This window comes from Neoarius graeffei, chromosome 19 (genome assembly GCF_027579695.1).
Source record: "Neoarius graeffei isolate fNeoGra1 chromosome 19, fNeoGra1.pri, whole genome shotgun sequence".
Classification (NCBI taxonomy): domain Eukaryota; kingdom Metazoa; phylum Chordata; class Actinopteri; order Siluriformes; family Ariidae; genus Neoarius; species Neoarius graeffei.
In genome coordinates, this window is record NC_083587.1 from 63,147,191 (window position 1) to 63,219,279 (window position 72,089).

The window sequence follows — 72,089 nt, forward strand, 5'->3', positions numbered from 1 at the left end:
AAAAGGCGTCAAGAACCCCCTACCACCCCTAATGCAAAAATGGTTTGGTCTGACTCTTTGATTAAGGGGAAAAAAACGACATCGTTCGATCATAGTGCTTCGACAATCAGCGTGCGTACCATTTGCCAACATGCACAAGTCAGGAGCACAGAAAAGAAAAGAGAAAAAGAGAGGAAGAAACCAAGAGACTCAGGGGCTCACTGCATAAATATTTTAAAAAAGATTCGGATGATGCAGCAGGTACTAGCAAAGGCAGTGGGGCAGCTGAGCCAGGTAAGACACAGCCAACTTTTTCCAGCCCCGTAAAGTAACCCCAACCAAGGCACGCACGGCACGCAATTCATGTTACAAACGAGGGGAGAGTGAACACACTGAACACCATATCAAACACACAGGGCATTGAATCATTTCATAACCACAACGGCTTAATAACATTGTGTTTCATATATCTGATTGAAGCTAAGAATATTCACATTAGCCCGCAATCATATCCTGCCATTTCTTGAGCGGTGTGTTCTTCTCTGCTTTTCACACTGGACAGTACGCACGCACAGTATACTATGTTCGCCCCCAGCCCTGCCCGAAATCCCCCGTCCATCGCTGCTCCTTCAAGAGCACCCCAATCGCGTGATTATAGTAGACTATCCACGAGTTTAGGAAGGCATTGCGGGGGCTGTCGCATGCAGGCTTGGGGCGTAACGGAATACATTTAATGGCGTTCGGTTAAAGGATACAAAATAACAGTCACCGCTTATTCCGTTACAGTACAGGGGGGAAAGATTCAGTGAACCGGTTGAATGGTTTTTGAATACCTGTCATTTAAGGGTTGGAGTGAGTAGAGACTGGGATAAGAGAGGTGTGTGTGTGGGGGGGTTGGCCCGGGGTTGTTAGGGGGGGCCCATTCAGAGCATTTTGTCTCGGGCCCAGCCAAAGCTGTCAGCGGCCCTGATCCCAACCACAAAGACCTTCTTCAGGCAAGCACAGAATTCCTCCACTGCCCTCCTGCTCCGCTGCTCAGTGACCAGAATCGTGTCCAGCATTGCATGCCCAGAGGCGTTCTCTTTAGTGATGGCATCATACAAGCATTCAAGGTTCTTGTCTCCTTCATATTCCTCAAAGTGGAACATTAATATTGACAACCCTAATATATGCTTTAACACGTTAATAACAGATTATCTTTGATATTTAACAATTATTCACAGAAAGTGACATGAATATCGGTGAATAATAATGGAAACAAAGTCGAGGTTATTATTCACCGATATTCACTGAGCCTGAGGTGGATAATTGTTTTCATATAAATACACAGGTGATTGTTTTAAAAAAAATCTAAAAAAAAAATTTATTTCAATCTTCAAAAGCGGCATGCAAATGTAATAATGGTGCAGCACAGACTTGTCACTTATCTACGCCGAGTCACATAAAATACTTTGTTTTGAAACCGATCAAATAAATCACAATTCCACCTTACCATTGAATAGTTTTAGACCAAATTTTGTAGCATCTTTAGTACTTTTAGGAACAGCATTTTCTTTCAGAATATTTGTTAGCCTAGTAAACTAGACCCACCCGCCTAGCGGCCAAAAATATTTTTGCCTAGCGAGTGGGTCTAGCCTCGCACCATATAAACAAAAACACCCCGGGCATCAAATCGTGCCCACCAATCACAACGCAAGGTTGTTGTTTGGATTCTTTGGGCGGGCTTTTGCAGGAGTGACGACAAAGCTGCGCGACGCTGGAGAAAGCACAACAGGAAAGATGGCTACGGCTAGTGAACAGCGCGCGTTTGACTCCACTTTGGAATCAGTTTTAGAAGAATTAGACTTGGAGTTTTCGTTGAAACATGAGCAGGAAGAGGCTCTCCGCTCATTCCTTTTCAAGAAGGGCGTTTTCGCTGTTTTGCCGACCGGCTATGGCAAAAGTCTGATCTACCAGCTGGCTCCGCTCGTAGCCAAAAGGATGGGCTAGTTTGTGCAGTATGAAGAATTAATAAACAGCTTTGAAACATTACTTTTTGATTGTTTCTTATTTTCCCGTTATTTTAAATTTAAGGGAAATTATTTCACCAAACACCACTAAATAAAAACTCTCAAAAACAGTTTAAGCAAACCCTTGAAAAACACTTGAAAAAAATAAGAGTGTATGTTAAGTATGTGGTACAGACTCCAAACTTGTGGTCATTATCTCCAAACTTCTTAATATCTAGAACCTGTTTATTAATTAATACGCATTTTGAAAAATTATTTATTTCAAGGCCTCCCCCACTGCTTTCTGTCGCTCTGACTACGTCACAGTCACTGTTGCGCTGATTGGTCAGAGCGTTGGCCTATACGCACAGAGACAGTTTGAAAGACAGCGGTTTGTTCCTCCCACACCCTTCAGAAATGTCTACGGATCGAGGCCAGACTAAATATTTGTAATTCTTCCTCACTTACAGTGACGAAGCGATTGGCCGCCATTTTGCCAAGTCACTCGAGGTGATTATCAAGAAATAGTCCGAGCCTCTCGACCAATCAGCACGCTCGATTTCCTATTATCACCTGCATATTTATACTAAATTAAAATGTGTTATTAAAACAACAATTTTGTCAGCCCCAGCATTAACAACAGAATAAGCTACACTACTCACCAGGTACTATGGAACATTTCATGTGTAATCACATCCAAAATCATATTTTGTCCTGGTCGTACGCTATTTCATTTCAATGAGTTGAGGTTGATGTTACTGAGAGGTTGTTTTCTGCTCAGTCATTGTGACCTGTTTCCTTCTGAACTGTGTATTGTTCTAATTCCTGCACCTGCGTTCTTTGTATGTCGTAATGACCAGGCGAAGGCCGCTTTGAATCAAGTAATGCAATTTTTGGGAGGATCCCATGTTTGTAGACCCAAGCCTTGAAACTTCTGGGGAGCCCAGACTTGTCCATAGCTCTGGTCCATAGCTTCATAACTCTGGTCTTCTCCCAACCTGAATTTACACCTGAATTTAAAAAAGCTAACCATAGCTAAGAGTAGTTTACTTTGCATAATTATGAGCTAGCTAATTTAGCTGTGCTTATTGTCTTGTGAGAGCAGAAAGGAGTTGATTAAGTGTCCAAATCAACAAGATTTCACACGCATAATCCTAGCTGAAACTTTACAGCAGTGGGCTGTAATCTAACAGTTTCATTAAACTTAAACTTAAATCCAACTTACAGTCTGAAACCATGGCTGTTATCGAGACTTGCCCTCTTTGTAATCAAAAACACATCACAGAAAATATCATTTCAAAGCATGATAAATTACCAGGCGAAATGTATTACATACACACCCTATGTCTTTTGTATAAAGCCTGTGAAATCGAACAGCAAACACATTTCGCCTTGGTTTCTCAGCCAGACTGGTTCATCACATCGAGTGAGTACTTTGACTTTTTCTGGAGTTTATGAATTCCACTACATTTATACATCAAAGAAAAAAAAGAAAGAAATATCGACAAACTATCGATAATATTTCAAAATGTTTCACTTTTAGGAATTAATTCAGAGATAGTATAGATTCAATGCTTTTAAAGTCATTGTAAAATTATCACAAATTATCACATCACAATTCTTAAAACTATTTTATTAATTCATGCCTTTTTGGTTAGCTCATTAGCAGTGAATTACTTTTTATACCAGTTACAAAGTGAATGTGTTGTATTACTTTTTAGTGCCAAAGTGAATGAGCTGTTGTAAAACATAATTTTTTTTAATGATTTGTATTTTTCCACCATTAATTATAGGCAAAGATGAAGAAAATGATTGTTAACCAAATCCTCTGTGTGCCATTACTTATTCTGTAAGTATGAAATAAGACGCAAAAACACGCCAAAAGTGCCACCTGGACGTTTTTTTCCCCAGATAATATTATTTCAACATGTAACATTTCTTTTCTACAGTTTGAATCCACCTCAGTTCTGTTCATTTCAGTGAATTCATTTCATAGTTTGCTTTAAGAGAACAGCTTAATGTGCATTATAATCTTTTATGGGTGTGTATTGACATAGCAGTTATCTTTTAAGATAAGATCTGCCAAGGAAAGTACAAGCTTGCACAATCATCACACAGCTTTGGGACAAATGCATTAGATCCATCATCCATGCTCCAACATCTGAAATTTTCAAATTCACATTTTTGTCCCAGGTTGCTTGCTGGAATGATCAAAAGTCAAAGTTTGGCTTTCAACGATAATGCGCAGCTCGTCCTTCCAGAGTCCTACAATATCGGCTGGATGAAGGAACTGGATGGTAACACTCTCCTGTCTGATATTACCATTCCTGCAACGCATGACACTATGGCACTTTATGGAGGACCTGCGGCTGAATGCCAGGCCTGGACTCTGGAAGACCAGCTGAAGGCAGGTATCCGGTACCTGGACCTCCGAGTGTATGCTTTTGAAAACACGCTGTACCTTATGCACGGGATTGTTTACCAGCACTCGACCTTCTCCAAGGCTCTTGAAACACTCAAGGTGTTCCTGTCGGCGTTCCCAAGTGAAACGGTTCTCGCCCGACTCAAGCCTGATTTGTTTGATAAGAGTAAAGTACAGGAATTGGTTTCAAAGCTCATTGAGGGCGATAGCAATGTTTGGGTGAACTCTGCCATACCACAACTAGATGAAGTAAGAGGCAAGATTGTCTTCATACAGGCAGACAGTTTTCTGCTTGGAGTCCCTATGTTGGAAACTGACTCCAAAGATGACTACAAGGTCACTAATGTTAAAGATAAAGAGCAAGAAACCTTACAGCACCTCAATCAAGCCATGAAAGAGTGTGGAGGAAATTCTCTCATCCTGACCTACTCCAGTGGCACAGGCATCGGCACGTTTGAAGGCATGTTTTTAACACCGAAAAAGGTGGCAGAAAAGATGGACCCTTGGCTATATGATTATCTGCAAATGCTGCATGCTGAGGGATCAGCACTGTGTTTCGGAATCATTGCCATGGACTTTCCAAGCTTTGACCTGATTCAAACGGTCATCAAGTTTAATCAGTAGCTTTCCAGGTTTGCTGCAAATGATAATCAATCTTTAATGGCTTGCAAAATTCCACATAGAGATTCAATTATCTCTATTATGGTGAATTAGGAAATCATTACATGTATATTAAATGTTAACATAAATCTCTTTCAAAATAAGTCTGTTACTCTTGTCTTACCTCTGTTGCACCTACTGGAGGATGGTTTGGGTTTTTTTTTTTCAATCTCTTTAACTGTGATTGTATTGCATTCTGAAAATAATAGCAGTAAAATGATCCCTGCTGTTGCTTTTGTGTGTGTTATTATTTCTCCAGGCACTATTAATCAAGTGCAAGTAATAGTGACTTGAAATGTCAAGTGGGACAATTCAATGACATATAAGGCTCAGAAAAATATCATGACTTACAAATAAAAACAGACAACATATTATTAAATCAACAACAAAATTAACATTTGTATGCAAGCGGCACTTTCTGCTTACTTCCTGTCATTTTCTCCCTACTCTCAAGTATTGGGTCTCATATGTGCAGGGGCGCTGCCAGAAATTTTGGGCCCCATGAAAGATTAGAATTTTGGGCCCCCCAACTTTAGCAAACTGTATATGGCGCTCGCTCATTAAAAACTTCAATCCTAAAGCATTTATGGGTTGTATTGCTGCTTACCTCCTTCTCCAAAGGGGGGTTCAGTGGTTTGGTAGGGCGGGGGTCCCCCGAGGCTGAATCTCTGCATATTTAGGGCACCCCATTAGTTATGAAACTGGTTATTAGCACTAGTTATTAGCACCAGCATAACGTAATATTTCATCTTGTTTATCACACAAGTCAGTTCAGTTATTAAAATGGAAAAAATGTCACTTTACAAACTGTAAAAGTGTTCTCTTGATAGGCTAATCCAACCATGTTCATACTGTTCATTTACCATTCGCTAATACATTGAACACACATGTGAGCGATAGTTTCTTTGGGAAAAACTGAGTGACCAGTTGCCTGCCTCTCCGGTCCCTCTCAGCTTTCAGCTGCCTTTCTTTACATTTTTGACAGCCACTCTTCATATTTAGCGATCATAGACTGTACGCACTCCACTGCTGGCTGGCTGGCTGCTGCACCGCGACACAGCAGCAAGTAGTGTTGCACTGATCAGCACACAGATTTAACGCATCACACTTCTACCAGAACTGGACCGTACCATTTCGCAAAAGGGGGAAGGTTAAATGACAATATGTTGAAGAACTCAAGAAATAGACAACCTTGTTCAATTAGCTCATTTTACCAGATGGAATATTGCATTGTTGTTATTTCAAAAGTCTTATTAAAATCATTAAAAGCATATTATCAGCCCCTTAAAGGGCCCCATGGCAGTGCTGGGCCCCTAGAATTGTTCTAACCTTTCCCCCCCTGGCGGCGCCCATGCATATGTGACTGTCAAATTTGTCAGACACTTTGTGTACAGTGTGACATTAGTATGATTATGCTACCATCTACAGGCGTCACAACATAACTACTGGACCGTTTAGGAAACTAAATTCCATAATAATAATAATAATAATACAGGGTTGCAGGCAAGCTGGAGCCTATCCCAGCTGACTACAGGCGAAAGGTGGGGTACACCCTGGACAAGTGGCCAGGTCATCACAGGGCTGACACATAGACACAGACAACCATTCACACTCACATTCACACCTACGGTCAATTTAGAGTCACCAGTTAACCTAACCTGCATGTCTTTGGACTGTGTGGGAAACCGGAGCACCCGGAGGAAACCCACGCGGACACGGGGAGAACATGGAAACTCCACACAGAAAGGCCCTCGCCAGCCACGGGGCTCGAACCCAGACCTTCTTGCTGTGAGGCGACAGCGCTAACCACTACACCACTGTGCCGCCCAATAATAATAATAATAATAATAATAATAATATGGTGGAGAAGAAGTCAAGTCCAGACTTGTTCAATGAGATGCATGGAAGTGTACCTCAAGCTGACAAAGACTGGACTCCATGTCATTAAAACCTGTTTCTGTGGCCAGTAAACACTGAAAATAAAGTCAGATGAGTCTGACAGGTTCTTTTTATTTCAGTTAGCCTGAAAAACTACTCAATTACAATTATTAACTACTCTCTAAGGGCTGCACGGTGGCATAGTGGTTAGCGCTGTCGCCTCACAGCAAGAAGGTCCGGGTTCGAGCCCCGTGGCTGGTGAAGGCCTTTCTGTGCGGAGTTTGCATGTTCTCCCCATGTCCGCGTGGGTTTCCTCCGGGTGCTCCGGTTTCCCCCACAGTCCAAAGACATGCAGGTTAGGTTAACTGGTGACTCTAAATTGACCGTAGGTGTGAATGTGAGTGTGAATGGTTGTCTGTGTCTATGTGTCAGCCCTGTGATGACCTGGCGACTTGTCCAGGGTGTACCCCGCCTTTCGCCTGTAGTCAGCTGGGATAGGCTCCAGCTAGCCTGCGACCCTGTAGAAGGATAAAGCGGCTAGAGATAATGAGATGAGGTGAGATGAACTACTCTCTAAACTAATTAAAGTTTGCTCAATGCTGAAATAAATTTATTCACAGAAGAACAAAGCCCTCATCAAGAAATAATTATTTTCAACAACAACAACAACAACAAAAAATCCACATGTGCCACTATTATTGGCACCCCTGCCTTTGTCAGCAAAACAGCACTCAGTCTCTCCTACAGTGGTGCTTGAAAGTTTGTGAACCCTTTAGAATTTTCTATATTTCTGCATAAATATGACCTAAAACATCATCAGATTTTCACACAAGTCCTAAAAGTAGATAAAGAGAACCCAGTTAAACAAATGAGACAAAAATATTATACTTGGTCATTTATTTATTGAGGAAAATAATCCAATATTACATATTTGTGAGTGGCAAAAGTATGTGAACCTCTAGGATTAGCAGTTACGTAATTTGAAGGTGAAATTGGAGTCAGGTGTTTTCAATCAATGGGATGACAATCAGGTGTGAGTGGGCACCCTGTTTTATTTAAAGAACAGGGATCTATCAAAGTCTGATCTTCACAACACATGTTTGTGGAAGTGTATCATGGCACAAACAAAGGAGATTTCTGAGGACCTCAGAAAAAGTGTTGTTGATGCTCATCAGGCTGGAAAAGGTTACAAAACCATCTCTAAAGAGTTTGGACTCTACCAATCCACAGTCAGACAGATTGTGAACAAATGGAGGAAATTCAAGACCATTGTTACCCTCCCCAGGAGTGGTCAACCAACAAAGGTCACTCCAAGAGCAAGGCGTGTAATAGTCGGCGAAGTCACAAAGGACCCCAGGGTAACTTCTAAGCAACTGAAGCCCTCTCTCACATTGGCTAATTTTAATGTTCATGAGTCCACCATCAGGAGAACACTGAACAACAATGGTGTGCATGGCAGGGTTGAAAGCCACTGCTCTCCAAAAAGAACACTGCTGCTCGTCTGCAGTTTGCTAAAGATCACGTGGACAAGCCAGAAGGCTATTGGAAAAATGTTTTGTGGATGGATGAGACCAAAATAGAACTTTTTGGTTTAAATGAGAAGCGTTATGTTTGGAGAAAGGAAAACACTGCATTCCAGCATAAGAATCTTATCCCATCTGTGAAACATGGTGGTGGTAGTATGATGGTTTGGGCCTGTTTTGCTGCATCTGAGCCAGGATGGCTTGCCATCATTGATGGAACAATGAATTCTGAATTATACCAGCGAATTCTAAAGGAAAATGTCAGGACATCTGTCCATGAACTGAATCTCAAGAGAAGGTGGGTCATGCAGCAAGACAATGACCCTAAGCACACAAGTCGTTCTACCAAAGAATGGTTAAAGAAGAATAAAGTTAATGTTTTGGAATGGCCAAGTCAAAGTCCTGACCTTAATCCAATGGAAATGTTGTGGAAGGACCTGAAGCGAGCAGTTCATGTGAGGAAACCCACCACCATCCCAGAGATGATGCTGTTCTGTACGGAGGAATGGGCTAAAATTCCTCCAAGCTGGTGTGCAGGACTGATCAACAGTTTCTGGAAATGTTTAGTTGCAGTTATTTGCTGCACAAGGGGGTCACACCAGATACTGAAAGCAAAGGTTCACATACTTTTGCCACTCATAGATATGTAATAGTGGCTCATTTTCCTCAATAAATAAATGACCAATTGTAATATTTCTGTCTCATTTGTTTAACTGGGTTCTCTTTATCTACTTTTAGGACTTGTGTGAAAATCTGATGATGTTTTAGGTCATATTTATCCAGAAATATAGAAAATTCTAAAGGGTTCACAAACTTTCAAGCATCACTGTATAACATTTTATAAGGTTGGAGATACAGAGCAGGGCATCTGAGATCATTCCTCTTTACACAATCTCTCCAAATCATCCAGGGTCCTCGGCCCTCTCTTGTACTCTCTCCTCTTCACAGTGTGCGAAATAGATTTTGGTTTGGGGGGGGGTCAGTGACCCTGGTCACCCAAAACTTAGATAATAAACTGTATGGGAATCAGTTGTTGTTATACCGTAATAATATGTTATACCATAATAATAAGGTAAATAAACAATGTATAAATAAGAGGAAACCTTTTATTCAAACTGATACTGCCATATCACGTGAAGATATTTCTAGAAGTATTTGCACATAAATTTAAAAAATGACTTTAATAAAACAAACATGTTGTGATAAATCATATAATTATATAGTTTGTCAATAAATGTTTCTCTTGTTTACGTAAAATTTGACAGTGAAACTACTGTATAAATGTGTACAAGATGAAGAGTCTACTTCCATACTCGCCAGAGAGGGCGAGAAGCAGATGCTGCTGACTTTCTTCCTGGTTTAGAGTAGCCAGACATACGGTGCCCACTTGCAACCCATGATCTTATGTACCTGTCTGGGTCAAAGTTGTGTGCTGGTGGTCCATTGACATCTAGGAATACATCTTTACTTGTTTCAACAAATGGATTAAAAGCATTTGTTTTCTTTATCATTGATGTGTTTACTGTCTCGATAAATACATGTACATGTTTACTGTCTCGATAATAAACCCCCCCCCCCCCCCCCCCATTTCACACACTGCCTCTTCAGGTTTTCACTGGGGTTCAGGTCAGGGGACTGAGATGGCCATGGCAGAAGCTTGATTCTGTGCTCAGCAAACCACTTTATTTTGTGTTGATTTGGACATATGCTTCAGATCATTGTCCTGCTGGAAGATCCAATAATAAGCCAGTTTTAATTTCCTGGCAGAGGAGCCAGATTCTGATTTAAAATGTCCTGGTGTTTCATGGAGTCCATGATGCCATGAACCATAACAAGGCTTCCAGGCCTTTGGAGGAAAAACAGCCCCAAAACATCACAGAACTTCCACCATATTTTACAGTTGGAATCGGGTTCTTTTCATTATAGCCATCCTTCTTTTTACACCAAACCCACCGTGAGTATTTTTTTTTGCCAAAAAGCTCCATTTTTGTTCCATCAGACCAGAGAACACAATTCCAGTCAAAGTTGTAGAAGCATTTCACAAACTTCAGGTGCTTACATTTGAGGTTAACTGACAGAAAAGGCTTTTTTTCTGGAACTTTCTAAATAATCTGTCGGCATGGAGACTCGGAAACCCCAAGATATTTCTTTTTCTTGTAATTCACCAACAGTGATTCTTGGGGATTTTTTTTTTTTGCCTCTCTTACCCTCCTCTTCACTGTACATGGAGGCAAAATAAACTTGGGTCCTCTTCCAGGAGAGTTTGTAACAGTTCCAGCTGGTATCCACTTTTTTATTATTGCCCTAACAGGACATTGGAAATGGACATTTTCAGGCGAGTCACTATTTTTTTTTATAACCATTCCCTGACTTATAAAGGTCAACACACTTCTTTTCCCTCATTAGGGTTATGTGTTCTCTTATCTTTCCCATGTTGATGCTGAGAGAATTTGGCTTCTGTGTCACCTCATATTTGTTCCCCAGTTAATCAGGAAGTCATGGGTTACAGCTTGAAAGCTCCTACACACTCCAATCAACTCAAAAATACCGTACAATTTAACTGGGAAACATGCTGGGAATAAGGCCAGACTGGGAAATACTGAGGCCTACTCCTGAGTATATTGTTCATAGTTGAAAGATGAATAAATAAATGATAAAATATTACTGTACTTACTTTTCACTGTTGTTTAAAGTCATTTTACTTAAAATAGGTTATGGATTATTAATTTGGAAAATATTAAAGATTTTCTAAAAACAATATTGTGACAGAAATGGATTTCGGGCATGTTACACAGATCACTAATATTAATACCATATGTAGTCGATTTTACTTAGTTTTGTATGAGCTGTGTTCAAACCATACTAGAACATGTTAACGATGAATTTGGAGAAAATTTCTTTCAAATCATATTATTGAAATTTTATTTATTGATTATTTAAGGGATAATGTACAGTGATCTGGTCATTACTGCAAAATAAACCCTCTACTGGATAATATAGGTCTTGAATTTACTGCACATTTTTTGCACAAAAACCCATTATATATTTAACAATTATTCCACAACATCAAGTTGTACATGAGCTGATACACTGCAAAAAAAAAAAACCAAAAACTGAATTTGAGGTGAAAATTCCTGAATACTAGTGAAATTATCTTGCTGCATGGACAGATAATTTTACTTGGCAAGACAACTTGGAATAAGTCTAGAACCAGTTTTAATAATCTCAGAGTTGGTGTTTTGTATTCTTCTAATAGGAAATGCTAGATCGTTTCAACTATCCATCCATCCATCCATCCATCCATCCATCCATCATCTGTAGCCGCTTATCCTGTTCTACAGGGTTGCAAGCAAGCTGGAGCCTATCCCAGCTGACTATGGGCGAGAGGCAGGGTACACCCTGGACAAGTCACCAGGTTATCGCAAGGCTAACACATAGAGACAACCATTCACACCTACGGTCAATTTAGAGCCATCAATTAGCCTAACCTGCATGTCTTTGGACTGTGGGGGAAACCGGAGGACCCAGAGGAAACCCACGCAGACACGGGGAGAACATGCAAACTCCACACAGAAAGGCCCTCGCTGGCCGCTGGGCTCAAACCCAGGACCTTCTTGCTGTGAGGCGAAAGTACTAACCACTACACCACCGTGTCGCCCTCATTTCAACTACATTCAAGATATTCTAGCTTGTTAAGATATCACTTTCGGAGCATAGACGAATACAAGACACCAACTCTGAGATTATTAAAACTAGTTCTAGATTGGAACCAACTTATTCCAAGATGTCTTGTCAAGTAAAATTATCTGTCCATGCAGCAAGACAATTTCACTAGTGTTAGGGAATTTTCTCCTCAAATTCAGTTTTCAGTTTTTTTGCAGTGTAGCCGACGAGGCGCATAGCACCGAGTTGGCTATAATCCATGTATGACGAGATTGAATGGAATAGTTGTTTTATTCTATCCACATTCACTGGATTTTGAGAAACACAGCATTTTTATTTCTTGCAAATTCAATAAATAAAAACTTTATACAAAATGTCCGACAAAATCATTTCCACTTAGAACGTAAACAAACCAGCATAATGACAGTAGCAATTTGTGAAAAATGCTTTAATAATAATTCTTGAAAAATACAAAAGATATGTTCTTACCATCAAATACTTCTATTCCATATTTTGTATTTTTTTTGGTTTTGTTTTCGAGTCGAGTTTTTATTTCTTCCTCGGTTGGTTCAGTAACAAGCTCTGCCATTTTGCTTTTCTCTGATAGCCTAGTAGTACAGTAGCCAATCAGAAAGCACGATTGCTCATATCCAGTGAATGTGGGCAGAATAATTAAAAATATTCTCTAATAGATTTTGAATTACTAATTTTGGGGGGTGGGGGGTGACAAAGCCTGGAATACTGCATGTCCAGCCAAGTTTCTTGTCTTACGTGTGTCAGAAATAATAGGTCATGAGATAGGAGTAGGTTTTCTAAACCTTGGGTTTATTTCTATATGTAAGGGTTAATATGATGTACAAACATTAAAAACAAGATCAAACTTCTTTTCAGTCCATGTTTCCTTTTTGCCGGTGTTCCTGTCAAGGCTTACTGCTTTGCCCTTCAGTCTACAAGTACTATAACATCATCAACAAAAACAATCAACGACAAAAAAAACAACAGAATTTTTTGTAAAAATGTACAACTCATTAATTAATAGGTGTCTGGAGAATCCAAATTTTGCACATTGTGTTGACTATGATTACCATCACTGTATTTAGTTTGATCTAAATTCTCTTATTCTGTGTGGATACAGATGTATGCCGTTTTGTGATAAATATAATAAAAGTGCTCAGGGTTGAAATTATTGGCTTCCTTTACTTTGGAGGAACTGACAGCGTGTACAAGGCAGTTGGGAAAATTCTCGCTCAGAGACTCAGCCATAGATTGCATGTTACCTTTCTGCTTCCCTTTCTCTATTTGATCCTTTATCTGGACCTTGTCGAGTGGTTTAGGGTCATCAGTAAAAGACACAACAATCTTTATTTTATTATTACCCAAATGTTCAAAATAATTGACACCTCCACTTTTTACATGGTGCCGCTTGCCAAACAGAAATATCCCATCATCTTTAAAGACCCTAACTGACCAGGAGACCCAGTCATATTTCTCGACAAGGGCATCCAGTATAGATTTAGCATACTCAGGGTCAACACTGCTCTCACTCTCTTTAAGCTTCTGTTCTAAATCAGTCTTGGCTTGCTCAACAAAGTTGCTCACACATTCATCCACAGCCGCCTTCATGCGCTTCTCCACGTCCTCCATGCGGTCTTGCCATTTCTTCACCATATCCTGTCCAACACTGCCTTCATTAAGTGCAGTGTAGCCCATCAATGATATGATCCCAACCACAAAGACCTTCTTCAGGCAAGCACAGAATTCCTCCACTGCCCTCCTGCTCCGCTGCTCAGTGACCAGAATCGTGTCCAGCATTGCATGCCCAGAGGCGTTCTCTTTAGTGATGGCATCATACAAGCATTCAAGGTTCTTGTCTCCTTCATATTCCTCAAAGTGGATGAGGAATTCGTCTACCTTCAGCTTCTTGAACTTGGGTTTGGCTTTGAAAATATATTTAAACATTTCATACTGGTTGATGATCTGTGTGTAGGGCTTAAAGTACTGGATGTTCAATGATGATCGCTGCAGCACCAGCTCGGTTTTTTTAATCTCACTCTGGACCTTTTCCAGCTTCTGGTTGACACTTTCAAACTGCTCAGCAAGATACTTAGCCTCGCCGCCATCTGGGTTGCCAAGGAGCTCAGCTGAGACCATAAAAACTGCCTCCAAGACGGGATGGAACTGGCCTACAGTGGCTGCCAGGATCTCGCAGCCTTTGCCGAGGATCTCCACTCCCTTTTCAATTTTGTCCTTATTCTCCATAATCCATTCTGCCATACCACTCATATTGGATGTCAGGAAAGAGGTCCTGTCTTAATCCGTTAAGGGAGGCAAATATTCTTTCTGTAACATAGCAAGAGAAGTCATTTAAAGCCTTTTCTCAAGCAGGTGATATCAAATGAAATGAAATCAAAATGTATTGGTCTCACACACAACCATACACAGTACAACATACAGTGTGATACTTTTTATGACTGCCTGGTCACATAAAACAGAATTTACATTAAAAAAAAGATTTACTGAAGTAAAAAGGTAAAAAATATAAAATGTATAATAAGGGGCGGCACGGTGGTGTAGTGGTTAGCGCTGTTGCCTCACAGCAAGAAGGTCCGGGTTCGAGCCCCGTGGCCGGCGAGGGCCTTTCTGTGTGGAGTTTGCATGTTCTCCCCGTGTCTGCGTGGGTTTCCTCCGGGTGCTCCGGTTTCCCCCACAGTCCAAAGACATGCAGGTTAGGTTAACTCATCTCATCTCATTATCTCTAGCCGCTTTATCCTTCTACAGGGTCGCAGGCAAGCTGGAGCCTATCCCAGCTGACTATGGGCGAAAGGCGGGGTACACCCTGGACAAGTCGCCAGGTCATCACAGGGCTGACACATAGACACAGACAACCATTCACACTCACATTCACACCTACGCTCAATTTAGAGTCACCAGTTAACCTAACCTGCATGTCTTTGGACTGTGGGGGAAACCGGAGCACCCGGAGGAAACCCACGCGGACACGGGGAGAACATGCAAACTCCGCACAGAAAGGCCCTCGCCGGCCATGGGGCTCGAACCCGGACCTTCTTGCTGTGAGGCGACAGCGCTAACCACTACACCACCGTGCCGCCCGGTTAGGTTAACTGGTGACTCTAAATTGACCGTAGGTGTGAATGTGAGTGTGAATGGTTGTCTGTGTCTATGTGTCAGCCCTGTGATGACCTGGCGACTTGTCCAGGGTGTACCCCGCCTTTCGCCCGTAGTCAGCTGGGATAGGCTCCAGCTTGCCTGCAACCCTGTAGAACAGGATAAAGCGGCTAGAGATAATGAGAATGAATGAGATTAAATGAAATGTATAATATAAAAGATATCAATGATAGAGCTGAAAAAGTATGTGCTGTATGTGGAATTAAGTGCAGATACATCCAGTTGTATGTACAATGCAATGCTGTGCAACATCGAGCTGGGGTAGTTGCAGTGAAAAACTTACCAATATAATAAATATATATAAATACATGATATGCCATGGATGATCACAGGAACGTTAGGTGTGTTGTTATTGTGCAAAGAAATCCAAGGTCTGTATTTACATGTCAATATGAAATAATCCTCATTTTTTGTGGTAACCTGAAGCAAAATTCCAGTATTACTGAGAACGTAATTAGTCATTCATTGGTTGCTAGGGTGTTGCTAGGTGGTTGCGATGATATTCCAGGTGATTGTTAGGCTGTTGGTAGGGAGTTGCTATGGTATCCTTGTACATTGTTTGTTCAGGTTTTTTCTTAGCAAGAATCAAAATATAGTCCTGAATATGATTTTCAGGTTTTGTATGAAGCAATTTTATATTTCATGTGTTGTAGCTGTTAGAGTAAGCTCTGCCTAGTAATGATTCATTGACAAAATTCTTTATTTTATAAAAAAAAAAAAAAACGTTTTTATGGTTCTTGACAAACAGGCACTTATGAATAATTTGACACCAAAAAAGCCCTAGGAATACTGTAGTCGTTTTGCACATTATGTACATTTTTATGCAAAAAAAAAAAAAATGCTAATGTGGGTATGGTGCTGCAGTGGTTAGCACTGTCACCTCACAGCAAGAAGGTCCTGGGTTCAAGACCAGTGGTCAGCGAGGGCCTCTCTGTGTGGAGTTTGCATGTTCTCCCTGTGTCTGCGTGGGTTTCCTCTGGATGCTCCGGTTTCCTCCACAGTCCAAAGACATGCAGGTTAGGTTAATTGATGGCTCTAAATTGACCGTAGGTGTGAATGCGAATGTAAATGGTTGTTTGTCTCTGTGTCAGCCCTGCAATAACCTGGTGACTTGTCCGGAGTGTACCCCACCTCTCGCCCATAGTCAGCTGGGATAGGCTCCAGCTTGCCTGCGACCCTGTAGAAAAGGATAAAGCGGCTAGAGATAATGAGATGAGAGATGAGATGTTGAAAGTCTTTATTTTGCTGTAAAGCTGTTTTTGACGATGTCTGTTGTTAAAAACGCTTTACAAATACACTGACTTGACGTGACTTTTCCTCGGGGTGCTCTGGTTTCCTCCCACAGTTCAAAGACATGCAAATCAGTTCAACTGGCTTCTCTAAAGTGTGTATGTGAGTGTCTGTCTGCCTCTGTGTTGGCCCTGTGATGGACTGGGGACCCGTCCAGGGTGTACCCCGCTTCTCGCCTGATGTCAGCTGGGATTGGCTCCACCTTCCACATGACCCACAATGGATAAGCAGTATATCAAATAATAATCTCATCTCATCTCATTATCTCTAGCCGCTTTATCCTTCTACAGGGTCGCAGGCAAGCTGGAGCCTATCCCAGCTGACTACGGGCGAAAGGCGGGGTACACCCTGGACAAGTCTCAAATAATAATAATAATAATAATAGAAGCAAGAAGCCTTTTATTTTTCACACATACACTCAAGCACAGATTTAAACACAGTGAGATTCCTGCTCTGCATTTAACCCATCTGAAGCAGTGAACACACATGCACACACAAATGAGCAATGAGCACATGCATATACCCAGAGCAGTGGGCATTTATGCTACAACACCTGAGGAGCAGTTGGGGGTTAGGTGCCTTGCTCAAGCACTTCAGCCCAACCTCAGGCCATGGCTACCCCATGTTAACCGAACCGCATGTCTTTGGACTGTAGGGGAAACCAGAACACCTGGAGGAAACCCACGCAGACATGAGGAGAACACGCAAACTCCACACAGAAAGGCCCCCATTGGCCACTGGGCTTGAACCCAGAACCTTCTTGCTGTGAGGCGACAGTGCTAGCCACTGCACCACCGTGCAGCCATAACAATAATAATAATAATAATAATAATAATAATAATAACAACCTCATCTCATTATCCTGTTCTACAGGGTCGCAGGCAAGCTGGAGCCTATCCCAGCTGACTACGGGCGAAAGGCAGGGTACACCCTGGACAAGTTGCCAGGTCATCACAGGGCTGACACATAGACACAGACAACCATTCACACTCACATTCACACCTACGGTCAATTTAGAGTCACCAGTTAACCTAACCTGCATGTCTTTGGACTGTGGGGGAAACCGGAGCACCCGGAGGAAACCCACGCGGACACAGGGAGAACATGCAAACTCCACACAGAAAGGCCCTCGCCGGCCACGGGGCTCGAACCCGGACCTTCTTGCTGTGAGGCGACAGCGCTAACCACTATACCACCGTGCCGCCTATTATAAACCAGAAAAGAAACAATTATTATTATTATTAAGAAGAAAAAGAAGAAGAACAGAATGTTGGCTCTGTCAAACCTTATATGATTATTATTATTATTTAGGAGTTTGCAATCAACTTTGACTCAATAATAAATATATACTGGTTATACTGGGGTAAAAAAAAGTATAAATCTCGAAAGCAAATGTTTAAAAAATACTTTTAATTATGGCTGTGGTTGTGTTTAGTTTCAGTGGGTGACACGGGACTGGATTCTCACTCACTCCCACAAAACTGCTCCAATCCCATAACAGAATAAATAAATAAATAAATAAATAAATAAGCATCCTGTTCTGTTCCAATCCCGGAAGAATGACTCGTCGGATCCGGTTCCCGTGCTGTAATAACTACCATCATGTTCAAAATAAACAAAATAGTGTCAATTCATTTACTATAACTGTATACTTGGATATAAAAACGGACCTATTGTTATGATTCCCTCCTGCTGATGTTCTTTCTTTCCTGTCCCGCCCCAGTCACGTGACGAACCTTGATCTTGACGCCTATTCTGTAGAATTCCCGGAAACAACATCTCAGTCTCTATTTGTCCACCCCTCCCTTTAATTTCATTTTTTTAACGCTCCAACCCAAAACTAACCAACATCCAATATCTAGTTTATCACTTCTATGATTAGCAAGGTCGGTCAGTCTCTCTCTCTCTCTCTCTCAACCATTTCCTTGGTTCCTGCGACACAGCAGACACCATGTTATGCACGTCAATATTTCCTTAAGCACAAGATCCGGCCATCTCACATCCTTTCCTTATTGGCTCTATTACAAACCAGAACTGAGCAAATACAATCCACAGTGCAAATAGGTACAAAGATAGATATACATATATATTTTTCCAATGCCAGTGTTCACTGAACTTACATTTTGATCTTTTAAAACTATCTGAGCAAATAAAAAGAACAAGAAAAGCAAAGAAGCACAAAATAAAACACATCAAAGCCTGAGAGGAGAAAAAGGCTTACAGTTTAGTCGGGGAAATGTGCAGAGGTGTCCTCTGTGGTGTTCCAGTGAAGCCCAGCTGCGCTGAAGAGCTGGAGGCTTCGGGTCTGGACGTGTATTTATAGCCTCGCTCCTCATGGCACTCCCACTTTGGATGAGCTCCATCTCCTTCCTGCAAGCATTCCTATGAACTCTGAGAGAAATGCGCAACATTCTGTAAACACTGCTCTGCTCTGCAAAATGGTTTGGGACTGCATCAAGTATCCTGAGAAACAGAGAGGTTTTCCACACAAACCACAAAAAGAACAAAAAGTCTCTACAATAGCAGTAATGATCATTTTCAGATTATAAATACAGTAGGGGCAGGACGGTGGTGTAGTGGTTAACACTATTGCCTCACAGCAAGAAGGTTCTGGGTTTGAACCCCACGGCCGATGGGGCCTTTCTGTGTGGGGTTTGCGTGTTTTCCCTGTGTCTGCATGGGTTTCTTCTGGGTGCTCCGGTTTCCCCCACATGTCAAAGACATGCAAATTAGGTAAAATACCCAACCACTGGGTTTACACAAGCCAGTGCATACTTAGTGCCGGTCCCAAGACTGGAGACGGTTGTGTTAGGAAGGGCATCTGGTGTAAAACCTATGCCAAAGAGGTTGAAAATCAATTTGGGCTTTGCCCTGTATTCTTCCCCTGTCACTATGTGATCTATGTGACAAATCAAATCAATTAAATTAATTACAAAAACTTTCAGGGCGGCACGGTGGTGTAGTGGTTAGCGCTATCGCCTCACAGCAAGAAGGTCCGGGTTCGAGCCCTGTGGCCGGCGAGGGCCTTTCTGTGCGGAGTTTGCATGTTCTCCCCGTGTCCGTGTGGGTTTCCTCTGGGTGCTCCGGTTTCCCCCACAGTCCAAAGACATACAGGTTAGGTTAACTGGTGACTCTAAATTGACCGTAGGTGTGAATGGTTGTCTGTGCCTATGTGTCAGCCCTGTGATGACCTGGCGACTTGTCCAGGGTGTACCCCGCCTTTCGCCCGTAGTCAGCTGGGATAGCTTGCCTGCGACCCTGTAGAACAGGATAAAGCGGCCAGAGATAATGAAATGAGATGAGACTAAAACTTTCAGAACATTGGAATCCAAACATTGGAAAATATGCTACACTAAACATCATGTCTGTACCTGTATGAGAGGTTAAGCTCGACAAGCAGGTTTGTTATATGTTGGAGCCCAGCTTTATTTAGTATTCTGTGGGTTGAGTACAGCATTGTACTGAGTACAAGAAAAAGCTAATTAGCATAAGATCTAAAAGGCTAAACATTTCCTGACATATTGTAATTAAGTATTTAAAAAAAAAGTAATGCACCTGGACCAAAGCATTGCATCACAGAAGGTAAGAAGTTAGAAGCAATATGATAATAAATAAGAATGTGAAACATTTAAATAATATTGGCTAGTGTCAAGTGGTATATCAGATATATTCCATTCAGTGAGCATGATACTGAATGAGTCAAAGACGAATAGCTGAATGGAATACATCTGATATACCACGAAATAAAGCCATTATTATTATTATTATACATACACATTCTTTTCGGGTATTCAATACATTTTTCTCTTTCAAAATTCTTTCAAAATATTCCGTATTTAATGACAGAAACCAGGCGGCCATGTTTGTTTAGAAATTGTCACAGTTGCTTACTAGTGCAGAAGTTTTATGTTTCCAACATGTGACGTCATGTTGTCTTAACAACCACGCAATATTGTAAACCATATTCAATGCTCATTCTCCATTGGGTAGAGCGATGTAATACACGTAGGATAAGTGATATGCTAACAATATTGCATGCTATCGAACCAAATTAATGAAACCCGCTAGAAGGGAATGTTTTTACCTTGCCCGTGACGGAGTTCACCAGGGGGCGAGGTATTGTTTTCGGTGTTTTTTTTTGTTTGTTTGTAGGTTTTTTTTGTTAATGATTTTATGGGAAAATGGCTGGACCAATCTTCATGAAACTTTCAGGACAGATGGGCATTGGTCTCAAATAGAACCTCCAACATTTTGGAGGTCATCCCTTCAAGGTCAAGGTTAAGGTTTTTGTGGTTACTGCTTCATATAGAGGTGGTAGCCACTATGTCACCATGCTGTAAGAATGTAAGAGAGTAATAATCATGCAGTACGGTGTGAGAGCAGTATGGTGTGTTCTGATTGGCTGAGAGCAGCAGAGAATCAGAACCATGTTGGCTAAGTATGTTCACACAAGGTCAAGGTCACCAAAAAGGTCAAAAATAATTTTTTCACGATATTTTCCTTCATATTCATCATAAGTGCTACTGGACAAGGTTTGTTTTACCTGGCAACACTTGTTATTCCATGTTTTTATTACATTGAAAACGTGTCCTGTATGTATGAGGGTAAGTCAAAAAGTTCTAAGACAAATTGAAAAAAATATTTATTTATGAAAATAAAGTTATTTCTCTACATATCCTCCATATAAGTCTAAACACTTCTGTAAGCGGTGTTTCCATCGGAGAATTCCTTCTTTGTAGAATTCTGGGGGATGTCTTTCACACCTTTTGAAATTATAACATCTGTTTTAGAACTTTTTGACTTACCATCATATATTAATTTATGCCATTTACTTCAATACTGATTTGTTTGGACCTTCACTGTATTTGTATTTGGACTATATCTGACTGTTGATGTCACATGACTGAAGTGCCATTAGCGTGGGACATAGCCTCAGTCCTCAGTTCAAAGGAACTCAGATTGTTTTTAAAATAAGAATGTCAAAAGAAATGACAAAATGATTTAATGCATGGCTGCCATCATCCAGAGAATAAGGATGTACAGTATGTGCATCCTTAATGTGTCCAACTATGTCTAATACATTTTCATTCCTGTTTGTTAAATCTAAATTTGAAGGAACCACACCCAACCCATATAAGCTGCCATCTAGAAGTTTATTCTCTCTCTCTTTTTTTCTATATAATCACTCGTGTTTATTGCATCCTGATAGGGACATTAATTGAGAGTTTAAAAAAAAGTTGAAGAGTAAAATACTGGGATTTATGTTGAATTCTTGCTTCAGATTGGTCAAAATGTGTTTAATTTTTCAACCATTAATTTTCCAGAACAGCACCTTTGACGGCGGCACGGTGGCGTAGTGGTTAGCGCTGTCGCCTCACAGCAAGAAGTTCCGGGTTCTAGCCCCGTGGCCGGCGAGGGCCTTTCTGTGTGGAGTTTGCATGTTCTCCCTGTGTCCGCATGGGTTTCCTCTGGGTGCTCCAGTTTCCCCCACAGTCCAAAGACATGCAGGTTACAGTAGGTTAACTGGTGACTCTAAATTGACCGTAGGTGTGAACGTGAGTGTGAATGGTTGTGTCTACGTGTCAGCCCTGTGATGACCTGGCGACTTGTCCAGGGTGTACCCCCCGTTTCGCCCGTAGTCAGCTGGGATAGGCTCCAGCTTGCCTGTGACCCTGTAGAAAAGGATAAAGCAGCTAGAGATAATTAGATAAGATGAACACCTTTGACAGTAGTGAAGCTGCAAATCACAGTTTTATACTGTATCAATGCACTCTTTAGAATATCTTATCAGTTTTATATTGTAGATCTACTGGACACTGTGGCTAGAAGGATTCTGATGCTCACACTGAAGACCATTCAGTGCATTCATTAATGATTGACTTTATAGCATACAGTATTGTGGCAGAGTAATGACTCATAAGAGCACTATCCAGTGTTATTATCCAGAAGAGACTTGTTCCTCTCAAAGTTTCTTCCTCATGTTGTCTTAGGGAGATTTTTTTTCTTGCCTTTCTCATATCAGGGATCAAAATCAATATCTGGATCTCTGTTAAGATTCTTGGTGACAGTGTCTACTGTTAAAAGTGCTTTTTATATACATAAAATTAAATGTGACCAAATTGAATATTTAATATGTAATAGAGAGACGTGTGTGGACAATGAAGAAGACAATAAATACCCAATAGAAGGATAAGGCAGATGCAGAAGAGGGAGGTGAGGTATGTGATAGTGAATCATTTAGAATTTGATAATGGGTCACTGACTCGTGTGGCTTAAAGTACAGAGATAAGTACGATATGTTCGAATGCAAAGTGCTATCAATGAAGGTAGCTTACTTTATAATATTGTAAAAGTTTGTGCTTGCCCATTTGATGAACTTGGACACACTTCTAGCTGTAAAGTCTCAGAACTTTTTTTTAGTTCACCAAATATAAAGTGGCTATGTATTAACACTTCTAGGAAAATGTTATTTTTGTAAAATACAGTAGTTTGCTGCATTGGCTATGATTACTTATGTTCACTTCAGAAATAAATAAAATACGGAATTTGGAAAGGGTAGCTGAACGTTTTGAAAAAAAAAATCTAGAAAAGTATCCGTCAGGATACCCCCAGAAATATCCCAAATGTTGTGTAGGTTCTTGACATACAACATAAACAATGTGTAAAATGGGAAGAAGCTTAAGTGGATGAATAACTGTTCAAGGCACTGTTTTAAGTCCCTTATGACGACAGCCTGGGACTACCATGTGGGTACATCCTGGAGAAAAATCTTTCCAGATTTAACTGCTTCTGTAATTCTTTGTAAAGCCTGCAGATGACACTAGGGTACTGCAGCAGATGCATATTGCTCTGTGGGGAGTATACCTGAACAGCTTGGAGTGAGCTACATGTCCTGAGACTTTTACAATGACCACATGATAATATGATTTAATCTCATTTAATCTATTGACTTTGCAAGCTAAAAGTCAATAAAATAAAACTCTGAAATTGTTGTTGTTGAAATATTTATTTTTATGAAAACATTGAAACAGTATGATCCATTATTCAAAATATGCAGCTTTGATATAGAATAAGCAACACATTTAGATTTATGCAGTGATATAAGACATTGCATAAGCTTGTTAACGTGAATACATTATTGGAATTTTTAGTGCTATTCCGATAAGCAGGCAGAGAAACAATGCAAAAAGAGAAAAAGAATAGTGTTCTCATTGCTCATAACATAATTTGCACTGATGTTATTGATCACTGACTCTATTATAAAGCAGCAGAAAGTAAGACAGCTATGGTTTACCAACATTTTAGTGCATATGGCGTCACTTATTCTTGCTACACTCATCCAGAGCTTCTTGCATCTTGGTCTCAATGTTGATGACCCTTGGGCTCCATTCGTCCCTGAACTCATCCTCATCATCCTCAGTGACTACATAGTAGGCCATTAGTGCTATGAGGCCGATGTGGAAGAGGTAGGCCAGATGTGCGCACCTAGCTTCCATAATCTCCCTGTCTCTCTTGCAGTGCTCGAGGTAATCTTTCAGTATTGGCCTCCCAAAAGGACCTTGCTCTTCCATGACGGCTCGATAGTACTCATTCAAATTCAGACGGCCTTGCTGCTTTCTATAGGTTTTCTTGAAATTCTCCCTGTAATACTCGCCTTTTTCTGGGTACTTCCTGACTCCGTCCACCATGATCTTGAAGGCTCGGTACTGGTGCTCAATGTTCTTTTCCAAGTCGCCATAGTTTTTTTCGATCTCAGAAATGCGGATATGGTCCAGCAGCTTCTTGTTCTGCTTCGAGATGCTCTCCAACTTGTCATGGATCTGCTCAAAGTCCTTGTCCAGCTTGTTGGCTTCATCTTCCACCAGCCCTTCCCTCACTACACCAACCAGTGTGGTGACGATACCAAACAGAGGGTTGATGGTGGAGGCGAAGGAGGACACTTTCTCCAAGCAGCCCAGCACTATGGCTGCAGTCTGTTTGATTTGCTCCTTGTCTGCCATTGATGCAGAGGGGGTCACTGTTTTTTTAATTTTTTTAATCTTGCGAGCCTTTGGTCAAGTAGGATTCTGAAAAAAAGAAGGAAAAATGTATTAAATAACCAAACACAAACTGCAACAACAGGTTTCTGCTTTATCAGCTGCACAAAAGACCTCCAGTCATATCCATCTTATTCCTGGGAAGGCTACTGGAGAAATCCTTATTGTTGCAACTCCTTGTAACTGGAGGGTGTAGTTTATAGCTGACATTGCACAAAGTGTTTCAAGGTGGTTTCTTCAATCCCCATGATTTACTTTTGCACTTTTTTGAGTAGTTTTTAACATATATGTTGCAGAATTACTGGCATAAATATCGACAGTGCAGTGCAGTGGGACCCAGTGGCCGTCAGGGGCTCATGTCGGAAATCAGTTGCCATGTGTACTGTTGTTGTGTTCATTATCCAGGGTATCAGCAATTATTTAATATCCATGTTAGATATATTATTTAAACAATTGCACTTTCTGTCCAGTGAAGATAAATCCTTATCTTTACCATAGACATTTCCTTCCTGACCCTATTATCATTGTTGTATATGAAGTAAGTTGCTGTCCAACTTTTTTAAACAACCAAGGAGCAGAGGTGGGTAGAGAAGGAAAAAGTGTACTCAAGTAAAAGTACTTTTAATTTATAATAATGACTCAAGTAGAAGTAAAAGCCTTCATCAAAATAACTTGTGTACGAATAAAAAAGAATCTCATAAAATGACTCCTCAAGTAGTGAGTAACTTCATATGATGATTTATTACATTATGTATTACATTCAAACATAACTGATATTCTGATATGCCCAAAATAAAAATTTAAAGGTCATAGGCAAGGGTCAGAGGTGGAACATAGAATATCGACCCAAAAAGCGAATTCAATCTTCCTGGTGTCTAATTTGCACCCTAAAATTGAATAAAACGGTTAAAATATACTGGTTTGTGCAAGTTCCAAAGGTTTGTTTACATCTCACTTATGCGCACTTTTACCGCCAGGGGACAGTCATCGTGACGTCATTCAAGGCAAACAGACTGGGAGCATTTCTGTGTTTACTTGCAAACCAAGCACACGTGTACAGACTTTGGTCGTGAGAGGTTGTGTAAAATGTCTGAAAGCAATAGTGATTGTGAAGTAGGAACTCTCCAAATTGAATATCGAGAGGTGAAACCATATATGTATGAACCTATGGCCATTGCGAAGCAATCCGTGAATGTGGCTCACTGGTTTGACCATGCAGCCTCAGAATCGGACAGCGACTTGGCCGACTCTGATCGCGGTGACCCCTGACCTCAACAAGACTTGCGCCCAAATGATTTATTCTGGTAGTTATGATAAATTCTTACTTTCGTCGTAATACTAAATAAGAGCCCTTTTGAAGAATAATTAAACCACATGGGCACACACAATTCCTATAATATAATGTGGATTAGTTTATATTGCTAATATAATATATTGCTAATAGTAATACAAACATTATACTATTTATAGCCTACTCTAAGTGAGGAAATATCCCTTTTGTCTCATTTCCACAAAGATTGTACAGGATCCCTCAGGATTCTTGACTTGTCAATTGCAAGCAAAGATACAAATGTTTACCTCCAATCTTCTCCTTTTTGCTTGAGTGTTGCTAGTCCGTTTCTTCTTTGACTGCTTGATTTTGTGTTCAAATTTTGTCGGAACAGCATCAGGTTTGAGCCTTCTCTGTCCAACACTGACACATAAACTCTCCAACAGATAGGGATTCTTATCTCATCTCATTCTCTCTAGCCGCTCTGTCCTGTTCTACAGAGTCGCAGGCAAGCTGGAGCCTATCCCAGCTGACTACGGGCGAAAGGCGGGGTACACCCTGGACAAGTCGCCAGGTCATCACAGGGCTGACACATAGACACAGACAACCATTCACACTCACATTCACACCTACGGTCAATTTAGAGTCACCAGTTAACCTAACCTGCATGTCTTTGGACTGTGGGGGAAACCGGAGCACCCGGAGGAAACCCACGCGGACACGGGGAGAACATGCAAACTCCACACAGAAAGGCCCTCGCCGGCCACAGGGCTCGAACCCGGACCTTCTTGCTGTGAGGCAACAGCGCTAACCACTACACCACCGTGCTGCCCCAGATAGGGATTCTTCAAAAATGAATTGTCGTCGAAGTGATCGGAGCACAGAGTGGCGTATTTACCTGGCTGCCAACCCTCTCGCTTCACACGCACAATCCACTCTCTCCGCCTCTTCTCCTCTCTCGGAAAAAGGTAAAAACTTCTTCCTGAACTGGTCCCGCTGTTACAGTTCACTACACAACAATAAGGCATAGTTTTTCTTTGGAAATTCCCAAACGCACATCTGCACTCAAGCTGAACAGCAATGCAAATAAACTGAAGTGGCCTTAACTCAAGCAATTTGTTTGCCTTGGATGACGTCACGCGCCGAGTGGTCACGAAAATCGCAGAGCAGAAATTCGTCGCGATCCGCACTAACTTATTTTAATTATTACTTATTAACAATACTTCTTGGGACCAGAAGAAAATTACAGAGGGTTTAACATATAAAGTTTCAAATATGCATAAATTGAAAACCTTTGCCTATGACCTTTAAAGTGCTTGTCTTATAAAATATAACAGAGAACCCAAATTCCAAAAAAATTTGGGATGCTGTGTAAACTGTAAATAAAAGTAGATTGCGATAATTTGCAAATCATGGAACCCCTATATTTCATTGAAAATAGTACAAAGACAACACATCAAAGGTTGAAACTGAAAATTTTTATTGCTTTTTGAAAAATATATGCTCATTTTGAATTTTATGTCAGCAACACGTTTCAGAAATGTTGAGATGGGGCATGTTTATCACTGTCTTGCATCACCTCTATTTTCAAGAACACTCTATAAATATTTGGGAACTGAGGAGACCAATTGCTGTAATTTTGAAAGAGAAATGTCCCATTCTTGCCTGATATACAATTTCAGTTGCTCAGCAGTTCGGGGTCTCCTTTGTTGTATTTTGTGCTTCATAATGCACCAAATGTTTTAAATGGGAGAAAGATTTGGACTGCAGGCAGGCCAGTTTAGCACCCAGACTCTTACTATGGAGCCATGCAGTTTTAATATGTGCAGAAAGTGGTTTAGCACTGTCTTGCTGAAAGAAGGAAGGCCTTCCCTGAAAAAGATTTTGTCTGGATGGCATGCTCTGAAACATATATATATATGATTCAGCATTAACGATGCCTTACCATGTCATGTGCACTAATGCCCCCTCATACCATCACACACGCTGGCTTTTGAACTGTACACTGATGACAAGCCGGATGGTCCCTCTCCTACGCGGTGTCCATGATTTCTAAAAAGTAATAATAATAAAATGTAAAAAAAAAAAAAATCTACTTTTGATTCGTCAGACCTCGGGACAGTTTTCCTGAGGACTTCGTCTCAGTCCATCGTAAAAGAGCTCAGGCCCAGAGAACATGGCAATGTTTCTGGATATTGTTTATATCTGGTTTTAACTTACATTTGTGGATGCAGTAATGAAGTGTTTTCACAGATGATGGTTTTCTGAAGTGTTCCTGAGCCCATTCAGTGATTTCCACTACAGACACATGTCTGCTTTTAATGCAGTGTCTCCTGAGGGCCTGAAGATCACAGGCATCCCATGTCAGTTTTCAGCCTTGTCTCTTGCATACAGAGATTTCTCCAGATTCTCTGAATCTTTTAATGATATTATGTACCATAGATGATGTGATCCATAAATGCTTTGCAATTTTACATTAAGAATGTTATGTTATTCTTAAATTGTTGTACTGTTTGCCCACGCAGTCTTTCACAGAGCAGTGAACCCTTCCCCATCCCTCTGCCTCTCTAGGATGCTCTTTTTATACCCAATCATATTTTGACCTGTTGCCAATTAACCAAATTCGGTTTTTTATCATTATCCAACTTCTTCAGTCTTTTGTTGCCGTTGTCCCAACTTTTCTGACACGTGTTGCTGATGTCAACTTCAAAATGAGCATATATTTTTCAAAAAACAATAATATTTCTCAGTTTCAACATTTGATATGTTGCCTTTGTACTATTTCAATGAAATATAGGGTTTCTATGATTTGCAAATTATCGCATTCTGTTTTTATTTACAGTTTACACAGCATCCCAACTTTCTTGGAATTGGGGTTGTAGAATCTGCTCTTTCAAGTACTATAATCATACTCCTCATAAAAATAAATTATATACTGTATTTATCAAATAACATAAATGAAGGAAATTTTGACAGGTTTCTTTCATAAATCTTCCAAACTAGCTTAAATTCAGAGTAGGTGATTTTGGAGACACCAGCGTTAGTAAGCTAGATTTTGAAAGTATCCAACTGAAAATTCCTTCTCCCTCCCTCCCTCCAAAACACATGAACGCGCAGTATCTGATTACCTTTGGAGGACAAGTCCATGAGAGAGAGCGTTGTGGAGAGGAGTGTAGTGTGTCATGTCTCATTCACATGTAAGAAAACACCTAACTTTATCATAATGAATGTAAACTACAAACTTGGCTATTGTTAGTACTCACAGCTGTTGACTAGCTTGCTAGCTTTAGCAGTATGTCTGAAAAATGTCTGCCTAGCTTTGTCACGCTCAATCAGTGCACGGGCAGATTGCACACAGATAGGCAGGCCATCCAGACATTTCATTCAGAGGGAATGAAATGATGGTACAGGCTTTTTATAGCTCTGTGACTGCCACAGATGACAGATTTTTCTTTTTATTATCAGAGCATTTGATTTATTAATTGCTATCAGGATGTAAAGAGAATTTCAAAAAATATTTTAAAAAAGTTTCTGAAAAAAAAAAAAAAATCACCTACCATACATTCCTGTGTTGCAGACAGCTGAGCAACACAGAGCCGTGTATGTGCACAAAATAAAATCACTGAAAAGCAAAAATGAACAGAAATAAAGATTGTTTCAGTTATCTGCTACACTATCTTTCAAATGGTGATACAAGCACCAAACTTGGCACAAATACTCCTTAGACATTATTCTTTTGAAAAAGTATGCGGGCCACCTGAAATTCAAGATGGCTGCTTATTTTCAAGATGGTCGCCGCTGCAGACTTGAAAATGGGATATAATCTGGCCACTTTGACCGATTTGAATGATCTTGGTGTCTAAAAGTAGGTTTTTGACTATGAGAAATCTAAAAATCCCACTCTTAACCTTCTAGGAAGCTCCTTTATGCCATTTCTAGCAAAAATATGATGAAAAATATACATAGACCAGAACATATCCTACAAACTATTTTATTTATTTGTTATTTTTAAATGCACAACTGGAATGTTTAGTTATGGTCAATGTTTGTCACTGCAGAGTGCAAGGAGTCAAATACAGAGCTCACAAATGCACTGTTCACCCCAGCAGTGAGCTGCATGGTTTCACTTGTCCTCACATTTGCAGCTACATAGTCCGGTGCAGGTGAGACTGAATCAGTAGCATTTGCACCTTCCACGGCATTCAGATTTGCATCCACATTTGGTCAGCTGTTGGCAACTCTCGGCAATAGGTGGAAGCGTTGTCCAGAAGACCTTCCATGTGTCTCCACTCTTTGTCCATCCCCAGTCAGCAGGACTTTGTGTTTCTGGTTGGCGCAGTGTTGACTGACTCCATATACAGCCTGCTTGATAGGCAGCGCACTTTGCATGCTGAAGTAGTGCTGCTTGAGTTGGAGGGATGGCTTCATATGGCCTCTGCTTTCGAGCAAACATATCCAGCCTGGCATCATCAACACGTGCAACTGTACTGGACCTGTCATACATTGTCACCACAAACTTCTCCAGGACCTCCAGATCATCATCATCTACTGTTGGTGGGTACTGGCTGAGCTTGGCAAAAACATCAGAAGCTTCAGGATACACATCCCAGGTTTGCCATGCAGACTTCTTCGCTTTGCTGCGGAAGCCTGATAACATCGCAACCAGTGAAGGCATGGAAGAAGAGTATTCCTTTGCTCTTCTCCAGTCCTAAAGAGAGGTGCAGGTCATGTACAGGAATCCATCTCAGGTTCCGTCCTTGGCCAAAGGCCACCCACAACTGGTGCAGACCAATCCCTTGAAGGAGAGGCAGAACACTGTTTGCTATGACGAGGACATCCTCTACCTCTACTGCTACACCCTACACCCCAAACTATAATTATTGCTACAGTCTACACAAACATGCATGCTAGCTATGTTAGTGGACTATTTTACAAAAGGCCAAGAATAAGGCAAAAGTAAGCTTCTGAGTGATTTTATTCTCCCAGATTTGGATTCTACATGGTCAAAAATGTATAATTTGATGCCAGAATCATCCATATCGGACAAGTCTGTGCATAGTTATGGCAAAATGATATATTTTTGTACTGGACATGGTGGCCATCTTTAAAATGGGCAGCCATCTTGAATTTCAAGTGGCCCGCATACTTTTTCAAAAGAATAATGTCTAAGGAGTATCTGTGCCGAATTTGGTGCTTGTATCACAATTTGAAAGATTCCTCTGAAATATTATATTATGTTATCTGCTGCACTAGAGCACCTTTGAATTGTCACAAGCCTGCCTCCTGTCCAGAGTTATTACAGTTTTCAAATTTTCATTCATTTTTATTTAGCATTTCAGCTTATGTTTATTTCAGTTTAGTTTTACATGTGCACAAGTAGTTTTAGCTATATTTTTATTTTGAGGAATTTCCCAATTTTAGTTTAGTTTTTATTGAGTTTTATTTTTTCAGGTATTAAACAACCAGAGATATCCCATAATAACTAAATAACTAGGACACAAGCCGTTTACTCCCAGCACAATTAGACACCATGTTGATTGGCGGATTCTTGTCATACAAGAATTGCGGTAACGCAAATTGCTACTCTCACTCAGGATCTTTCTACTTTATTATCCTTATTATCATCATCCTCCTTATGTTTTTAGGCCACTGTTTGTCCCTCAGTTTTCAACCAATCATCACCAAATTTCACACGAAGAATACCTCTGGGCTAAATTAAATTGCTATGACTTTTGGTGCTGATCCGGATCACCAAACCAGAATGATCCATGAAAAACAGGCTTTTGTCAATCATTTATAGTTTTCACATGACGTCACAGAGTCGGGGATTCCCTGGTGGCAGCCATCTTGGAGGGCAAGCTTACCGTACGGGTCACTGAGCACACATTGTAGCGCGAGAGTTACATTCATTTATATATTTTTACATTTATTTAAAGCTAGCAATGGTGCAAACTTGTTGTATTCACGGCTGTTGTAATAGGTCAGATGATTAAGTCAAGCGGAGCTTTTATGGAATTCCCACTGTACGGGAGCACGAAGGCGAGCAAACAAAGAAACTCAGCATACAAAGGAGAAATCTATGGCTTGCGAGAATCAACTGCAAGGATTATCAGCCTTCCAAACACAGCAAAGTCTGCTCCAATCATTTTATAAGTGGTAAGTTGTTTAAATAAACAATCAATTGTGTTTAAGTTTGTTTTTGGAAACCAAAACATCATGTGAACAATCTCTGGAGAATGCCTAACTGGAACCACTGAGTGTACGTTTACATTGTAATGTACACTTAATATCGCTCGTTTGTCACATTTCTATTTGAAACTTGTCACTTCACTCACGCAAGGGTCATTTTTGAAAAACATTTTAGGTCTATTCTGTAGTCCTGAGTGGTGTGCAGGACTGCGCAAATGTGCGCAGCTTCCCGATTTAAACTGTTTTTTTCTCATCCTTATACTTCCTGTTTCATGGACTGTAATGGATTTGCTTATTTAGTAATTTTAATACAGAATCTACTTTGAAATTATAATCAGACCACGGGCGATTGCTCTAAGACAACGAGGGAGGCTCAGCCTCCTCTAAAAATGCCCTTATAACTTTAATGTGTGCGTGAGTTTCTCCCCCTCGTGACAGCGCGATGCAGCGCAGCCTCAGTGGGCTTCAATGGCATTGGGAGCTCTGCGTTTTCAATCTCAAAATGGAAGACGATTATTGGACAAATACTGTGAAAATGCCCGCCTATGGACTCCCACGGACTCCCAGCCTCAGTGGCATTTGGGAGCGATGCGCTTTTCAATCTCAAAATGCAAGACGGTTATTGGACAAATACTGCGAAAACGCCCGCCCACGGACTCCGAGCCTCACATGGGAGGGACATGGCAGTTTCCGCGAGGAGACTGGTGATTGGTGAAAGTGGCCGGATATTTTCTTTGATTGACAGCTCGTTTCAACTATAGACAGGCAGCGGTACAGTGTTGCCAGATTGGGGGTTTCCCGCTCAATTGAGCGGTTTTAAGTGCATATTGGCGGGTTTTGAACATATTTTGGGCTGGATAACGTCAGCAGTATCTGGCAACATCAGTTCAGTCCCATGCGGATTCGCAAGTGCTGTATTGTAAGAGATCAGCTTACATTTCGATTTCATTCATTACATACGGTTTCTACCAGCTTTTTTAGTTTGTATATATTTTCATTGTAAATAAAGTGTAAATATAGTGTTGTCAAGTTTGCTATCTTAGTTCCAGAAATTTAGTTTATTTGAGTGACTGAACTTGAACTTGAGGGGGCTAGTCAGCTAGCAAGAAAGCTGCGCACGGATGCCAAGCATTGCTGATTTAATTTTGGCGAAGCCATTTGCCAGTCTTCCTTTCAAGGAAAAAATTAAAATTAAAGAGCAGGATAGACCAATGCCTCAAACTGACTTGGTGAAAAAGGTAGGGAATAATACTCGTTCCTTTCAGCTCTCCTGGTACGAGAAAGTGAATTGGCTAACAGCAAGTGACCCACATCAACAACAGTAAATAGGCTACTTTAGTAATATGTCATGGATGGACCAAAAATATAGAATCTATTTAAAATGTTTATGCTGAGTATATTATATTGGAATATATATTTTTCTGGATATGAATTAAACACAGCTACAATTTGGAAAACATTTTTAAACAAAAACACAGCCGAGAACATTTCACACTACAGACCTGGATTAAAAGTGAAGGGTTATCAAAATTGTCAATAAAACATTTCTCAGTCAAAATAAGTAAAATATAGGGAAAGTGTCATTGAATGAAATGTGTGGCACCCAGCTCTACTGCTGAGGTTCCTGACAAAGAGCTGCTTTCAATAATGATCAATTTTTAAACAACATGCCACAATTTTAAAATATAAAATGTGAAAATATACCCCCCTCCCCCCAACACCACCATCATGTATATTGGACAGTAGGCTAATAGGCCAAAAGAACCTGTTATTTCACAGTTTGTGACGCTGCCAACAATCAGCCAGATCAGAGGCAAGAGTATGGGCAAAATTGATGTGTTTTTTCTTTTAAAATCTGGAAATATCATAACCGACCAGCCTCCCCTGTTTGAAAGACTACCAGCCACCACTGAATCAGACACTCCAACGCCCCCCCCCAAAAAAAAAAAAAAAAATCGGATCTGCGCAAATCAGGCGGCATCCACCAAAAGGCGCGCTGTGAATATATAAAGTTGTATATATCAGACAGCCTTTAAAGTTTGATGAAGTCAGTTTCAGGCTTTGGAGCAGGCTTTGGCAGTTTCATGCTTTGGCAGCCCTGCATAGTCACTTGAAAATGCATCTTTGTCCACTTCGTAGGGGTCAATTCCCCCAATCAAGGCCAGTTTGGCTGCATACCGTGAGATGTGTATCTATATACTTCTGTTTGCTTGATTTTGCCGACATTGATCTTTATTTTAGAAAACTGACTATATAACTTCATAAATTCGTCCGAGATAATGTAGCCAGTAGTGGCGATGGTCCGTTTTGTTTGCCCTCCAAGATGGCGGCTGGGGGGGCGTTCCCCAGAATGCCGTGACGTCAGTGAAAACTATCTATTTCTCCCTCAGTTTTCAACCAATCATCACCAAATTTCATATGAAGACTACCTCTGGGCTGAATTACATTGCTATGACTGTTGGTGCTGATCTGGATCACTGATCCCAAATGATCCATGAAAAACAGGATTCTTTTCAATCACGTAACTGTCAATTTTCATGATCTTTTCAATCAGTTTTTTTTTTTTTAATATTTCATTCAGGGCGGCAGGGTGCAACTTTTCCTTGACCATCAACTGACAAAGGTCAGCTAACGTAAATTACTGTGACTTTAGTCACAGTCTCCATCTAGTTATTATTCTCCTAATGTTTTTTTTTAGGATGCTATTTCTCCCTCAGGTTTTCAAATCAATCGTCAGCAAATTTCACATGATGAATACCTCCAGGCTGAATTAAGTTGCCATGACTTTTGGTGCTTATATGGATAACCAAACCGGAATGATCCATGAAAAACGGGATTTTTTTTCCCCTCACAAAGCATCATTCTCGATCTCTTACCATTCTGGATCTATAGGGTACAGTGACCAGATGTCCTGATTGGTAAGAGCTAGCGCAAATCACTGTGACTTTAGTCACAGTATCTATCTAGTTTAAAGTTATTGTAAATAAATGGTGTTTGCTTGTAATCTTGGTGACTTGTGTCAGTTCTTGTACCTGTTCTGACATTGAGACTTGTCATCATAGACAAGAACATTTAAATATATGGTCTTTGAGCAAGATGAAAACAGGAGAATTGTCTTGCTTAACATACTGTTTAGTCATGCAGAAATCCCCAGCTCAATCCATCCATCCATCAATCCAGTGTCCTCTAATCCTTTAAATACATGTATTCTACACTCTTCCTTCCATACATAAATCATTATAATAGTATTAGCATATTAAATAGATAGCCCTTTATCGGTGTACCATATGAAAAATCAGTGACCTCAAATACCAAAATACCATAAATAGCCCAAAAACTGTTTTGAAATTGAATTCTTCCTTATGGAAGGTGATCCCTCTTGATTTCCAATATTTGTTGGCATAATGTTAATAGCGGGTGGCACGGTGGTGTGGTGGTTAGCGCTGTCGCCTCACAGCAAGAAGGTCCGGGTTCGAGCCCCGTGGCCGACAAGGGCCTTTCTGTGTGGAGTTTGCATGTTCTCCCCGTGTCCGCGTGGGTTTCCTCCGGGTGCTCCGGTTTTCCCCACAGTCCAAAGACATGCAGGTTAGGTTAACTGGTGACTCTAAATTGAGCGTAGGTGTGAATGTGAGTGTGAATGGTTGTCTGTGTCTATGTGTCAGCCCTGTGATGACCTGGCGACTTGTCCAGGCTGTACCCTGCCTTTCGCCCATAGTCAGCTGGGATAGGCTCCAGCTTGCCTGCGACCCTGTAGAACAGGATAAAGCGGCTAGAGATAATGAGATGAGAATGTTAACAGCGAAGTATTCATGTCCCCTCCAAGAAATTTCATCAACTTGTTTATCTGTCATCTTAAAAGGACACTGGAAAATAAGCTTTCAAAAAAGATGGTGTCGTAATGAGCCCACAGCTCAGCAATACGTTTGATGCAGCTTGCTCATTCTAGTTACGATAGGATTTCTATATGCACCTCAAACATCATCATCTTTGGAGTTTTACAGCAGCCAGCATTGTATTACTGCCACCTTCTGGAACTAGTCCATTACAGTCTTGAGGGGGAAAACAAAATGAAAAAGAAAATGAACCTGATTTTACCCATTTTGTTTTAGTTTGTGTTGCATTGTTCATTGTAGTTTTTATTTCGTTTTCTTTTTTGTCGCTTTTAATTTTAGTTCAGTTAATTTTTTTAGTTTTTGTCTTTTCATTAACTATATGCCTCCTTATTTTTCCCTTGAACCCCATTGTTACTCATCTCTTCCATTTTTTTCTTAACAAATATTTTGAAACCATTGCCAAATTCACTACATTTTAATTTCTTCAAATTTAACTTAGTCCTGGTCTTTATATACATTTGTGTTTGTGTGTTCAAACTAGGTATGTAACTAGCTCCACTATTTATGGCTTCCATCTTGGTTAGAATTTCCTCTTGCAGTTTGGGGTGTTCCCAGAAAAATCAGTACTGGCTTGTTTTGTGGAATTCCGAGGATTCTGGTTGATGATGACACCACTGGGAGAAAAAAAAAAAAACACCACCGACTTAATTTCACATTGTTAGCTCATCTGGCCAATAAGTGATGAGCTTATGCCATCATGTGTTGTCCATCGTTCGTCTGTTGTCCGTCTGGTGTTGTCCACATTTCACGAAAATTGCTTCTTCTCTCTCAATTCTTCACTGATTTTTATTCTCTTTGGCAGGAAGGTAGGTCTGCCTGGGGTGCATATCGCTTCTACCCAAATTTGCATAATTGCAATTAATAATGAAGATATGGACTAATTAATCTCTAATGAGCAGTTTCCACACAATCACCTCTCTCAATTCTTAAACAATTTTGATTCTTTCCGGCATGAAAGTCGGGGTGCCTAGGATGCATATAACTTTTACCCAGATTTGCTTAATTACAATTATTAATGAAGCTTTGAACTAATTAAGCCTTAATGAGCAGCTCAACAAAAATCGCTTCTTCTCGGTTAATTCCTCACTGTTTTGGATTCTTTCTGGCAAATAGGTGTATATAGCTTCTATATAGTGTATATAGCTTGCAGCATTTATTGTACAAGGTGGCCCACTTTAGATCATTCCTTCTGGACTAGACAAGGCAGGAGTGAGCTACACCGTTATTGACTGTCTCATTTAGTTCTTGTTAGTGATGCAGTGCTTGTTTCAAACTGCTGTTATTGTGAACTTGATTTTTGGATCATAAAATAATTTTTGCTGAAGGGGATGAAAAGCACAGTCTTTAAACTGTAACAAATTTTTAGCTGATAGACTTAACTACAAGTGAATGAAATTTTAATGAATTTGAATGAAGATGAGTTTTATTGCCCACAACATTTGATTCCATGACCCAAAAATGTAAATAATCATGACCAAGATTGTGGGGAAACAGGATTCCTGAATGTTTCATACCAAAACTCTCTAAAGAAACTTCACTTTCTTGCCTAATAAACTGCCTTATGCTAATCAAGTTACGATAAAAAAATAGCTTATTTTTATGCTTGAGGTCACAGCTTTTGTTTTAATTTCAGTGGAAAACAAAGGACAAAATAATGCTAATTAATGCAAGATCTAAATTGCCAGTGTTTTGTTATTTCCCAAGTTATAAACTTGATCTATGTCTCACTTTAAAGGGTTTTTCAGGCTCTTTCTATATGTACTATTTGATTTAGCTTTTAGCAATATTGAAAATTTTGCTCACATACCTATTCAAAGTCTGTGTATGAAAGCAGTCAATTTTGTAGAGACTGTGTGTGAATAAAAATTTAATAAATTAATTAAAATGAGAGAGAAGTGTGTAGTCTAGTCTAAGGGAGTATAAGTACATTTTTTAAATTGTAAATGTACCTGAGTAAGAGTGAAATGTTTTATGCATTAAAACTGCTCTTATAAGTATAATTTATTGGAAAAAGTTACTTAAGGACATGCAACTGTGCTAACGTAATGTGTTACTACCCACTTCTGCTGAGGAGAGTAAAGTAACATTAAATAAAGTCAATGAAAAATAAAACCCCATTTCAGAAAAAGCTGGAATGGTACGGAAAATGCAAATTAAAAAAAAGAAAAGCAGCAATTTCTAAATTTACTTCGACTTGTATTTCATTGCAGACAGTATACGCCCAAGATATTTCATGTTTTGTTGGTCAGCTTAATTTCATTTGTTAATATATATCCATTCCTGTGTTTCAGGCCTGCAACAAAAACATTGGGACAGGGAAAATTTAGGGCTAGTAATGAGGTAAAACATTTAAATAATAATGTGATTTGAAACAGATGTCAACACGTGACTGTAATCATAATTTCATACAAAATCAGCATCCAGGAAAGGCCTAGTATTTGGCTGAGCAAAGATGGGCCAAGGATCTCCAATTTGTCAACAAATATGTGAGAAAATTATTGAAATGTTTAAAAACATCCATTCATCCATCTACCCATTACCTGTAGCCGCTTATCCTGTTCTACAGGGTTGCAGGCAAGCTGGAGCCTATCCCTGCTGACTATGGGCACAAGGCAGGGTACACCCTGGACAAATTGCCAGGTCATCGCAGGGCTGACACAGAGACAAACAACCATTCACATTCACACCTACGGTCAATTTAGAGCCACCAATTAACCTAACCTGCATGTCTTTGGACTGTGGGGGAAACCGGAGCACCCGGAGGAAACCCATGCAGACACGGGGAGAACATGCAAACTCCACACAGAAAGGCCCTCGTCGGCCGCTGGGCTCGAACCCAGGACCAACTTGCTGTGAGGCGACAGTGCTAACCACTACACCACCATGCCACCCTGCTTAAAAACAATGTTCTTTAAAGAAAGATATGAAGGGATTTGGATAAGTCACCCTTGACAGTGCATATCATCACTAAATGATTCAAGGAATCAGTGGCACGGTGGTGTAGTGGTTAGCACTATCGCCTCACAGCAAGAAGGTCCTGGGTTCGAGCCCAGCAGCCAGCAAGGGCCTCTCTTTGTGGAGTTTGCATGGGTCTGTGTCTGCATGGGTTTCCTCTGGGTGCTCTGGTTTCCCCCACAGTCCAAAGACATGCAGGTTAGGCTAATTGGTGGCTCTAAATTGACCATAGGTGTGAATGTGAATGGTTGTTTGTCTCTATGTATCAGCCCTGCGATAACCTGGCGACTTGTCCAGGGTGTACCCTGCCTCTCGCCCATAGTCAGCTGGAATAGGCTCCAGCTTGGCTGTGACCCTGTAGAACAGGATAAGCGGCTACAGATAATGGATGGATGGATTCAAGGAATCTGGAAGAACTTTAGTGTGTAAAGGGCAAGGGCACAAGCCTAATCTGAACCTCCGTGATCTCAGATCCCTCAGATGATACTACATCAAGAACCGTCATTCATCTATAGCTGATATACCCACAAGGGCTTGGGATTACTTTGCCAAACCTTTGTCAAGCACTACAATACGGAGTTACATCTATCGTACAAATGCCAGTTAAAACTTTACTGTGCAAAAAGGAAGCCTCACATGTTAACTGTGTCCAGAAGCACTGTAGACTTCTCTGGGCTCAGAGGCATCTGGGATGGACCATTAGACAGTACAAATGTGTATTGTGGTCAGACAAGTCAGTATTCCAGGTTTTTTTTGGAAGAAATGGATGCTGTGTGCTCTGAACCAAAGACGAAAATGACCATCCAGACTGTTACCAGGAACAAGTCCAAAAGCCAAGATCTGTCATGGTATGGGGTTGTGTCAGTGCCTTTAGTAAAAGTAACTTACACTTCTGTGATGGCAGCATTAAATGCAGAAAAGCACACAGATTTTGGAGCAACATATGCCATTGAGATAACATCTTTCCCAGGGATTGCCCATGCAAATTTCAGCAAGACAATACCACATTCTGCACACATTACAAAGGCATGGCTGTGGAAGAAGAGGGTGCCTGTCCCCTTTGTTCCCATTAGAGAATGTTTAGCAAATTTTGAAATGAAAAATACAAAACAAACAAACCCATACTATTGCACACTTTAAGACCTGTGTGCAGGAAGAATGGGAAAAAATATCACCTGAAATGCTTCATTTGGTGTCTTCAGTCCCCAAACATCTTTTAAGTGTTGTGAGAAGGAAAGTGGTAAATGTTTTCCAGTCTCAAACATTTTTGAAATGTACTGCAAGAATCAAAATTGAAATGATTTTGAAAAAATAAAACCCAACAAAATTGAGGTTAAACATAAAATAATGTGCTGTTGTATTGTTTTGAGTGCAATTCAGGTCAAAGATTTGTAAATAATTCCCCCCCCCAGTTTTAAGTTCAGTTTCCATCCCAACTTTTTCTGATTTGTTGTTGTAAACTGGGACTAAAAGTTTTGTACCTTTTGTGGTTGTCAGTTGAAAAACCGAAGCACAAAACCTTAGGGAAACCAACATAGCTTTTTTTTAAATAAGCTGGAACTAAATAGTGCTGTACTGTTTTCATTGTGTGTACTAATAGCCAGCCAAACTCCATCCATTAAATGCAAAAGTGTCAGGATTCATTTTAGTTTTTGGCTTTTATAAGATACCAGAATTCATGAATTAGGAATGAAACGCCAACAATTTTTAAGTCCAATCCTGAATACTGTACTTTATAACACTGTACTGAGGAAATTTAACACATGTAAATAACTAAACAAATATAGTTATCTTGTACATATTGAATAAACTCTAAAAGTTATGAATTTTTACAAATAAAGTGTGATAGTGTGCATTTTTACAAAGAAAGTGAAAGCAATTGCAAAAGAAGAAACATTTTCTTTTACCAGCATTCAAATGGCACTAGCTAGTTGCTACATAGGAAAGGAATAGGACAATTAGCCAATATGGCTAACATGCTAATAGTTACAACATTAAAACTCTTCACAATTTATACATGCATCACTGTCACATATATCCCCTGGTATGTTATTTCAGTAGTGTACAAAGATAGGTACTTACAGACAATGCTTTCACACTCAACTTATGGCAGCAGATTAAAGGAGAGCAAGTCTGTCACGACAGAAACTTGGTCAATACTGAACTTACTTCCTCATTTTTTTTTACAGCTGAAGGGGTCATAGCTATAGTACTTCCTGCTGTGGGAAAAGTGCTGCTAGGGGGAGCCAAATACATACAAGACACATAAATGGATGGGCAGAATACTCCCCACCTGGTATTTTAAAAAATGTCATATCTAATGTCCATTTTGATCTCTTTTAGACAGAAGGAGGATACCATCATTCACTGGCCTAAGGTACTTCTTGCTTGATCCTTCTTTGGTGACCTTTCCTTCAATTTTGTGTATCTTTCCATCTGCAGTAGGAAAAACCTTGGAGACAAGCACCATGGGCCATTTGTTCCGAGCTGCCTGAGTCTCTCAGTAGTACAAGGTCTCCTTCTTGGATGTCAGGCTGAGTTGCATTCCATTTGCGATGGGTCTGCAGAGTCAGAAGGCATTCTCTCCAGCGATACCAAAAATTGTCAGCAAGACTCTGCACCTGCTTCCACTGTTGCCTAAACAGGTTACTCCTAAAAAAGGTTCCTGGCAGAGGAGAGGCTTCAAACTTTTGGGGGAGTGACATAGTTGGGTTAAGTATGAGAGGTGAGTTTGGATCGGTAGAGATTGGGACAAAGGGCCTTGCATTAATTGTTACAGCGATCTTAGCCAGGAATATGCAGAGGACCTCATGGGAGAGGGAATGAGATCCATGCTGCATCAACATCCCATGTGGGATGTGTGGGGTGGATTGAATTCCAAAGTACATGAATGGTCACTCGTGGATTTTTGTACCTCACTCTGCTTTGCTATGTTCAGAAATCCCAATTCCTTGCTTGCACCTGCAAATTTCATTCTGCAGTCTAAATACAGCTGTTTAGTAGGATTAAGAACAGCAAAAACCTTTGCAGTGTATTTATGCAGCTTGATATGTCCATCAAGTCAATTTCAATATGCACTGCTTGGGTGCTCATACAAGTAAACAGCACAGCCCAGGATTTGCTCTGGGCATGTTCTCCCCAAGTATGGCAAGCTGAGACTAAGAAGAGGCCAAACACATCTAGGCCAACCAATGTGAATGGTGGGGATATGCCAAGATGTTCTTCTGGAAGATCAGCCATTGTCTGGCTTTCTCTAGTCCTCTGCAGTCTTCTGCATGTGACAGTCTGTGGAAGACACTGCTGATGTGTCTCTAACTAGCCAAAGTCCAGAGGTTCATAGAGCTCTGTATGCCAGAAATGGACTGAAAGGAATGGACCATATGGACAAGGCAAGTCACTGCCTTTAGCAGAGAGTCCCATGAAGAAAAACGCTCAAAGTGTTCTGGGTTGAGTGGTTTCCCAATTACACTTGTTGTGGCAGAACTCACTTGGGGTTAAGGATAAATTACAATGTGGAAAACTGGACAAATCAGGAATCTGGAGATATCAATTCAAAGGTGGCTGGTGTTGCAGGATGACATCTGGGAGGTTGGTAGAAGAGGTCGGATCCTGACAACCACAGGACATTTATAAGAAGAGAGGCGAAAAACAGACCTTGAAGTATGGTTAGTAGGGTTATGTTCTGTTGGTACATAATGCAACTGTTCAGGCTTGGTAGACTGACCAATTCTTTGAACCCAATTGTGTACACCCACATAAAATTGTCTGTTTTCAATGTATATATATAGCCTAATACAACTTTATTGTTGCAATACACCACATCTGGCTTGAGGTCTGACCTCTCTACAGTTAACATAGCTGCATAAAGTTCAAATTTTGGTATGGTGGTTTCACCTATTGGAGTCAGCTGTGCTTTCCCCAGAACAAAGCTAATGTCACATTGTCCATCTTCATAGATGGCCCTGAGGTAGAAGCATCTGAGGAAATAAACAGTTCAGTGTGTTTTGCTTTTGTCAGTGACTCTGAGCAAAATGTTCTGTGAATGTGAAGTTTTTGTAGTTCCTGCAGTGAGTCTCTTCAAGTTTCCCACCCCCTGCAACTTTATCCCAGAAGTGGTGAATCTCAGTTGTCGATTTCCTTGGCGAACTCTCTGAGCAGGAACCTCCCTTGGATAGTGACAGGTGCTACAAGGACAAGGGAATCGTAAAAACTGTTCATTGTTGAGAGGATGCTGTGCTGAGTGAATGGTTTGCTGCTGCCTCATACTTGAAAGGTAAATATGTCTGTGGCTGTGTCCCAGCTCAGGCCAAGACTGCACTGAATGAGCATGCCCTTGACCCCTTGACTAAGATCTTTCACACAGACACAATCTTATGGTGGAAATGCTACCAACACATCCTGTTGGATGTGATTTTGTGGCGCCTTAGTTTTGATTCTGCTAGTGATGCCTGCATTCTTTGGAGTACATAAACAGCCTACAATACAGTTAGGAATGATCTAATGCTGTCATCTACATAAAAGTCTCACTCCACCTAGTGGTAAATATCATTTCTAGATTTGAGCTCACCTTCCCTCGTGACTCACCAGAGCCCACAGATAGCAACTGCTGGTGAAGGACTACTTCCAAAAATGTGGACCTTCATTGGGTATTCAATGAGATCCTTGTTGAGATCATTGTCCCAGAACCACAAGAATCTTAAGTAGTCTCTGTGGTCCTCTTCGCAGCAGAAGAATCTGGGCATATGGGTCCAGTTCTGGTATCTTAGACCCAAAGATATTTCTGAACCACCTCTGGTGTAGGTAACTCATCCCTGTTATCTGGTATTTCAATGCATTCAAGCAGAGTTGGGAATGTCAAATTAAAGCTTTCCTCTCAGAGGTTTTGAGAACACCAGCACAGGTATTCAGCAAACAGGGACATGTATGGCTATTTATGTCAAAGTGCTCAAAAAACTCTGATTTTGCTAATACTCTGGTGGTCAAGCATTGCATACATGCATACATCTTCCCAGCAACCTTGGGCTTACCTTTTGGATACACTTGGACCAAGCATATTTTTGAGCAAGACCTGGTTGAAAGACCTTTGCTACAGATTTCAGTGCATGTGATATTTATTGAAGGTGCTGACGATGGGGGTCTTCTTTCCCACCATGCTCTGAAGAGGGGCTAGGGGCCTTCAAAGCCTGGATGGAAAGCAGTGATGTGGTCTTTACAGTCACACTCTATGCACACACTGGAGCTTTGCAATTGTGTGCAAGGTGAGAAGAGGATACACCAGGGGTGTCCAAACTGATCCATAAAGGGCCGTGTTGCTGCAGGTTTTCATTCCAGCCATGCAGCAGCACACCTGATTTGGCTCATTCAATCAACTGACACACCCACCCTTTAATCAAGGGTGGGTGTGGCTGCAAGTATTTGACTGTGTGAAGACAGTTCAGTTGATTGAATGAGCCAAGTCAGGTGTGCTGCTGCATGGCTGGAACGAAAACCTGCAGCCACACGGCCCTTTATGGATCGGTTTGGACACCCCTGGGATACACAGTACAGGAAGCAGATGCCATTATCCTTCAGTAAGTTTTACATTCCTCTAGCCTCTTCATCCTGAATCTATTGTATATTTTGGATCAGGCAGTTTTACCAAGATAGTCCTTGCTGATGGCTGAATCTGTGCTGGAGGAGTTCTAGGGAGTCACCTTCATTTTGTGGACAGAGATGGAATTCTCTGATGTCTGTGTTTGGAGTTGTCACTGAGAATGATAAAGCTGGAGTTGTTTCTGACCCTTGCTTCATAACAGATGAAACTAGTGAAATATCAGAATGGAAGGAAGGAGGAGTTGCTTTCTTCTTTGTACTTCATGCCACAAGAGATCCACTTTTCTTGCAAATAGTGGTGCAGTTTCTCCACTATAGGGTTGATACCTCTGGCAGTGTCCAGGTACTGTATGGTATGCTAGGCCAGGTAGGTATCCACCTACTTTTGCAGCCAGGAATTCCATTAGGATCTCCCAGTTCTCTCAACTTCGCAGAGTCTTCAAACATTTTAGTAAGGCTTTCTAGTTTTTTAAAAGAGCATTCTCAATAACCTCAGGGGTGCCATAACACTCACCTAACCTTTTCCAGACCATGTCTAACACTACACTGGGGTCGCAAACATGAATTGATCACAACCTTCTTACACAGACAGAACATTCTTTGTCTTGCCACCTGGCGAGTAAGTTGAGCTCTTCACTAGCTGTAAGGTCCAACCCTTGAGTGACACCAACAAAGGCTGACCTCCAGGCTCTTAAATTCTCAGGATGGTCATCAAACCGCACAAGACTTGCATTTACAAATTCGCAGCATGCCGGGTATTTAGCAAAGTCCAACATACTGGAGCTTCTGGCTGCTGAAGTGGTGTTCAGTGTATTCTTGCCTGGGGCCTCTCTCTGCCAGTGCTATATGTGAGAATTGGCCACTTGGTGAATTCTTACTCCACGCTCCAAATAAATTTGTAGGCAGCATATAACTAGAAAGTTGGGGTGTTCACCCCATTAGAGGGCTCAATGAATCATTTCAAAGGAATCACTAGCCAAAAGCTGAAATCAGATTGATTTACTGACATGTCAATTAAACAATTGCAAATGACCGTAAGAACCTGGAGCAAGAGGAGGAGATTTAGACGACTGAGGCCATTTTCATATGTTGTCTTGATAACATTGACCAATAATTTATTTTAGTATAGGGCGAATTTTACAGTACAACTATTAGGCTATTATTTTGGAATTTTTAGTTTGACAATAAGAAAATCAACCATAGTAGCTGAATGATTTGGAGGAATGAACTACAACATATTGGTCTTTCTGGAAGTGCTAGTGTACTGAATGAATGAACAAATGAAACAAACAAATCTTTGAAATGAACTGAACGAATATAACTTGTTCGCCATCTTTAAGCCCTATTGTAAGAAACAAGGAATTGTACAGTCTCTCCCCCCTCCTCCTTTGTGTCAGCCTATAGATTATATGCACCTGAGATCACTATCGGTGGAAGTCACTGCGGTTACACCCACTGAGTGGCAGAATGACTAGCTTACTGAGTAGCAGCGTCAGCGTTCAGCTTGAATACCATGAGAAAACCTACAAAAAAAAAGATCTAAAATGGGAAAGAGCTGCTGTGTGCTTGACTGTACAAATAAATTCAACAAGAAATAAGTTATCTTTTTACAGACTATTGAAAGCTAAAGAAAAAAAACAAATGAATTGTTCCAATTAGCAGGAACAACTGTAATCCAGGTACTGAAACATGGATTTGCAGTTGCCATTTTGTGTCAGGAATGTTCGATTTTTGTTCATATTATAGCTTGTTTAGTTCAGCTTTTAGCAAAACCATGGTAGCAAGAAATCAGTCACAACCAAAATATAAATCGACACCATTTTGAATGTTTTTTTTTCCTGTACAGTTTGTGTTGTTAGTTGCACTAAAATCCCTTTTGAATTATCCAAATAAAGTCAGTATGCCTGGTTTGTTTGATACATAAAATTGTATCAGTTTGGTAGCTAGCTAAAGGACAAGCTGGCTGAGTTCATCACTGTGGCAGCAGGGGCGTGGTTGAGCATTGGCTGTGAACAGTGAGGAGGCAGGTTGAACCAGCAGGTAACATGTGGTGAGGTGCACCTGTGTCAAATTAATGACTGTCTATTAATGTGTCTCTGTGTGTCTTTCAGACAGCCAGGAACGGGAGAGAGAGCTGTGACACCCAGTGGTGTATGTATGTGTGTAGTGCATTTACATGTCATTATAAGTCACTGAAAAGTGCCAAAACAAAAAGAACACACCTCTTCTGAAACCCACTTCCAGTTCTTCTGTTTCCCACGAGTTAGAGTTGTTACACTGATGCCAAAACCCGGGACTGAGGAACAAACGCCGCCATGGAGTCCGAACCAGTCAGAAAGCTCCTCCAAATGCTCACCAACAACCTCCAGCACCAGCAGCACGCTCTCGTCATATTGGCAGTAGCTCAGGGCCAGCGTTTCCAAGTCCTGCTCAAAGCCCAAGCAGAAGACTGGCAGGTGATTTGGAGCTGGATCCAGCCCATGGGTGCTCCAGCGGTCATCCCTACTGCCAGCGTGCCCATCCAGCTGGTCAAGATGGGGCCGCAGGACAATGATGATGCCTTCCTTGAGCTGTTCGAGTGTGTCGCAGAGGTGAGCTCATGGCCAACCTCACAGTGGGTGGCTCGCCTATTGCTGCTCCTGTTGGGGGAAGCCCAGCTCGTGGCTCAGCAGCTCCCAGCCACCAACATGCTGGAGTACCCCAACCTGAAGCGAGCCAACTTATCCTACAGCAGGTCAGCTGCTGCCCGAAAGAGCAGTGCCAGCGCTTTTGCTCACTGGCACATGGCAAAGTGGGCCGGCTGTTTGCATTCACACAGCAGCTCCGGGATGCCTGCCGACAATGGCTGCTGGCCAATGAGTGCGATGTTGAGTCCATCATCGAGCAAGTGACAATGGAGCAGTTTATTGCCCAGCTGCCAAGCGGGACATCAGTGTGGATCCGGTGTTACCAAACGACATCGCTGGAGGAGGCGGTCTGGCTGGCCAAGGACCACCTCACAGCATTTCCGGAAGCAGGCACTGTTACAACTTCTCCTCTCTCTCTCATTTTCTCCTTCTCCCCCTCCCTCTCCTTGCCCCTCAGAAATGGGGGCCAATTACCCCGAAACCCACTCCTCACACTCGTGTCCGTCTTTCATGTTTCTACTCTCCCTTCTCCTCCTGTGTCTGTGCCACCATTAACCCCCTCTCTCTCCACAGGTGAACTCATCCATGCCCACCAGAACCAAGAGCAAGCCTGGGCAGGTCTGTAGGCATAGAGGGAAGGCAGGGAATCAGCAATTCTGCAAGGAGCTGGAGCTACTGATTCGCATCTCTGCTGCACCACAGGCTTCCCCTAATTGAGCAGGGGCGTACAGGATGAGTATTCAAGGGGGTACACATCAGGCTTTGGCAGATTTGAGTTGCAATCAGACCTCCATACATCAAAGCCTGATTCAATGCGGGGCACTGGGAAATGCACCTTTGGTGAAGGTTAAGTGTGTGCATGGTGATATACACAAATATCTGCTAATGCCCATCACTATTAACTTCCAGGGAGAGAAACATAGCGTGGAGGCAGCAGTTAGGTCTCAGCCACCCTCTGATCCTGGAAACCGATTACCCAGGGCTTAAAACATTAATGAAACAGATAGTAGTGGGTCCTGCAGTAGTATGCCATGGGGGAAATCCCACTGCAACGTTAGCTGTGGAGGTGGTCCCAGGGCCGTCTGTGTCAGCACCGCATTATGATGACACAGAGAGTGGGGAGAGCCCTCATCCCTCTCTGGGGAATCCCTTAGGGGATATCCCATTGGAGCAGGCATATGACAGGTCAAGTGAAAATAATTGATGGCCAAATCCTCCAGCCTAACATTGTGCCATCCTTCCCGTACTTTTGTGTTTTTAAGGACAGGCTGTATCGAATGACACAAGACACTCAAATTAAAGTAAAGATGACACACTCGTTGGTCTGGAAGAGCCATAGGGAACTTTTATTCCATGCGGCTCATCATAATCCTATGGCAGGGTATTTGGGGCAGGATAAAACACTAAATTGTCTCATGGCCCATTTCCATTGGCCAGAGATTTGTGCCGACATCTGCAGGTGGTGTGCGGCATGTCACAAATATCGGCTGGTGAATCCAGTGGCCATACCAAAAGTGTCATTGCGCCCATTGATGGAGATTCCCTTCAAAATAATTGGCATGGATCTCATCGGGCCATTAGATCGATCTACACGTGGATATCACTCTGTATTAGTCATAGTGAATTATGCAACGCAATATCCGGAAGCAGTGCCTCTCCACAATATCTCAGCACATAGTCTTGTGGCTGCACTCTTCTGTGTTATCTCCCGAGTCGGGATTCTGAAAGAAATCCTGACTGATCAAGACACTACTTTTATGTCACGCACACTGTGCAAATTGTATTAATTATTGGGGATTAAATTGAGTCATACTAGTGTTTATCATCTGCAAACGGATGGGCTGGTCAAACGATTTAACCAAACCCTTAAAAACACAATTTGTAAATTCGTTCATGGGGATGCTAAAAATTGGGACAGGTGGCGCCACCTTCTGTTTGCAGTGTGCGAGGTCCCACAAGCCTCCATCGGGTTTTCCCTGTTTGAATTGCTGTATGGGCACAAGCCCTGTGGTGTCTAGGACATCATTAGAGAAAACTGGGAGGAGGGGCCAGCCCACGTCCCCCCACCCTCTCCCTCACTGCAGCGATCTCTCCTTCTTCCCTCAACACACCTCCCCCCAGTCATCACAGCAGCCCCCTCCTCCCCCACCTCAACACAGACTCCTCTATGCATTACTGCAGACCAGGTCAGAGGTCAGCTGAGGAAGCTTCACCCCAGGAAAGCAGCAGGCCCGGACAAGGTGTGCCCATGACTACTGAAGACCTGCGCTGCTGAACTGGGTGAACCACTCCAACACATCTTCAACCTCAGCCTGCAGCTGGGGAGAGTGCCAACCCTCTGGAAGACATCATGTATCATTCCAGTTCCCAAAAAGAATCGGCCCAACGAGCTGAACGACTTCCGACCGGTGGCGCTCACTTCACATCTGATGAAGACGTTGGAGCGGCTCTTCCTCAGCCTCCTCAGACCCCAGGTACAACATGCCCAGGACTGTCTGCAGTTTGCATACCAGGCAGGTGTTGGTGTGGACGACGCCATCCTCTACCTGCTACACCAAGCCCACTTGCATCTGGATAAGGGAAATGGCATAGTGAGGATCCTCTTCTTGGACTTCGAGTGCCTTCAACACCATCCAGCCCCTACTGCTTCAGGACAAACTGAACAGGATGCGAGTGGACCCCTGCCTGGTCACCTGGATCTCCAGCTACCTCACTGACAGGCCGCAGTACATCAGGCTGAAGGATATCACGTCTGACACTGTAATTAGCAGCACCGGAGCACCCCAGGGCATGGTGCTGGCACCTCTTCTCTTCACCCTGTACACCGCGGACTTCTGCTACAACTCAGAGTTGTGTCACATTCAGAAGTTTGCCGATGACACAGCCATCGTTGGGTGTATCAGTGATGACAGAGAGGAGGAGTATAGGAGCCTGGTGAGGGACTTTGCTTTGTGTTGCAACAGGAACCATCTGCAACTCAACACCTCAAAGATCAAGGAGCTGGTCATTGACTTTGGGAGGTCCAGACCAAGGTCATGACCAGTTCTGATCGAGGGAGTCGAGGTGGAGGCTGTGGATTCCTACAAGTACCTCAGGCTGTGGTTGGACAGCAAGCTGGACTGGACTTGCAACACCAATCACTTATACAGGAAGGGACAGAGCAGGCTATACTTCCTTAGGAGGCTGCGGTCCTGTAACATCTGCAGGAAACTCCTGTGGATGTTCTATCAGTCTGTGGTCAGCAGTGTCCTGTTTTACACCGTGGTGTGCTGGGGGGGCAGCACATCCAAGGAGGACACACCCAGGCTGGACAAACTGATCAGGCGTGCTGGCTCTGTGGTCAGCATGAAGCTGGACTCTTTGGTGATGGTGGCAGAGGTCTATGGACAAACTATTGAACATCATGGATGATGCCAGTCACCCTCTGCACACCGTCATCAGCAACCAGAGGAGCCTGTTCAGTGACAGAATGCTCCTTCCCAAGTGCAGGACGAACAGACTCAAAAACTCCTTTGTCCCTCATGCCATCAGACTGTACAACTCCTCTCTGGGGGGGAGGAGGGGTAACAGGAGGACAGAGGACAGGAAGGAGCAGTAGCCTAGCCTAGCCTAACAATAAGCAATACCGGATAATGTGCAATATAATGTGCAATATAAAGTGCAGTATCTTTCCTGCTCCCCCCCCCCCCCACACACACACTTACCCTAACCCCGCTTCTCCCCCCTTTCCCCCTCCCTCTCTTCCCCATATCTTATTCTTTTATATTTGTAAAATAAGTTATTTGCAAATACTTTAATTTATCTAGAAGTTTTTCTCTATTTCTTTTCTCTGTTCATCTGTAATGATGCTGCTGGAATCTTAAATTTCCCTGAGGGAACCCTCCCAAAGGGGTCAATAAAGTTTTATCTAATCTAATCAAACCAAAAATGAGATTCAATACATACTTGACCTGAGGGCAAAACTCCACGAACTTGAGTCACATAACTCAGAAGAATTTGCTTCAGGCCCAAGAACATCAAGCTTGCCTGTACAACAGAGGGGTACGGCTAAGGGAATTTGCAGTAGGAGCTAAAGTCCTCATTTTACTGCCCACCTCAAGTTCAAAATTTCTTGCCAAGTGGCAAAGGCCCTTTGAGGTCACACTGTGAATTGGGGAGGTCGACTATGAGGTCAAATGGCCAGATGGGGCGACATGTCAAATTTTCCACCTCAATCTCTTGAAACCATGGAGAGAGGAGGGTCCTGTGGCTCTGGCGATGGTAGTTCCAGAGAAAGTGGAGCTGGGACTGGAGGTAAGTCTAAAAAGTGTGGCCCAATTCACCCCAGTCCCTTGTAGAGACTACTTCTTACTGCCCCAGAGAGCACAGGTGATTAAGTTGCAGGAAGACTTCTCCAATGTGTCCTCACCCTTCTCTGGTCACACTAGCCTCGTAGAACACCACATTGAGACTCCCCCAGGGGTGGTGGTGTGCAATTGCCTGTATCGGCTCCCCGAACACAAGAAAAAATGTTGTTAGGGATGAACTCCAGGCTATGCTTAAGATGGGAGTAATTGAAGAGTCGCACAGTGACTGAAGCAGCCCAGTGGTCTTGGTTCCTAAGACTGACGAATCAATCCGGTTCTGTGTGGACTACTGAAAAGTCAATGTGGTGTCTAAATCTGATGCATATCCAATGCCTCACATTGATGAACTGCTCGATCGGTTAGGAGTAGCTCGCTTTTACTCAACACTGGATTTAACAAAGGGATATTAAGCAGATACCCTTGACTCCATTTTGCTGCAAGAAAATGGCCTTTTCCACTCTGTTTGGCTTACACCAATTTGTCACCCTTTCTTTGGGGTTGTTTGGGGCTCCAGCAACATTTCAGCATCTCATGGACCAAAATCTCCATCCCCCTAGTGCACATGTGGTGGCCTACTTAGATGACCATCATTTAGTGTAATTATTGGGAGCGGCATTTATAGCATCTTAGAGCGGTTCTGAGGTCGCTAAGGCATGCTAGGCTCACAGTAAACCCAAAGAAGTGTGCAATTGGGCAGGTGGAAGTACAGTATCTGGGCTTCTACTTGGGTCATGGGCAGGTGCGTCCCCAAATTGATAAAGCTGCAGCAATTGCAGTCTGCCTGAAACCTAAGCCCAAAAAGGGGGCGAGACAGTTTCTGGGGCTGGCTGGCTATTATAGGCAGTTTGTGCCTAACTTTTTGTACATCACCAGCCCACTGACTGACCTCACTAAAAAAGGGGCACCAGATCCAGTCCAGTGGATGGAGCCATGCAAACAGGCTTTTGCTCAGGTCAAGGTGGTTTTGTGGGGGGGCCTGCTGTTGCATTCTCCCAACTTTTCTCTCCCTTTTGTTTTATAGACTGATGCGTTGTACAGAGGACTGGGGGCCATTTTGTCCCAGGTGGTGGAGGGGGAGGAGCGTCCGGTGTTGTACATCAGCCACAAGCTCTCCATGTGAGAGTCAAAGTCCAGCACGATAGAGAAGGAGTGTCTGGCCATCAAGTTGGTGGTCCGCACTCTCTGGTATTACTGCTAGGATGCATGGATTACTCATTGTTATCTGGCCCTTCAGCCCTTTAAATTCAAGGTAGTCTACAGGCTGGGGGCACAGATGGTGGTGGCAGATTACCTCTCCTGCCAGAGGGAGGAGTCAGCTGCAGGCCAAACGGCTCCCCAGCCTGAGTTAAGCAGTGGGGGTATGGTCTAGCATCAGCTATGAATGCGAGGAGGCAGGTTGAACCAGCAGGTAATGTGATGAGGTGCACCTGTGTCAAATTACTGGCTGTCTATTAACCTGTGTCTCTGTGTGTCTTTCAGACAGCCAAAGATGAGAGAGCTGTGACATCCAGTCACATGTGTGTAATGCATTTATGTATCATTATAAGTCACTGAAAAGTGCTAAAATAAAAAAAAAAAAACACCTGTTCTGAAGCCTGCTTCCAGTTCCTCTGTTTCCCACAAGTTAAAGAGTTGTTCCAGTCACATACAACTATTTTACCTGATCTGAACTGTGTAATGACAAAGAGCTAACTTATCAAACATATTAACACTGTCACTAATGTTATAAAAATTAACTACCTTTTATAAGCTATTGTTAAACAGCAATTGTCAGCATTAAGAGCTGCTTACTTCCAGTCTCAAAGAAAAACTGAGTTCAGCATCAAACTCCATCCCTTTACTTGCCAAGAGCTGTCTCCATCAGTGGAAAGAAACGCCAGTGTTAATCCTATGACCCCTAAGCTATTTTCAAGGTAATTTCACTACTTTTACTTTTAGGCTCATCTCTTGGACATTATAAGGTTTAGCCATACATGCTGTATCTTGTGTGGTTTTGTCTAGACTCTTGCAATGTCACAACTATGATGGTGGGATACTGCATGACTTAGCAATTTGTAAAAATATGTACTTTGTGTCTAACAGAGAAAAGGTCATTGTTTTATTTGCTGTGAGTTTCTTGACAGTGCTGTGTCCCATAGAAAACAACTAGGATCTTCAGAAAGGATAAATTGTGCTGTTTATTTTGATATGCAATCCATTGTGAAGCGTTATGGACTTTTTGATCAACCGAGAAGCAGGATTGTAAAAATGGGTGAAGAAAGTAGTAAAGATATTACTTTGCAGAAGCTTGAACTGTGTTCATAATGTGAATACTCGGTATGTACAAATATTGTACAAATGTGACTAGCATCATTACAAAGCTCAAGTTCCACTCTTTCTTGTGATATATGTGTGACGAGTAATACGTATTACACTGCATATCAATGCAGTGACAAGGTCATGAGTAATTTAAACAAGAGTAATGTTTTTAGAGGTGGACGGAGAGCTGTATGCAGATTGTAATTCTGATTAAATTTGTTATAAATTCAAAATTATTTTTCTTCCTAACACTTTGTTGCATAGACACGTAGCTAACATCACTGGAAAGGTAAATTCATGCTGATTCAAGTGATATGTGCTCCACCTCGGTGAATACTTTGTGAGCAAGTCAACTGAGAGGAAGGAATGTGAATTTGGACGCAATTTGCTGATAATACTGGCTTGCCAAGAGTTTCAGCCATCATTGTGTTTACTGTTCCATTTATTGACAACCTGTCCTTAATAACCAGGGGCAGTGCCTTCAACATTTGTGTGTTTTCATGGCATTTGAACTAAACACTAATGCTGCCACACAGTAAGTTAGTCTTGTAACCACAGTGACTTCTGCCTACGGCGACGTCACATGCATACCCTCTTCTTCATCCTCTCATGTTGAGCTGAGGGCAGACTGGACACTACAGTGACTCACTATTGCCACATGAAGTAAAAAGTGACATTCCAAGGCAGGACGGGCTGAAGCTAGTTGCTTAGCATGTTAACTTCAGCAGATATCTTTAACACAATACATAGTTGTCTTTGACATAATGTCAAAACTTTCATTTCTTCACATTCTGTTGAATTTTAGTTAAATCTTTGAATGTTTTAAATTAAAATTCTTAGATGTAGCACCTTGAAAGTTCTTTACAAAGTTATAAATGCATCATCGTCACATATTCCCTGGTATATGTTATTTCAGTAGTATGCAATGATAAGTACTTACAGACAATAATTTCACACTCACAAAACAAATTATGGTAGCAGGTTAAAGGAGAGCAAGTCTATCACAGGAGAAACGTGGTCAATACTGAACTTACTTCCTCATTTTTCACAGCTGAAGGGGTCATAGCTATAGTACTTCCTGCTGTGGGAAAAATGCTCCTAGGGGGAGCCAAATACATACAAGGCACATCAATGGATGGGCATAATAAATACTGCTATTTAATAAAGGCTACTAGAAGCAAGCTGTCTGTTTCTTGAAGAGTATACATACCATGGTTTAATATCAAATTCATTCAAATGTGAATCACAAGCTGTAAATCTGTCTCTGTTAACCCCAAACTATAACCATAAGCTGAGCTTTAAAAAAAAAGAATATTAATCCATAGCCAAATAAATCCTTTCAGTACCTTTATGTAAATACTCAGATATACACAATATAGAGACTGCATCACTGCCCATTTTCAGGATGAACTGGTTAGCTTGAAAATGAAAATGAGCCAGACAATGACTCTCTGAACCACATCAAACATCATCAGTCCAAAATTACATGACGTATGCAAACAGGACAAAAGAAAATGGACCCAAGCTAAGTATGTTACCTGCTCTGATGTTTGTAACAGCTCCTTTCCTGATGCTGCTGCTGTGTTTCGTGCAGGTAGCTATTATATCACCCTTAGGCTGGAGACAGCGTCCTTACCACTGCGTTATAGGCAGGCTAAGGGAGTGGCTCATAGAGAAATGCTCATCGATTTTTTTTTTTTCAAATGGGGGCGGTTCGGTGGCTTCCGTCACCAGCTTCTGAAAATAATATCTTGAAGCACTTTGGCTCGAGTATAATGATGCACTTCTCAGTGGGCTTATCGACCCACCATGCTACAATAGGCATAGTAAAAGGAGTAACACTGTTAAGAAATAAAAATGGCTATAACAATGTATGCTTATGTCACATTTGCAGTTCTGACTTACATGCACTATGGGCATGTCTAAGCTTTTGCATGTCCTGTAATTTCTTTGGAACTATTAAATTAATGGCAACACTAAAAAAGTAACATACAGTATACTTGCTGATTATGTGTAATTTTTAGAACAGGAAACATCAATATCTGAACGTTATACTGAACATGTTATTGGTTTATTTTCTTTCAGTGATTCTTTTTAGTATTTATTTCACTCACTAATAATTCTTCCATTGCATCTGATTTTTCTTAAATAATTGAATTAATCACCAAGTTCATTTCTTCAGCTAGTTGATTTTATTACTCATGTTTCTGGGATTTTTTTTAAGTATAGTGTTCAGTTTGTATTAAAACAATTCATTCTTTATATTCCAATACAGGAAACGAGTTACAAGGGACAATTTCTCAGTCATTTTTCTCAGGTGTTGATGAACACCTCTAATGCAATAATCTCCATAATCACTGTCAGAATTGCTAACTAATCTATACTTCTTTGAGACTAACTAGACATCTTGCAGTGGCATGGTGGTATAGTGGTTAGCACTGTTGCCTCACAGCAAGAAGGTTCTGGGTTGGAGCCCAGTGGCTGACAGTGCCTTTCTGTGTGGAGTTTGCATGTTCTCCCCGTGTCTGTGTAGGTTTCCTCTGGGTGCTCCGGTTTCCCCCACAGTCCAAAGACATGCAGGTTAGACTAATTGGTGGCTCTAAATTGACTGTAGGTGTGAATGTGAGTGTGAATGGTTGTTTGTCTCTATGTATCAGCCCTGTGATGATCTGGTGACTTGTCCAGGGTGTACCCCGCCTCTTGCCCATAGTCAGTTGGGATAGGATCCAGCTTGCCCGCAACCCTGCACAGGATAAGCGGTTATGGATGGATGGATGGATGGATGGACATCTTGCACATGCTGAGCAAGCAAAATATTGCAATTGAGAATTTAATGTCGATCCTATGTGGATGGCCTGTGTTCAAATCAGCAACAGGTGTTTCTAATAATGAATGGGACTTGTAAGCATGTGCAACATGCTCAGTGCATGCAAATGAGGGCTGCCATTCGAGCTGCACCAGGCTCAAGCACACAAAGGTGTGACAGAACCACCCACCCCAAAGAGCCCCCTCTGGGAGCTAAAATCCTCCTTGGGCTGCCCTGGGGTTAAGGACCTGGCATGGGGAAACATCCGCTTAGAGCGCCGCTCTGGGTGGATGTGGCACTGAAACCTGGACTTAGGTTCTGGTCAAGCCTTAAACAGGGGCATGAGGACAGTCAGGAGCTCAGGCATAGATACAAGTTTGGGTGTAGACTTGGACATGGGCATGGACTCAGACATAGATTAAGGCGAGGTCATGGGCTTGGCCATAGTCCTGGATGTGGGCTCAGGCATAGACTTGGGCTTTGGCATAGACTCAGGCATGGACATGAGATCAGACATAGGCCTGGATGAGGGTTTTTGCCTAGATATGGATTCAGACTTAGACCTGGCCTCCAGACTAGACCAGGACTTGGACATGGGCTCCGGACTAGACATGGACTTGGGTTCCAGACTGGACATGGATTCAGGCATAGACATGGGCTTGAGCATGGACATGGATTCAAACATAGGCATGGACTTAGGAGTCAGCATGGGCATGCACATGGATTTGAGCATGGGCATGGACTCTGGCATGGACCCATGGACCATGGGTATGGACATGGGTTTGAGCATGGGCATGGACCCTGGCATTGGCATAGGCATAGATTCGAACATGGGCATGGACTCAGGTGTCAGCATGGGCACAGACGCTGGCAACGGTATGGGCATGGGTTCAAACATAGGCATAGACTCAGGCATGGGCATGGACTCAGGCATGACTCTGAGCTTGAGCATGGGCAAGGACCCTGGCATCATCATGGGTGTGAATTTGAACAGGAGTATGGACTCAGGCATCAACATGGGCATGGACTCAGGCATGTACTTTGGCTGAGATTCAGACCTTGGCATGGACTTGTGCCTGGATGTGGACTTGGCAGTCGAAAACAACTTGCTTTAGCAAGTGCAGCAATCCTGCTGCTCCACATACCAGAATATTCAGAAGACTGTGGGATGATCAGGAGAGAATGCACACTGTTTTGGGGCCTACCTCTTTCTGGTTTGTCTGCATACTGGCCCCCCTCACTGATGTGAGGTCCCGTCTTCTGACTCAGCTGGCTACTGCAACACTGACCAGGGTCACTTTTCTTGCCATTCAGGATCATCTCTTTTCAGCCAGATCCAGTGGCTAGCTCTCTCTACTGCTGCTTGGAGCTCCTTGATGATGACGTTTTGTCTTTGATGGGTTAGCCCCATTGTTGACAACCAATTCTTTAGGCATCTTCTGATGAACCACGGCAACCAACTTCAACTAGGAAGTGCTGTGCACTCCAACCAGCATCCTCAAAATTGTCCAACAACACTTGACAATGTTCATTCTTGCATTCTTGAGCAGTATCAAATGTTATCTTCTTGTGGGATAGTCAGTTCAACAAGGTAAATTATCTTCCATTCAGAGCACCAGACCACAAGATACCACCATATGGTTCAGAATACCATAGCACTTCTTGGCAGTTGGTATTGGGAAAAAGCGTTCATAACCAGGAAGGTCTGCAGTGACCTCCCAAGTTCCCATCCAGGTCTCATCAGTCTCCATTCTTTCCTTCTGCTTCAGATAGCTTTGCTGTCCAGGGCGAAAAAACATGATGAACCATCTGCTCCTGCACTTTTGTGTTTTTTTTTACCTTCACTGATCTCATCCATTTGTTTGCTAGTAGCATTGACAATTACCTTAAAGCATATACGCAGAACCATGGCCTCACTTTCATTTATAAATGCCTTGAGACCTCAAGAATGGCATAGGAATAGTTTTAAGCATTAACAATAAATTTAATATAGTAATTTTTACAATTAAAGTGATTTATATAGGTAGCAGTCTGAGTGAATGATGTTGACTTCCGTAACGTCATAACAGGAAGTCTATCGGTCTCATCACCATTTCCGCTATACTAAAACACAGAGCTGACTGCAACTCCAATCCTCCATTTTGAGTTAATTTATTGCCATGCCACGTGGATGTGTTGCTGGCAGGTGCAGCAACATGACAGAAGCTGGATTTATGTTGCATTCATGACCCAAGAATGTTCAATCTGCAAAGATTTGGATGCGTTTTGTGAGTTGTTCACGGGCACATTGGGCACCTATGAAGTGGTCTCTCCTTTGCTCTGCACATTTTACTGAGGACTCATACGAAACCTCTGATCTGTTGAGGAGCATTGGCTATAAATCCATACTGAAAGAGGGTGCAGTACTAACAATTAAAGAAAAAGAAAATTACTAGAAAAGGAAAGTATTTATTTGTTTTATTTACTTGTTTTTTTTAAAAGGAAAGTAAGTTCAGTTGCACCAGTCCTCCCGGAGTGAGCCGAGGGTTGTTGCTAAAACCCGGGACAGAACGGGATGGGACATATCACTTGGGCAGTGACCTCCCTGCAGTTGTTGCTAAAACCGGTGACATCCCGTTCCGTCCTGGGCTTTAGTAATTGCCTGAGCCCAGCAGTAATGGTGGAATGCACAGTATGAAGAAAAGTGAATGAGTGTAGCAGACGTCTTATTTCTAAACTGGATATTGCTGCCATCCCGCCCTTACATGGAAGATGTGAATGAACGGAGAACTGAAAGTCAGACTGTTTCAAAAACAATTGGCCTTCAAGAAGCGAGAACACAGACAGGTAAGCTCCGACTCTCATTTCATCTCATCTCATTATCTCTAGCTGCTTTATCCTGTTCTACAGGGTTGCAGGCAAGCTGGAGCCTATCCCAGCTGACTACGGGCGAAAGGCAGGGTACACCCTGGAGAAGTCACCAGGTTATCACAGGGCTGACACATAGACACAGACAACCATTCACACTCACATTCACACCTACGGTCAATTTAGAGTCACCAGTTAACCTAACCTGCATGTCTTTGGACTGTGGGGGAAACCAGAGCGCCCGGAGGAAACCCACGAGGACACGGGGAGAACATGCAAACTCCGCACAGAAAGGCCCTCGCCGCCCACGGGGCTCGAACCCGGACCTTCTTGTTGTGAGGCGACAGCGTTAACCACTACACCACCATGCCGCTGCTCCGACTCTCGTCTCGTCGTCTCGTCTTCTTCCGCTTATCCGGGGCCAGGTTGCGGAGGCAGCAGTCTGAGCATGGAAGCCCAAACTTCCCTTTCTCCAGACACCTTGGCCAGCTCCTCGGGAAGAACACCGAGGCGTTCCCAGGCCAGCCAAGAGACATCCCAGTCCCTCCAGCATGTCCTGGTCCTTCCCCAGGGGGACCCAGGAGGAGGGGTTCACCAGAACCCCTTATGGATAACAATCTATCAAGGACCGTGACGTCACCCAGTATGGCACAGCCGGGGCCTCACCCTGGAGCCAGGCCCGGGGTTGGGGCTCGTATGCGAGTGCTTGGTGGCCAGGCCTTTGCCCACGGGGCCCGGCCGGGCTCAGCCTGAAGCGGTGATGTGGGCCCGACCTCCTGTGAGTTCACCACCCACAGAGGTAGCCGTAGGGGGCTGGTGCAGTGTGGATTGGGCGGCAGTCGAAGGCTGGGGCCTCGACGACCTGATCCCTGAACACAGCGGCTAGCTGTTGGGACATGGAATGTCACTTTGCTGGGGGGAAAAGAGCCTGAGCTTGTGTGGGAGGTTGAGAGGTACTGGCTAGAGATAGTCGGGCTCACCTCCACGCACAGCTTGGGCTCTGGAACCCAGCTCCTCAAGAGGGGTTGGACTCTCCACTTCTCTGGAGTTGCCCATGGTGAACGGTGGCGGGCTGGTGTGGGCTTGCTTATAGCTCCCCAGCTCAGCCGCCATGTGTTGGAGTTTACTCCAGTGAACGAGAGGGTCGCCTCTCTGCACCTTAGGATCGGGGAGAGGGCTCTTGCTGTTGTTTGTGCCTACAGGCCGAATAGCAGTATAGAGTATCCGGCCTTCTTGGAGTCCCTGGGAGAGGTACTGAGAGGTGCTCAGACTGGGTACTCCATTGTTCTACTGGGGGACTTCAACGCTCACATGGGCGATGACAGTGACACCTGGAGGGGCGTGATTGGGAGGAACGGCCTCCCCAATCTGAACCCGAGTGGTGTTTTGTTATTGGACTTCTGTGCTAGTCACGGTTTGTCCATAACGAACACCATGTTCGAGCATAGGGATGTCCATAAGTGCACATGGCACCAGGACACCTTAGGTCGGAGGTCAATGATCGACTTTGTTGTCGTTTCATCGGATCTCTGGCCCTATGTCTTGGACACTCGGGTGAAGAGAGGGGCTGAGCTGTCAACTGATCACCACCTGGTGGTGAGTTGGATCCGCTGGCAGAGGAGGAAGTCGGACAGACCTGGCAGGCCCAAACGTATGGTGAGGGTCTGCTGGGAACGTCTGGCCGAGCACTCTGTCGGGGAGGTCTTTAACTCCCACCTCTGGGAGAGCTTCTCCCAGCTTCCGAGGGAGGCGGGGGACATCGAGTCTGAGTGGACCATGTTCTATACCTCCATTGTCGACGTGGCTTTTCGGAGCTGTGGCCGCAAGGTCTCTGATGCCTGTCGTGGTGGCAATCCCCGAACCTGGTGGTGGACACCGGAAGTAAGGGATGCCGTCAAGCTGAAGAAGGAGTCCTATTGGGCCATGTTGGCCTCCGACTCTCATTTGGATAAAAAAAACAACAACAACACCACGTTGTTTACCTGCATTTTGATTAATACATGTAACCTGTATTGTGTTTAAGTTACCAGTATAAGATTATTTAATTTGCTTCAGAATGTGATTGTCTCAGTTCATCTGATTATTTAATTAGCCTTTTACGTTTTATCAGTGAAAATGCATGCATGTACATGTATGTTACATAAGCTATAACACCTATCCTGTTTTAATGAGAGTCAACCCACAATCAATGAAGTCAAATCAGTCTTAGTTGAGCAAGTTGGTAACGGGATTTCTTACTTTCACCATAAATTTTTATTTATATGACTTATATGGTCTATAGCTGTAAAAGGCCTCGGCCTTAAAACTGGTTACCGCTGCAACGTCACGCACTCAGTGCTGGCTGGCTCAGCGGGACAGCTCGAATGCCAACTTTGCAGTCAATTTTAACTATACTATCTTGGCATGGGCACTGGCGTTAGCATGGGCATGGACTTGGACATGGGCTTTGATCTTGGCTTCGGCTTGGTCTTGGTTTAAGTGAGGATGTCCACGCTGAAGCCAGGTGGAGGAGCAACAACCTTGTCTTCACTGAAGCTCGGCGATGGAGCAACAACCTCATCCCTGCTGAAGCCTGGCAGCAGAGCAATGACCTCTTCAAAGCCAGGTGGAGGAGCAAAAAGATCATCCTCACTGAACCCAGGCAGTAGAGCTATGGTCTCATCCTCACTGAAATCTGGAGCAGAGGCTGCAGAGGTTGACCTCTGGAGCGAGCAGTGGAGCAGAGGCCATGCTGTCGGCCTTCCGAGTCTCAGCCGCCCCCCCCCCCCAAAAAAAAAAAAAAATTATGGGGGTCCTCCTTCCTGGAAGCCTGGAACCAGGACTTGAGCTTCTTGCGGAATAACTTGGAGCTCTGGAGGCATGGGTGCTTCACTCTGAGGAGGCCTTCAGCCCACCAGCATGCAGTCCAGTGAGCCAATAAGTCCTGCAGGTCCAGTCCTATGAATCTTTATAGCAAACCTTCTAAAAGACAAATAGTATGTCTGCCATACGTACTGTATCTGTATTTATATCCTTTTGGAACATAATATTTGTTTATTTGTTGTTGTTGTTTGTCATTGTATGTCACATATAACTTCAGAAATTACAATTTGTGACCATGTACCTGCAAAAATCAGCATAAATATAAAACAAACAAACAAAAATATCTGACAAACATCTTTGCATTAAGATAATATCTTCAAGGTGGTAAAACATTTGTTTCCTTATCTATGCTTTTTTCTTGTAAAATTAGATTTTTTTATTTTATATATTATGAAATATTAGGATTAGAATATTACGACAGAAACTATCATCAGGAGACTAATATTCATATTGTATTAATTACCGTAGATTTACATAAATTAAGACTCAGATTGTCACACTGCTGCAGAGGAAATCCCTCTCATTCTTGAGGTCTTTATTTATATCTCTTCTTGAATAGTCAAGTCAATTTGTATAGCGCTTTTAATAATAAACATTGTCGCAAAGCAGCTTTACAGAATTTGAATGACTTAAAACATGAGCTAATTTTATCCCTAATCTATCCCCAATGAGCAAGCCTGTGGCGATCTAATCTCGAAATGATAAGGAACTGAATAAGCACCTGAGTGACCAGAAATAGCCAAAACATCCTGATTGCTCATGGTTACGCCAATGCTCCATGCAGTGACAGATGGTGAAATTTGAGTTTTCCAAGGAAATCACAAAATCTTGACATGGGAAGGGAGAACATCTCAGTCTTGCTGAGATTAAGTTCCATCCATAAAGAGATGTCTGTGCAAAAACATAAGTGTCTGAGGAAGGAAAGGAGAGGAAGAGTTGAGTATCATCAACATAGCAGTGGTATGAAAACCCATATGAGGATATGAGGACCTCACCAAGAGAACAAGTATAGAGGGAAAAGAGAAGACAGAAGAAAGCCTTCATCATAGTCCCTGTGTAGGCCTAGAAATTAATATATTTTTTTTACCAGCCAGCCAGACTAGTTACCTTCCAAAGTAACTAGCCAAACAGAAAATCAACTAGCCAAAATTTGTTCATGTATGAATTTTACTTCTGTCAAAAATAACACAAAAGAGAGTAGTAATCATTGTTCATGACTAATGTGCATTTATTTCAAGACCCAAGTATTTTGATACTGTTGTTAAATACATAAATGAGATCAACAAAGAGCACCATAATATAATATCAACAAATAATAATATATTGGAAAACTTGGCAACTTGGTGTATGAGTATTGAAAACAAATATACTTACTATCATGACTATAGCACCCAAAATATGTCCAATGAGAGAGAAAGCATTAGGAGCTTCATATTGACTAGGAATCAACTTGAAAAAAATTAATTATTCCATAAAAATCGTATCGCAGCCAAGGCCTACCCTGCTCGTATGCTTTATCGGCGGCCTTTTTCTCCTCTTCAGACCGAGGTCACTTTGTCCCCGTCTCTGGTGGTTTCTGTACACCTTTCAGAAAATTCCACATCGCAACGTAGCTTTGGCAGATGTAGATGTAAACAACAACAAAAACACGTGTTTAAATGGGCGATAATGTGGCCACATCTATTGAATTTGATAACGTGATTACCGCGATATTCAACGAGATGCGTTATATGCATGCGCAGTTGTGAAAAAACGACAGCCTGACTCGTACACGATATGATTCGGAATTCTTCGGTATTTTCAGTCCTGCCGATAAACACATCGATTAACACAGACACGGCACACGCTTAATATGTGGCGGCTTTAGTTGACGGTGTGTCTGAATCTTCGCTTCATATATATTTTTTATTTTCAACTAGCCAGCCGGGCTGGCTAGTGATAGGAATTATCCGCCAAATGACAAATTAAGTCGCCTCGGGTGACCGGACCACAGCGAATTTCGAGCCGTGCTGTGTGTTAGGGTGAGTCTATAGTCAAGAGTTGGACTATTGAAGATACAATCAGTCCTTGAATTACTGTTGATTTCAGCAAAACCTGGACATTATGTTAAAACATTTTGTGAAGGGAAAAAAAAGTTGTGATCTTATGAACATGCTCAAATGGTCAGGAAACAGCCTCTGCTGGAATGCAATGGAATACAGCCTTCATTTTCTGAGCATGTCTCTCTCTCTCAAAATGGCTACTGCTGTTCGAGAAATGCAGAGTCATGAGATTTATGGTGTTCACTGACCGCCCTCTGGTGGTAGATGGCTGTAAACGCACACAGGTCTCGAAAGTTGGGGAAATCTGGGAATTCAGAACACTATTTGAAAAATATTTAAATTTTCTGTTCTTAAAGTGACAGACTCAAAGAACTTAGAGTGAAATCATCATCACTTATAGCATTCTTTAAAGTAACACAGCCTCCCTAAGCTTCTGAATCATAATGCACATTATATGAAGTGTTCTCTGATGGTGCAAATTCCAAAAAATAGTAGCTAGAACTCTGAATAATTAATCTGAAGAGGATTCTCGAAAATTCTTGAATTTTCTGGGAGCATCTAATAAATCAAGACTTTGATCATGGCATGATTATTGGTGCCATAGCTAGTTTGAATGTTTTAGAAACTGCTTTTCACACACACACACATGCGCGTGCGCACGCACACACACACACACACACACACACACACACACACCATTCTCTATAATTTACACAGAATGGTGTGTATGAATGAATGAATGAATGAATGAGAAAGACATCCAGTGAGCAGCAGTTCTGCAGAGGAGAATATTCTAAATACTCAAAATACTTATCTGGGGCACTGTAGTCTAAAAGTTGGTTTCCTTTGTAGACTCTTTCCAAGCTTACTGGGACTAATTAATCAAATTGTATAACAAGATGTGCACTTGGAGAGGCCAGACCTCTGCCAAGGACAATAGTTGACTCTTCTATGACATGCAAATCTACAACTGCAACCACTGTATATGTCTTGTGCTAATTCAGAAACACTTTATTTTCATCTACATATGTACAAATATCAAATGGTTAGACTGAAATAACATCATGAACATGGCAGTTTGTTAACAAAAAGAGTTGATACAAAAAACTGTATGTTCACAAGGAAGAAATTTGTGCTTGGCCAAGATCTAAATTTGCATATGGAAAAAAGTATGCAAATAGAAACTGGGGTTTGGTGTTGCAGTTTCTCTTCTCACAGAGACTGATGAGGTCACACGACACTGTGTGAATAGAGGATATGAACGTGATGTCATCGTAGGTGGAGGTCACTGCAGTTACACCCAATGAGTGGCAGAAAAGAATGGCAGTGTTAGTGTCCAGCTCGAATGCTGTAAACACACACACATCTAAAATGGGAAAGAGCTCTTGTTTTAGTGGTTCAACAAAAAATCAGAGTTCGCGTTTTACAATCTGTTGAAAGCTAAAGAAAAGCAAAGCAAATGAATCGCTGCAATTCCCAGAAGCAGCTGGAATTCAAGCACCAAAATGTGGACTTGCAGTCACCGTTTTGGATCAGGTAGCTATGTTGGATTTTTGGCTAAAATCCAACATTAAAGTGATCCTCTGAAAGATATGGTTTGCTGAAACTTTTGTTCTCCAGTTTTGATTCTTTCAGTAGTTCAGGGCTGTGTCTCGCTGCTTGTGTTGCTTGACCTCAGTGCAGCATTTGATACCACTGATCACTCCATTCTTCTGGATAGACTAGAAAATGTTGTGGAAGTTAAGGGAATCGCCCTCTCCTGGCTCAGCTCTTATTTAACTGATCACTATCAGTATGTTGATATAAATGGTGATATTTCTAGATGTACTGAGGTAAAGTTTGGTGTGCCACAAGGTTCTGTCTTGGGTCCACTGCTTTTTTCTTTATATATGTTACCTCTGGGTGATATTATTCACAAACATTGTATTAGTTTCCACTGTTATGCTGATGACACACAGTTGTATGTTTCTGCAAAACCTGATGAGAGACACCAGCTTAAGAGAACTGAAGAATGTGTAAAGGACATTAGACACTGGATGCTTATTAATTTCCTTCTGCTTAACTCTGACAAGACTGAAGTACTTGTACTAGGACCACATGCAGCTAGAAGTAAGTTTTCTGATTATACAGTAACTCAGAAAACTTTTGTATGTTCTCCCTGTGTCTGCGTGGGTTTCCTCCGGGTGCTCCGGTTTCCCCCACAATCCAAAGACATGCAGTTAGGTTGACGTGGGGCAGCCTTGGGCTGAGGTGCCCTTGAGCAAGGTACCTGACCCCTGACTGCTCCCTGGGTGCTCTGGTGTGGCTGCCCACTGCTCTGAGTGTGTGCATGTGTTCACTGCTTCAGATGGGTTAAATGCAGAGGATGAATTTCACTGTGCTTGAAGTGTGCATGTGATGTATAAAGGTTTCTTCTCTGGATGGCCTTTCTTTTTCTTCACGTGCAACAGTAAAATACCTCAGAGTGATTATTGACCCCAGTTTTTCATTCGAAACTCACATTGATAACATTACCTGGATAGCTTTCTTTCATCTCAGAAATATTGCTAAGATAAGAAATTTAATGTCACTACGTGATGCAGAAAAACTAGTTCATGCTTTCATTACCTCCAGGTTGGATTATTGTAATGCCTTACTGTCTGGATGTTTCAATAAGTGTATAAACAAGCTCCAGTTAGTTCAAAATGCAGCAGCAAGAGTCCTTACTTGAACTAGAAAATATGACTACATCACCCCTGTCTTATCCACACTGCATTGGCTCCCAATCAAATTTCACATTGATTATAAAGTACTATTATTGACCTTTAAAGCACTGAACGGTCTTTCACCACTGTACCTGAGTGAACTTCTGCTCCTCTATGACCCGCCACGCCTACTTAGATCAAAAGGTGCAGGCTATCTGCTGGTATCTCGTATAGTGAAGGCTACATCAGGGGGCAGAGCCTTTTCTTACAAAGCCTCACAGTTATGGAACAGCCTTCCAAGTAGTGTTAGGGAATCCGACACAGTCTCAGCATTTAAGTCTAGGCTGAAAACATATATGTTTAGTCAAGCCTTTTGTTAATGGTGTTTATGAGGTAAAGGTGTAGGTCTGGAGGATCCTCAGACACAGAGTGTTTTGGTAAACTGGGATGTATGGATGCTGTCAGTCCCCACTCGCTTGCTCACTCGAGTTTGTTGATGGTGTAGTGGCTGCTGCTTTATGTCCTGGGGTAGTGTTGTGCATGAACGCGTTCAAAAGAACGCGTTCACTGAACACGCTCATTTTTCCATGAACTTTGAACTGAACGCAACAACTTTGTAATGAAAGAACTTGAACGGGAATTCGTTCAAATTATGCGACATAAACAACAAACATGAAGATGAACGAAACATGAAACCTGATGAATCGAGTGGCACGTCTACTTGCAAGATATTTTACGTTCTACTACTTCACTGTCAGTCTGATGTTGTTGTCACGCACTGCCCTGAGGTGCCGCGTGTGTGCAATGCATCATGGATAACGTAGTGTGAAGCCGGAGATAGTGGATGGCTCTATGATTTGGCTCCATACTATGTTACCCATGATGCAGCAGAGCAGAGTAGGCGTAACCCAGCGTTCCCTAGCTACAGGCAGCAGACAGCACGCACACCACAGCCGGCGCACACTCACAGTAACATGGCCAGTGAAAGTTCAAGTAGCGGCATGGAGAACACAGATGAGACGGATTCTCCTCATGGTTATTTACAGCAATTTTACACAATTTCACACAAAGACTCAGACGGTAAAAACCTTACCTTTCTGTGTAAGCTCTGTCCACCTGCTCTAAAAAAACAAGTAAGAACATCAACAACGTCGTTCTCAAATTTGAAACGACACATTGAGTTGAAGCATCTGTCCAGTTTCAAAGCATATATGCAAGTCCTTGAGGATCAGAAGGGAAAGGGCAAGAAGATCCCCTGCCAAAATCCCAAAATCCAAGTCACACTGCCTGCAGACTTCAAGAGTACCACTGTCTCCCAGCAGCAGGTAGATAAACTGATTATTGACTACATTGTGGAAGATTTACAACCACTAAGCAAAGTGTCCTTTTTCCATATATAGTATGTACAATAACTTCCATTTTGTGTGATAGAATATAATATCTATAATATGTGAGTAGTTTTGAGCTAGAATGTAGCATATGATTTTAGTCTTTATTTTCATATCCCGCTTAAAAGTAAAATGAACTGAACTTTGAACTAGTTCAAAATTAAAACTGTGAACTATGAACGTGACCAGTTCACTTTTAACATGTTTGAACTGAACTTGAACTAGTTCAAAAAAAGTGTGAACTTGCACAACACTGTCCTGGGGCTCCCTCATGCCTGTGTAACCTTCTGGCTCTCCCCTTTTAGTTATGCTGTCATAGTTAGTTGCCGGACTCCCTGCTTGTACTCAGTGCAATATGTATACTGTTCCTACTTATTCAGGTGACATTGGGCATACCTAACAACCTGTGTTTTCTCTCTCTTCTCTCCCCCCCTCCCCCCAAATCTGTCCCTCTGAGTTACATGTCAGTCCTGGGATCGAGATACTGACCTCTTCTGCTCCTCGGACCTGCCTGATCCATCCTGGTGCCCTGTGTCTGGTTGGAGTCTCATCGCATTGCTCCTGTGGAGGGCGGCCCTATGTGGACAGTTGGGGGTCGCACCTGGAGGACGCTCTGGACTCTTGCAGTGGTGCTTTTGTGGCTGGGGACTGCAGTTGACTTGCTGACTTTAGGACTGCAGTTGACTTGCTGACTTTGGGACTGCAGTTGACTTGCGGACTTTGGGACTGCGGTTGACTTGCGGACTTTGGGACTGCGGTTGTCGTGAACGGTTTTGTGCTCGGGTTTCTGTTGGTGGGGGGTTTATAGCATCAACGAAGCTGACTTTGTTAGGACTGTTAGTGTTATAGTCATGTTGTCTGTTGTTGCCCGGATGGGGATGGGTTCCCTTTTGAGTCTGGTTCCTCTCAAGGTTTCTTCCTCATGTCGTCTGAGGGAATTTTTCCTTGCCACCATCACCACAGGCGTGCTTGTTGGGGATAGATTAGGGATAAAATTAGCTCATATTTTAAGTCATTCAAATTCTGTAAAGCTGCTTTGCGACAATGTTTATTGTTAAAAGCGCTATACAAATAAACTTGACTTGACTAGTTTATACAGAACCATCAAGTCGATCTAGATGTGTTAATGCATCACTTTCCAACTTCACACATGAAAACCGTGTGGGGAAATTAAGCCCAATATTCTAAACAGATATAGTCCATATAAAATGTACAGACTAATATATGACAAGCCAAAGACTTGGCACAGAAAACACTGCTCAACTGTCTTAGGTCTTTTTTGTCATATCTTCCATTTTATGATGTGCCAAATGTTTTCTATGGGTGAAAGATCTGGACTGCAGGCTGGCCAGTTCAGTACCCGGACCCTTCTTCTACACAGCCATGATGCTGTAATTGATGCAGTATGTGGTTTGGCATTGTCATGTTGGAAAATGCAAGGTCTTCCCTGAAAGAGACATCATCTGGATGGGAGCATATGTTGCTCTAGAACCTGGATATACCTTTCAGCATTGATGGTGTCTTTCCAGATGTGTAAGCTGCCCATGCCACACACACTAATGCAACCCCATACCATCAGAGATGCAGGCTTCTGAACTGAGCGCTGATAACAATTTGGGTCATCCTTCTCCTCTTTAGTCCGAATGACACGGCGTCCCTGGTTTCCATAAAGAACTTCAAATTTTGATTCGTCTGACCACAGAACAGTTTTCCACTTTGAGTTATATAGAGTATAGAGTTTTAGAACAGCAATGTAAAGCTTTCACAAACTGGGAATAGGTTGAATCACTAATTGTGCTTTGTCTTTGAGTAAAAAATATGTTTACTTCAATGAAATGTGCCACAAATTTCTACTTTGGAAACATACCAGGTAACAGTACACAAGCAGCAGCCAGTAACTTGTAGCCTTCAGGCTTTGCATTTGTGTATTTCCTTGGAATCAAAATCAGGTACACAGGACCAGTCAAAAGTTTGGCCACATCTACTCATTACTATGTGCGAATAAGTGTGTCCAACTTTTTGACTGGTACTCTGCTGTAGATATACAACCCTGATTCCAAAAAGTTGGGACAAAGTACAAATTGTAAATAAAAATGGAATGCAATGATGTGGAAGTTTCAAAATTCCATATTTTATTCAGAATAGAACATAGATGACATATCAAATGTTTAAACTGAGAAAATGTATCATTTAAAGAGAAAAATTAGGTGATTTTAAATTTCATGACAACAACACATCTCAAAAAAGTTGGGACAAGGCCACGTTTACCACTGTGAGACATCCCCTTTTCTCTTTACAACAGTCTGTAAACGTCTGGGGACTGAGGAGGCAAGTTGCTCAAGTTTAGGGATAGGAATGTTAACCTATTCTGGTCTAATGTAGGATTCTAGTTGCTCAACTGTCTTAGGTCTTTTTTGTCATATCTTCCATTTTATGATGCGCCAAATGTTTTCTATGGGTGAAAGATCTGGACTGCAGGCTGGCCAGTTCAGTACCCGGACCCTTCTTCTACACAGCCATGATGCTGTAATTGATGCAGTATGTGGTTTGGCATTGTCATGTTGGAAAATGCAAGGTCTTCCCTGAAAGAGACATCATCTGGATGGGAGCATATGTTGCTCTAGAACCTGGATATACCTTTCAGCATTGGTGGTGTCTTTCCAGATGTGTAAGCTGCCCATGCCACACACACTAATGCAACCCCATACCATCAGAGATGCAGGCTTCTGAACTGAGCGCTGATAACAATTTGGGTCATCCTTCTCCTCTTTAGTCCGAATGACACGGCGTCCCTGGTTTCCATAAAGAACTTCAAATTTTGATTCGTCTGACCACAGAACAGTTTTCCACTTTGCCACAGTCCATTTTAAATGAGCCTTGGCCCAGAGAAAACGTCTACGCTTCTGGATCGTGTTTAGATACGGCTTCTTCTTTGAACTATACAGTTTTAGCTGGCAACGGCGGATAGCACGGTGAGTTGTGTTCACAGAAAATGTTCTCTGGAAATATTCCTGAGCCCATTTTGTGATTTCCAATACAGAAGCATGCCTGTATGTGATGCAGTGCCATCTAAGGGCCCGAAGATCATGGGCACCCAGTATGGTTTTCCGGCCTTGACCCTTATGCACAGAGATTCTTCCAGATTCTCTGAATCTTTTGATAATATTATGCACTGTAGATGATGATGATATGTTCAAACTCTTTGCAATTTTACACTGTCGAACTCCTTTCTGATATTGCTCCACTATTTGTCGGCGCAGAATTAGGGGGATTGTTGATCCTCTTCCCATCTTTACTTCTGAGAACCGCTGCCACTCCAAGATGCTCTTTTTATACCCAGTCATGTTAATGACCTATTGCCAATTGACCTAATGAGTTGCACTTTGGTCCTCCAGCTGTTCCTTTTTTGTACCTTTAACTTCTCCAGCCTCTTATTGCCCCTGTCCCAACTTTTTTGAGATGTGTTGCTGTCATGAAATTTCAAATGAGCCAATATTTGGCATGAAATTTCAAAATGTCTCACTTTCGACATTTGATATATTGTCTATGTTCTATTGTGAATACAGTATCAGTTTTTGAGATTTGTAAATTATTGCATTCCATTTTTATTTACAATTTGTAATTTGTCCCAACTTTTTTGGAATCGGGGTTGTATTTGTTCAGGT

At 42.1% G+C, this 72,089-nt stretch overlaps 3 protein-coding genes across 6 annotated transcripts; 1 reads left to right on the plus strand and 2 right to left on the minus strand.

Moving 5' to 3' along the window:
- Nucleotides 1-3,270: 3,270 nt before the first annotated feature.
- LOC132868010 (1-phosphatidylinositol phosphodiesterase-like) lies at nucleotides 3,271-5,013 on the plus strand. Its single transcript, XM_060900986.1, has 3 exons — nucleotides 3,271-3,393; nucleotides 3,761-3,816; nucleotides 4,161-5,013. Exons 1-3 carry the CDS (start codon nucleotides 3,271-3,273, stop codon nucleotides 5,011-5,013), a joined length of 1,032 nt encoding a protein of 343 aa, XP_060756969.1.
- Nucleotides 5,014-12,917: 7,904 nt separating this feature from the next.
- LOC132868011 (uncharacterized) lies at nucleotides 12,918-18,915 on the minus strand. Its single transcript, XM_060900987.1, has 2 exons — nucleotides 18,811-18,915; nucleotides 12,918-14,453 (listed from the first exon to the last, which is right to left on the minus strand). The coding sequence occupies exon 2, from the start codon at nucleotides 14,394-14,396 to the stop codon at nucleotides 13,230-13,232; it is 1,167 nt and encodes a 388-aa protein (XP_060756970.1). The 5' UTR covers nucleotides 14,397-14,453; nucleotides 18,811-18,915; the 3' UTR covers nucleotides 12,918-13,229.
- Nucleotides 18,916-23,622: 4,707 nt separating this feature from the next.
- Nucleotides 23,623-55,384, minus strand: LOC132868012 (protein rapunzel-like). 4 transcript variants are annotated; one of them, XM_060900991.1, is made up of 2 exons: nucleotides 55,334-55,384; nucleotides 23,623-24,655 (listed from the first exon to the last, which is right to left on the minus strand). In XM_060900991.1, exon 2 carries the CDS (start codon nucleotides 24,587-24,589, stop codon nucleotides 23,906-23,908), a length of 684 nt encoding a protein of 227 aa, XP_060756974.1. In that variant the 5' UTR covers nucleotides 24,590-24,655; nucleotides 55,334-55,384; the 3' UTR covers nucleotides 23,623-23,905. The 4 variants fall into 4 exon arrangements, with proteins under 4 accessions (XP_060756974.1, XP_060756972.1, XP_060756971.1 ...); XM_060900989.1 differs by lacking the exon at nucleotides 55,334-55,384 and adding an exon at nucleotides 54,736-54,825; XM_060900988.1 differs by lacking the exon at nucleotides 55,334-55,384 and adding an exon at nucleotides 41,015-41,123.
- Nucleotides 55,385-72,089: the final 16,705 nt, after the last annotated feature.

Excerpts from the sequence above, each read along its gene's own strand:
- LOC132868012 (XM_060900991.1), bottom strand. The coding sequence starts at position 24,589 with ATGGCAGACAAGGAGCAAATCAAACAGACTGCAGCCATAGTGCTGGGC.
- LOC132868010 (XM_060900986.1), top strand. The coding sequence starts at position 3,271 with ATGATAAATTACCAGGCGAAATGTATTACATACACACCCTATGTCTTT. Across the intron at positions 3,394-3,760 it reads AGACTGGTTCATCACATCGA|GCAAAGATGAAGAAAATGAT; the intron begins GTGAGTACTTTG and ends CATTAATTATAG. Across the intron at positions 3,817-4,160 it reads TGTGTGCCATTACTTATTCT|GTTGCTTGCTGGAATGATCA; the intron begins GTAAGTATGAAA and ends TTTTTGTCCCAG.
- LOC132868011 (XM_060900987.1), bottom strand. The coding sequence starts at position 14,396 with ATGAGTGGTATGGCAGAATGGATTATGGAGAATAAGGACAAAATTGAA.